This window comes from Aedes albopictus, chromosome 2 (assembly GCF_035046485.1).
Source record: "Aedes albopictus strain Foshan chromosome 2, AalbF5, whole genome shotgun sequence".
Classification (NCBI taxonomy): Eukaryota; Metazoa; Arthropoda; class Insecta; order Diptera; family Culicidae; genus Aedes; species Aedes albopictus.
Window position 1 is genome coordinate 392,135,931 of NC_085137.1, and position 59,784 is coordinate 392,195,714.

General features: G+C 38.6%; 2 protein-coding genes across 2 annotated transcripts; one reads left to right on the forward strand and one right to left on the reverse strand.

Annotated features, from left to right (window-relative positions):
- Positions 1-16,071: 16,071 nt before the first annotated feature.
- LOC115270100 (uncharacterized) lies at positions 16,072-17,473 on the forward strand. Its single transcript, XM_029879099.2, has 4 exons — positions 16,072-16,457; positions 16,532-16,948; positions 17,014-17,261; positions 17,328-17,473. Exons 1-4 carry the CDS (start codon positions 16,412-16,414, stop codon positions 17,373-17,375), a joined length of 759 nt encoding a protein of 252 aa, XP_029734959.2. The 5' UTR covers positions 16,072-16,411; the 3' UTR covers positions 17,376-17,473.
- A 6,257-nt stretch (positions 17,474-23,730) lies between these two features.
- Positions 23,731-48,976, reverse strand: LOC109400599 (protein cycle-like). The gene is made up of 7 exons (XM_062848503.1): positions 48,909-48,976; positions 48,358-48,688; positions 48,171-48,288; positions 47,935-48,108; positions 27,727-28,473; positions 27,405-27,571; positions 23,731-23,739 (listed from the first exon to the last, which is right to left on the reverse strand). Exons 2-7 carry the CDS (start codon positions 48,646-48,648, stop codon positions 23,731-23,733), a joined length of 1,506 nt encoding a protein of 501 aa, XP_062704487.1. The 5' UTR covers positions 48,649-48,688; positions 48,909-48,976.
- Between the last annotated feature and the right edge of the window lie 10,808 nt (positions 48,977-59,784).

The following is a 59,784-nucleotide window of genomic DNA, read 5'->3' on the forward strand; positions in this document are numbered from 1 at the left end:
GCTGCTTTCTGTGAATGGAAAATTGTAATGGATCATTCCAATGAGTGCCTTTCTCGTCGAATATGTATGTACTCATGATCATCAGTCTTGCATTAGAGTCAGTGATCAGCCCTTAATCTCTGTGCTCAACGGACGGAAAAGAGGAAATTCTCATAACAGTGGTCTGGGACTGTACCAACTACGAATTTCTGAATCCTGAGAATACTGTATTTAGAAAAGCAAGAATTTTATCAAAGTCATCATCGAACTGGGAAACTTATTGATGGCACTTATTCCGACGTTATGTTCAACGTATAGTCCTTTCCGATGACTGCTTGGCCACCTTCACTGGGGGGTCGATCCATACCAAGATGACTATTACAAGCTAGGATAAAACTTTTTCCCACAGATCATTTTGAGCTCTTCGAAAAAGTTTTTTCTGCACACTTTAGGCAATATTTAATTACCATTGGTTAAAAGATTCATGTCTCGGCTGTTCGGGCTCGAAAGAAGTTGATCATCAATATTAATTTCTTTTCCCGATCAGCCTAGATAGCCGTGTAGTGGCGGTAGCAGTTCCTTCAACTGACTAAGAATATCACTACGGATTGTCTGATCCGGTGGTAAGAGTCCACCAAACAGGCGATCCCTAATTCATGGTGTCATGCGGCTTAATGCGTACCGTGCCTAAGAATGGATGGTTAGGGGGGTCTAATAAAAACCTAACCGCTAACGGTGCCTGTGGAGTACCAGGGCACCCTCCACAGTATTTTGACCTTACTGTGTTAAACGGAGCAATGACGCAGTGGACCTTATTTTTCTCCTTAAATAGTAAAAAAAAATGAGTACCTTGAAAATTATCCAAACAAATCTTCACCACGCGAAGGGTGCTTCAGCTGTGCTCAGCAGAAGATTTATTAGAGAACAGTTAGACGTGGGCTTAATTCAAGAGCCCTGGGTAAATAATGGAAGGGTAATGGGTTGCTCTTCGCAGAATTGTAGGATTTTGTACGACGAAAGTCAATCTAATCCAAGAACAGCCATTTTAGTAAGTAGGAGAACAAAATTTGTCCCAATTACTGAGTTTATTACTAGAGACATTCTTGCGATTAAAATGGAGGTCCCAACAATCCAGGGAAAAACTGAAGTATGCATTGCTTCTGCATATTTTCCGGGAGACGTTGATGATGTGCCTCCATCTTTGGTCGTAAGTTTTGTTAATTATTGCAAAAAAATAAACGCCCAATTTGTAATAGGGTGCGATGCAAATACCCACCATACCATATGGAGCAGTACAGATATTAATCCTGCAATATCATTGGGAACTGCTACGGTTGGATCAAATTTCCCCTTCAAATACCCGCATTTTCTGAACAAACCATCCATTTTGAATGAAGCAATCTGGGCCATAATGTTTGCAACGAATAAGTTGATATTAGTACCGCTATTTTCATTATACTTTCTGCATACGTTTCTTTGTAATACCGAAAATAATTTCAATCGGATTTTAGTATGGTGTGTAAGCGGGTAAGAAAATAGGAAATATTCCCAACGACCTGAGATAATAAGTTATATTGTGATCGCAATGTATCCTGGCCCCATCCATATTCCAGATGTAATGGGTACCAGGATAGATTTTTACCTTTTTGCTGTAAAGCGCCAACTGGCGACAATGTTCGAAAAACTTCAAACGAGTGAATGTACCCTCTGTGTTCCAGTATTCTTCCATTCCCTGTTGGCCAATCATGCATATGCATAGACCTAAATATTCCCACACACTCCGATATTCAAAGTTCAAATATTCAACTGAAACAAAAATGCATTTTTCACCCCACATTCCCAACAGCTACCCGGGGGGATTTTAGATTCAATTTTCATCGTAGGCGCGGCATATTGGAAGCAACGAAAATCGCACCATTCGTTATTGACCTAGTTTTTTATAACCCATCATCGTCCGGTGGTGGCCGGGTGCGATCGTGTTGCAACGCGTTAGGTCCGGTCGGTGTGATGCAATTTCAATTACACTTGGGACAACGATGGGTAATGAACCCGAAAGAATGATATGGAACCGCGACATCCTATTGATCGCGCTGGAACAAAAATTGTTTATTTTTTTGTTTCGATTGGCGGCATAGGGCGCCGGACTTGTTTTGCACTCGATTTGTTTTGACTTCGAGTAAACTGAAAGAAAAGAATGTGGGGGTATAATTTCAACCAACATCCGCGGCCGGGGGCCGGCTACGGTTCACTGTGCCCAAGTAAGGTACACTTCAATAACAAAGCGGGTGCTTTGTTTTTGGAGAATTTGGTGCCAAATTCCAAAGACGATGAGGATGATGATGGTGACGAGGATGATGATGGTGACGATGATGATGATGGGGAGAATGATAATGACGTCGATGGTTGGTTCAATTCTTTCACACACCCAAGCCTTGTATACGCTCAAGTGAGGCGGGGCTAGAAGATGTAGGCCTTGGTGTAAAGATTCTCAGTAGGTTTTGTGCGAACACGCCCAAGTCAGGCGTGGTTAGGAGATTTAAGTTTTTCGTTGGTATTAATATTCTTGGTAGGGCTTGGGATACGCCCAAGATAGAAGAGTCGTGATGTTTTCAAGAAGAGGATTTTAATCACGATGAGGACAAGTAGGATAGGTAGAGGTCTAGGTTTTGGACTTATTAGTATTTTCATTTGGTAGGGTTTTGGATACGCCCAAGTTGGTTCGGGCATTGTTAGGAATTATCATGACATCTTCGGCAAGACGAGAATGATCGTAAGAATTTTAGACACGCCCAAGCTGGTTCGGGTATTGCTAGGAAATTTAGGCTATAAATACGGAGGCTTTGGCTTCAGTCGGGGAAGCAGTTGTTGAAGAACAGAGTAATCGACGAGGGTTCGACGTTAGAGTTGTTGAAGAACGGAGTTGTTGAGTTCAAAGACAGTCAGTGAGACAGTGGGTCAGTTTCAACGCTAGAGTGTTCAATCTTGGTTCAGAAAAGACAGTAGTTGTAAAAGTTCAGTTTTTCAACGTAAGAGTAAAAGTCCAGTTCGGTTCAGTTTTTTTAACTTCGGTGAAGAAATACAGAAAGGTGATATAAGAAAAAAAAATTGAATCATTGTAATATAAGTTAAGTGATGGTTTGTGATATTTCAATATAGATTATTAAAAAGATATCGTCGGACTGTTATGAATTAAAAGATATCACATTCCGTGTAGTGTTTAGTTGAGCCCCTGGACGGTACAGGGCACTTCATATGGTGACAGCGAAAAACTGTTCGACAATTGGAACAGCGGGACGTCAATTTTCTGACTGGAAGAAGAAATCAGTGTCAGAATCAGTGCAAACCATAAACATTGAACAGTTTTGAACAATTGAGAAGAAAACAATGTTACAGACTGGATGGAAAAGATGAAATTCGTGGCAGCGCAAGTGATAGTCGAATACAACGTAGCACGGAATTGGAAATGGCAACGCAACAACCTGTGTATGGAACCGAGAGTCTGGACCAATGGACATCATTCAGCCTGCATTATTTGATGGTATCGTGAGTATTAACCTTTGATTAAGTGTTTTGAGATGGTTTAAATTTTTGTGAGTTGGTTTGAAATGATGAAAAAATTTTTACGATATAAACAAAAACATTTTAATTGAAATACTGTTGTGGAAAAAATAAAGAAGTTATTCAAAAAATTATAAAAAAAAGGAAACCATAGTGATTTTCAATAAATAATGGAAAAATATAACAAGAATAATGATTTCAAGAAGAACAAGTGGATGAAAAATACGAACAAATAACACTAGTTAACAAAATTAAAGGAAAGTCGCGGACTTCTGTTAACGATTAAAATTATTGATGCATAATTACATGCTTATTTTGAGACCGTGTTTAGAACAAGGAAACTAAGAAGTACAGTTTTTTTTTTTCAATTATACAAGACAATCGCAACCAAGTTTTTTTTTTTTGAATTTACTAAAATTTAAATATCTCAAGTTACAATTCACAAATTTTCAATATCTTTTTGCAATAATAGGAAGCTGAATGTAATATGTTTTGAACATCTGATTTTTTTTTCGTCAGATTGGATATTGATAAGTGTAAGGAACAATCGTCTTAAATTTTAGCAAAATATTCAATAAATCAAGATTTGTATTTTTATTTAAAAAAAAAAAAATCTTTATCAGTTGTAGCAATGTTGATTCAAAATCGCCAGCTTTGTACGGGATATCGAAAATATTTTCAGCTCTACTGTATTTTTCTTTCCTTATGCTTTCAAACTTAGGGCATAATTTTACACTAAACATGATGTTCAGCTGTAAACTAGCATTACAATGGAATGGAATCAATTAAAAGTTGAAAAAAAAATTGTAACTATGCAGCAGACCTGCGACAATTAGGTCGTGTTAATTTGAATTAAAAAAAAAAATCAGTAAAAATATCAACATAAAAATGACCACGAATACAATGGATGAAATAGGCAACAATAGTGGAGCGACCAACGCTAGATTTGAATTTCCAATAAATTTTGCTATACAGTGTATTCCAGAATTTCATGGTAGTGCGTGTGAATTAGATGCTTTCATATATCAAATAAATTGTTTTTTGAAACCCATAAAACGGATAACTGATGCTAGTGAAAGGAAAAATGCAGAAACCATACTCATTCAAATTGCACTGTCTAAACTTAAAGGCCCAGCAGCGTTAAAATTTAAAAACATTCTTGCAAATACTTGGGATAAAGTGAAAGATAATCTCCAAAATGAATTCGGAATTAGTTTACAATTGGAAGAACTGTTTAACAAAATAGAGATCCTTGAGCAAGGCAAGTGTGAAAGTTTTAAAAGTGCAAAGATCGCGTTCTTCAACTTAAGAGAATTATTGATGAATTTGAAATAGATTATATTAAAAATCCTACAATTGAGTCATACGCTCAAAGACATTTAAGAACACATTTTCTAGCGGGCTTGAAAGATAGAAATTTGAAATTTTTTGCAAAAACGAAAAAAGAAGAGTCATTGGAGGCTTTGGTAGATTATCTACAAGAAGAATGCATCGATGTGGAACAACAAGAGTGCATCGAGCAGAGATTGAGGGATTCCCACACTGCAGAATTTTACAGGCAACAAAATGAAAAACAGAAATTCAGTAATCCACAATGTATTTTTCACAACTTCCATTATGATAAAAGTAGATTCAACCAGAGCGAAATAGGTTATGAAAAAGATTGTAACAATTATAGAAATCTGGGACAGCAAGAAATTTATCGTGGTGATTACCAGACAAGTTTTAATGAAATAACACCTTATTGGACCAACAGAACTTTTGATGAACGCGACATGGGAATTCAAAACAACAACATTTACTATAATGAGCGAAAAAACTAAATAGCCGGAGGTTCGTTAATTGCGTCCGATCACTCCGTCAATCAGAAAATAATTTAGAAAGGCGCTTATATGCTGCAAGTAATAAGAAAATGATGCCCATGAACATAAATAAGAGTTATAACATACCACAAAAACAATTGGTTCAATTTGATAAATGCATTCCAGCACAAGAAAAAGTATTTATACATTGGACGGGCAACAATCAATTTATGTTAAATATCCCCACTGTAGAAAGACCATACACAAAAATCAATTACATGATAGACACAGGCTCACAACTAAACATATTAAGATGGGATGCAGCCCCTAGAATCGGAGCAACAGACATAGATTATTCTGAATCTGAAAAGTTTTTGATTTCGGCATTCAATGAAAGTCAAACAAGAACGCTCGGATCTACTGAAGTTAGTTTAATAATTGGGAAGTCTAAGTATAAGATAAAATTTTATTTAGTTCACCACTTAAATGTACATGGTATCATAGGAGCAGAATTTTTGAAACAACATACATTATATATTAGCCAGAACTTTGATTACATAGCCCTACGCAAGCCAGATAGTGTAGAATATAATATTAACAATATTACAACAACAAAGTACGTAATGGTATCAGATAAATCTTGTCAGACTGATTTACAAGATAATAGTAATTGTATACAATATGATAACAATGACAAAAGCTGTCAAGTAAATTTTGATATTGATGAAGTCATACATGATGAAATAGTTACACAGCCAATCGTACCGAAAAAAGATTATTCATGCAATATGTGCCTTTATGAGAAGTATTATGAAGACGAGGAAAGCATAAATCAACATTTTGATGAAGAATATTATAATAATGGATGTTACAATAAGAATGTAGAGGCCGGGAATCAATATACGCCGGAGGATTTAGATTCAAACCAAGATCTAAGTTTGATAGATAATTTGAATTATGAACAAATACAAGGTAAAAATCGTATCGAAAAATTGCTAGATACAATTGATTTGAAGCATTTGAAAAGCGCTAATTACGACGCAATGGAAAATATAATGGCAAGATATTGTGATGTATTTTATTTGAAAGGGGATCACCTGACAGTAACAGATGCAGCAGTACATGAAATTGAAACAACGACTAATGTGCCAATAAATAAAAGGCAGTATAGGTTCCCTGAATCAACAAAGAAACAAATTAATGAGGAAATTGAAGAAATGCGTCGGCAAGGGATTATTAGGCCCAGTAAAAGTCCTTGGAATGCACCTGTTTTATGCATACCAAAGAAAGATTTAGACGAAGAAGGAAACAAAAAGCATAGAATTGTGGTAGATTTTAGGGCATTGAATTTGATAACTAAACCATTTGTATATCCGATTCCACAAATAAATGAAATATTGGATAGCCTAGGCGATAGCAAATACTTTTCAACAATTGATCTGAAATCCGGATTTTATCAAGTTCCTATAGACCCAAGAGATGCTGCAAAAACTGCATTTTCTACACCCAAAGGTCATTTTGAATTCACGAGAATGCCAATGGGGCTTAGAAACAGTCCCTCAACTTTTCGAAGACTGATGAACACAGTTTTATTTGAAATTGAAGATGTTAAGGCAATCGTTTATTTGGATGATATCATTGTTTTTGGAAGAACAATTCAAGAGCATAACGAGAATCTGATTAAAGTTTTGAAAGCTCTTCGTAAACATAATTTAAAAATTGAACCAACAAAATGCCAAATTTTGAAAACCGAATTGAAATTTTTAGGACATACAGTTGATAAAAATGGTATTCGTCCGCTTGATGGTAATATTAAGGCTATACGAGAAATGGCAATACCAAAAACTGTAAAAGGAGTGCGATCATTCCTAGGAACAGTAAACTTTTATGGTAAGTTTATACCAGGAATTGCAGAAAAACGAAAACCTCTGAATGATCTATTGAAGAAAAATGTAAAATTTAACTGGACCTCAGAGTGCCAGAAAGCATTTGAAGAATTGAAAAACTTTTTAACGTCTGACTCTTTGCTAGTGAGACCAAATTACAAGGACACATTTGTTTTAACGACAGATGCCAGTGGATACGCTATTGGAGCAGTTTTATCGAATGAAAAATCAATTGACAGACCCATAGCTTACGCTAGTAGGGGACTTATTGGAGCAGAACGAAAATATCATACAATTGAGAAAGAATTACTGGCCATAGTATGGGCAGTGAATTATTTCCGTCATTATATCTACAATCAGAGGTTTATTGTTTACACAGATCATAGACCATTGATCTCAATATGGCATCTAAAAGAAACTTCATCAGTCCTCACACGTTTGCGTTTGAAATTGCAAGGATTGGAATGCGATATTCGATACAAACAAGGAAAGGATAACGTTGTAGCGGATTTTCTCTCTAGGCTAAATCCATACAATGAATCAGAAGAGCAGAGTCATCCAGCCGATGAAATTGAAACCGCAAGGTCGAAATTAATTGCTGTGGTCACCCGACAGCAAACGAAAAGAGCAGAACAAGAAAACGTATCCAACCAAAAACACCGCGACCGCGATCAAGCGAACAAACAGCTGATGAAAAACTACACCGTTTCTGGCGACAATAACGGGGGCGTGATCGCTGACCGGGACCATGAAAGCGAGGGAACCAAAACAAAAACGCAAAAGATGACCTATATGAATGATAGCGTAAATAATAATTGCACGGGTTCCGACCTACGAGGCATAAACAAGGTGTCAAATATACCTCCAGCAAGTACGAGTGCGATATCGGACGAGGCTGAAGTTGAGGAATCCATTATGGCCGACGTTTTCGATTTATGCAATAACACACATACTAATGACACATTTGCGGCAAGCGCATATGATGAATTTTTAGAGATGTCCAAGAATAATCCAACTGATGTAAATCGATTGAAAATTTCTAGGAATTTGAAAAGTGCAGATGCTGATTGTAACATTGTAATTTTGAATAGCAGATCAGCATTTAATGAAATTTCAAAAATTATTGATTTACCCCATGGACTGAAAGATTTTTGCGAAGATGGAGTTGTTTCTATTCCAGATAGTAATTTATTCGGAATTATTGTGGAAGGCAAAAGTAATTCAATGATTAATACCAAAACATTCTTTTACAAACTTAGCAACTGCTTCAATCAAAATAAAGCGCCGATAACAGCGTCCAAAAATATTCATTTGATTTCGTTCAGAAAGATTAAACAATTTGAAGTACTTGAGATGATTCAATTTTTAGCTTTGAAAAATCAAATTACGTTAAGCCTTTATAACGCAGATTCGGAACGCACTGAAGTACGTAATGAAGATATCGAAACAATTCTTCGAGAGTTCCATGATGCTCCTTTAGGCGGACATGTTGGAGCAAGGCGAATGCGGAAACGCATTGGTCTTATTTTTAATTGGAAAAACATGAGAAAAGACATCGAGAAGTACGTAAAACAATGTGATTCATGCCAGAAAAATAAAATTTGTAAATCCAACAGAATTCCGTTAAAAGTAACTACAACGTCATCCGAGCCATTTGAAAAATTATATATGGACATTGTTGTTCTCCCAGAATCCGAATGGGGCAACAAATACGCGCTGGTCATGCAGGACGACCTTACAAGATTTTTGGTAGTAGCTCCAATGGACAATCAAGAAGCGGAGACTGTATCCAAAACTTTTGTCGAAAAATTCATTTGTAAATTCGGTACTCCGTTGGAACTGGTGACAGACCAAGGAGCAAATTTCATGAGCAAATTTTTTAAACACGCATGCAAAATTTTGAAAATCAAAAAAATCAATACAAGTGCTTATCACCCACAAGCAAATCTAGTAGAACGATCAAACAGAGAATTGAAAACATATTTGCGACAATTTGTCGGAGAAAACCCGCAACAATGGGACCAACATCTTGATTATTTTACCTTTGAATACAATACTACAAATAATAGCTCAACAAGCTACAGTCCGTTCGAACTTTTATATGGAAGAAAGGCAAGGATTCCTACCTCTATATACACTCCAACAGATTCAGATCTAACATATAATGACTATTTTTGCGAAATGAAACAAATTCTTAAAAATTTGCATGAAAACGCCAAAAGAAATTTGATTATTTCGAAAGAGAAACGTAAAATTATTTATGATAAGAAAACCGAAGAATGGCAACCTATGTGGGGCGAGTTGGTTTCAGTACAAGCAATCCCAACAGGAACAGGTCAAAAACTTCAAAGTAAATGGAGAGGCCCATACGCAGTAGTTGACCTACCCAGCGAACAAACCACAATCATTAAAAATGGGAACAAATTTGAAAAAGTCCACAATAATAGGTTAAAAAAGTATAATGATTAAATAGCAATGCGTAGTCGTCAATGTATAAATTGATGTAAATATTGAAAAACCAATTATTTCCTTATTACGAATGATTTTTTGTAAATATTAGTTACTAAATATGTTGTTAAAAAAAAATACCATAGGAATAATATGTTAGGATAGAGGCTTGCGTAGGATAGCTAGGAATATTAATTGAATTATTATATTAAATAAACAATTATCACATATAACTGTAGTAAGGTTCACAACAAAACGGTTAACGGTTGGAGAGCATACGAATTACCTTAATTGAAATTATATCGTAACAACTCAAAAGGAATTGATAAAAAAATGAAATAAAAAAAAATAATGATAATAGCAATAAATAAATAAATAAATTTTATGAGAATATGAAGAGACATAAAGAAATGATAATGATGAATGAATCAGGATAATGAAAATAAGTTTTCGGGAAATTTTGTACAGCTGAATTATAACAAAAATGCGTCCATCAATTCGGCATGAGTTTGAATGCAAGAACGATTTGAATGTACCGAAGAGCTGAAAAGGGGTAATTTGGGAGGAGTAAACATAACTAAGCAAAATGATTAATTGAAAAGGGTATATAGAAATTGGGAATGAAGAATTGATATATTGGGAATAATATGATGGGAAATAAAAAGTAATCTTGAAAGGGGAAATATCATTGGGGTATATCGGGTAACAATAGCGGGGAATGTATAAGAAGAAAAATAATAACTTGAGAGATTCTTGAATAAAGAAGCAGCTCTATTTAACGTTAATACATATGGAATACATAATAAATGAGGTTTGAGCAAACAAACAAAAGACATAAATTGTTGATTGAGAGTATTAATAATAAAAAGAATCAATGACAACAAACGAACGATTATTCTCTGAAACGATAAAGCAAAACGGATTAAACAAAAAAAAACAATTTAGAAACAATTTAGACCCTAATGAAACTACGGAGGACGCTCCTATATAATATGGTCATGTCACATAACAATTTTGAAAGTATATACGAGATCGGATGAAAATTGAATGATGAGGACAAGGGAGGGCCCCCCAGGATGCTTGTGAATGTTGAGTGTGAATGGTGAATGAATAACTAATTTGAAAAAAAAGAAAAATAATAATATGTGAATGAAAAATGAAGTAATATTTATAGATTCGGAATCATTAGGTTGCGTCAAGAAGCAAAAACTAGAAATAAACATAAATATATTTATATTTTATCAAATCATGAATTAAACACAAGATCTAAGTCTCGTTACAGGTATCCATCCAAAAACCTTATTCGGTAAGGGGGAGAAGTCGTAGCAATGAGGCGATCAAGCCGAGCCTGCGAAAGGAAACGGAGCAAACAGGAATTGAAAAAAAAACACACTGGAGAGAATTCTGTAGTGAGATTTTTTGGAATTGGTAATACAGATGTTTATAGTGACCCTACAGAAGCTTTCCATTGCTACAACTCACATTTTAATATTTTACGGGTTTTTGAGTAAAAAAAAATAACAGTTTATGACTATTAAGAAAAGTAACGGTAACAGAGCATGATTGATGTAATGGTGCAGTTTTTTATAAATACTATTGTAAAGGTTATATTTTGCACATACAAGAAACACAAATAATAATAACATGAAGACTAAAAGTTCAGTTTGCCATGGTAGATCAATATTTTATAAATCGATGGTTTCGATAGAATTTAAATACAACTTCCTCGAGAGATGACGGGGGAGGACAAGACGAGAAGGCAACACCTGGCGAGAGCAATCAGAGGAGCAGTTCAACAGTACCTCTATGAAAACGTACCACAGCCATTGGTACGATGACGAGAAATAACAGATCGGATGGAAAGTTGAAGGTCAAAGGTGCTGGTATGGCGGAGGAGAGAATTCAGCGAAAATAATTTTATCACCAGAGACGATTCAAGGTCAACTCGGGTGGCACATCGAGACAAATATTATTGTACATCTGCGAATCTGCTAATATGAACCAACACAATGCAGAGCATCGGGAAAAACTACAACAACAACGACAACAACAACAAAACAACAACAACAAAAACAACAACAACAACAACAATTCATACAGACATATGATGAGAGAAGGACGTCTTCAAAGTTTCCCAAATTAACCGACATAATGTTATGTTCACCAACCGCATTACATTCACCATTGAAAAAGCACTTACTCCGTGCTTCTTACAACAACAATTAACAGTAACCATAACCAGGAATGCAACATTTCGACATCATCAAAAGGTCAAAGACAACAATATTCGCATCACTATTGAGATTGATCCAATACCAACAAAATTCAGAAGGCGGGCGATAAGTAATCAACCACAACACCGTAAACGACAATGATAAACAATCCAGTTCGGAAGGCCACTTATGACACTTTTTCGAGAAACAACAGAGAAGCAACGATACCATTTATCTGAGACCTGAAACTAACCAATTGATCTGGACATTTAACAAGAAGAGGTAGAAATCAATGGCAGACGAACAACCCCTACGACGAATCAAGAGGAGCAGCAGCGAGTACCAAGGAAGTCAATCTCTTGAGGAAGAAGGTAAGGAAGTTAATGCGGTAAATTTACGATTCTTTTGGAAGTTGAAAAACTGTAACTTGAAACATTTTGAGACACTTACAGGGAAGATGAAGATTAGTATAGCAATTTCAGATTATATATTAACAATCATCGTTAGCATCATCATTTAAATGCTGAGTTTTTTTTACGGGGGATACGTTTTACCCACATACTTACATTTGAACGTTAAATTTTATACACGTTCAAACTCCGCTAAGTGGGAGGGCATGCATAGACCTAAATATTCCCACACACTCCGATATTCAAAGTTCAAATATTCAACTGAAACAAAAATGCATTTTTCACCCCACATTCCCAACAGCTACCCGGGGGGATTTTAGATTCAATTTTCATCGTAGGCGCGGCATATTGGAAGCAACGAAAATCGCACCATTCGTTATTGACCTAGTTTTTTATAACCCATCATCGTCCGGTGGTGGCCGGGTGCGATCGTGTTGCAACGCGTTAGGTCCGGTCGGTGTGATGCAATTTCAATTACACTTGGGACAACGATGGGTAATGAACCCGAAAGAATGATATGGAACCGCGACATCCTATTGATCGCGCTGGAACAAAAATTGTTTATTTTTTTGTTTCGATTGGCGGCATAGGGCGCCGGACTTGTTTTGCACTCGATTTGTTTTGACTTCGAGTAAACTGAAAGAAAAGAATGTGGGGGTATAATTTCAACCAACATCCGCGGCCGGGGGCCGGCTACGGTTCACTGTGCCCAAGTAAGGTACACTTCAATAACAAAGCGGGTGCTTTGTTTTTGGAGAATTTGGTGCCAAATTCCAAAGACGATGAGGATGATGATGGTGACGAGGATGATGATGGTGACGATGATGATGATGGGGAGAATGATAATGACGTCGATGGTTGGTTCAATTCTTTCACACACCCAAGCCTTGTATACGCTCAAGTGAGGCGGGGCTAGAAGATGTAGGCCTTGGTGTAAAGATTCTCAGTAGGTTTTGTGCGAACACGCCCAAGTCAGGCGTGGTTAGGAGATTTAAGTTTTTCGTTGGTATTAATATTCTTGGTAGGGCTTGGGATACGCCCAAGATAGAAGAGTCGTGATGTTTTCAAGAAGAGGATTTTAATCACGATGAGGACAAGTAGGATAGGTAGAGGTCTAGGTTTTGGACTTATTAGTATTTTCATTTGGTAGGGTTTTGGATACGCCCAAGTTGGTTCGGGCATTGTTAGGAATTATCATGACATCTTCGGCAAGACGAGAATGATCGTAAGAATTTTAGACACGCCCAAGCTGGTTCGGGTATTGCTAGGAAATTTAGGCTATAAATACGGAGGCTTTGGCTTCAGTCGGGGAAGCAGTTGTTGAAGAACAGAGTAATCGACGAGGGTTCGACGTTAGAGTTGTTGAAGAACGGAGTTGTTGAGTTCAAAGACAGTCAGTGAGACAGTGGGTCAGTTTCAACGCTAGAGTGTTCAATCTTGGTTCAGAAAAGACAGTAGTTGTAAAAGTTCAGTTTTTCAACGTAAGAGTAAAAGTCCAGTTCGGTTCAGTTTTTTTAACTTCGGTGAAGAAATACAGAAAGGTGATATAAGAAAAAAAAATTGAATCATTGTAATATAAGTTAAGTGATGGTTTGTGATATTTCAATATAGATTATTAAAAAGATATCGTCGGACTGTTATGAATTAAAAGATATCACATTCCGTGTAGTGTTTAGTTAACCCTAAACCCCCCCCCCCCCCCTGGCTACGCCAGTGTACAGTACATCCAGTCCAGTGAATTTATCTCCACAAATAATTGGTAAACATCACTTTCTTTGACCTGAATTGCTCTTCTTTCCAAGCACTTCCATGTGAGACCCTCACTACGGAATATCTGACAGACCGACGAAGTCGAAATCTCTATTTGGAAATGGTCTCGGAAGAGTTGCTTAGCTTCTTTCAAGTAAAGAAGAGGCCTACGTTTGTAGAGGTGAATGAGCCATGAACGCTTTTCTTTTCCAAACTTCTTGAAAATGAGAGTGTACTGCTTCCGTTCAAAGATTCCTTTTTGCTCATATGAGTTGATCCAGTTATGTATGCTGGATTTGTGCTTCCCGAACTGCCTGAGCAAATCAGCTACCGTATGTCCTAGGAAGTAATAGCCGTAATAGAGCATGGTAAACGGTATTTTTCGACGCTCTGCGTTGCTTCACTTCCGCAATTATCTCTGCTATTTCGTCTGATTTATTGTGTTCTGTATTAAGGAAGCAAAAACACTAATTAAAGGAATGTTTAATCACAAAACTACAAATAATATAATAATTGTTCAGATTGAGCACTGAACGAGGCACTTAATGTAAATGTAGCGAATCGTAAACAAACAAAAAATGAAAACGAATGTTGACAACGGAAATGACAACAAATGCCATCAAACTGCTGTGCCCAACGTATCTAAATACCAAGGTAATATACTCCAACTATTATTCATGTATTAGTGAGAAAAGGAAAAAAGCAAAAAATAGTTATGAAATTTGGGCAGATTTGTATGGGCGCATCACTATTTAGCAAACTTTTATGAGAAATTAGGCTCTCACATCATAGAGGCCATTATTAAAAGGCATCTCAGTAGATAAAAAGTGACTTCCATGCAATAAATCAGAAAATATCGCCATTTGAAAATCAATGACAACATTTTTTTAATTGGTTCTAAACATAGTTTTACAGCATTTAGAAACGTTCAAACTAATAAAACTTTACAAATTTTGCAGAAATAAGGACATTCTAGAGTAAAATCACAAACTTTTCATAACTAACGCAGATGTGTTAGTGGGTCTCGTTATTGACATTTGCGGGAATATCTTACCTTGGTATTTAGATATGTTGTGCTGTGCCAATGTTTTTGACGTTTTATCAAATATGGCTGAAAGTCTAAAAATCTTTGCAAAGCGCAATATACAGATGTCAGTTTTGCGACCATATGGTGGTTACGTCCAAACGTTCTTTTCAGTGTAACTCACATGTTTTAGAACAAACACATGTTTTTAATTATTGGAGCATATGCTATACTTGGTGTAGGATATGTTAAGTTGAAAAAGTGGATTTTGACCTATGTGGCGTTTACGTCACCTATGCGAATAAGGGTAGTACGGTGTACGGGTCACGTCATCAGGATGTCTACGGCCGGATCTAAGGGGGGGGGGGGGCAGGTCCCTGGGCCTCCACATTTTAGGGACCCCCACAACAACCTTTTTGCTTGCTAAACATTAACAAAAACAAAAAAATAACTTATTTGCTCATGGTATTTGTACCTCCGAGGGGCCTCCACATACGCTCTGGCCCCAGGCCCCCAAAATCCTTAATCCGGGCCTGAGAATGTTATATAGTAACCTGATTAAAATGATTCTCGAGAACCATCCGACCGGTTCAATAAGACTTGTAGTGCAGCGAGGTAGATAGTTCATTCAAGTGTAGGACGATTCGCGGAACTGGAGTTGCACGGCACAGCCAATGGAGCGACTCCTATGTACGTGCAGCAGAGGACACTCAGGCCTTAGCCTGACCGGTTAGGTAAGTAAGGTTTTTTTTTCGCGTGGGCCCACCGATAATCTTGCAGAGAAAATTGCCGAGATTCGACGAAAAACTAATAAGGGAGCGTCTATAAATTACGTCAGACAAAAATTGCACATTTTAAATCCCCCTATCTCCCCCTTATATCACACTTTTTGCATGAGACCTCTGAAATTTTTGCATGGGTTGTCACACTTTACTGAAGTTTTTTTTTTTTTCAGAAGTTTCCCAGTTGTGATTCACCTTTACTAACTTTACTACTTAAGCAGATAAGTTTGCTTCTATTTGATAACACAGTTCTTGAAAACATTGGAAATTCCGAAAAAAAAATTCACCATATTTAACGATGAAAAGTATACACATCACAACTAAAGAAAATAATACGGATCTGAACTATGATGTGCGTAATCGTTTAGAAAATTTGAACTAATTGGACTGCTTCTGCACGGTTTATAATCTTCAATCCACTTTATCAAGAGCAGAAAGAAAACGACACACATCACAAAAATCACCGATCTACTGCTTACAACTGGTGCGCTCCCCGACTATCAGTAAATGGGTTTAAAAGCAGAAATTGTGTTTAAATCGTTCAATTCAGTTCTGAAGACATGTCCGCGAAGTTGATACTCGTTACGCTGGCAGTGGCCATTTACGGTAAGTTACATTATGAAATTCGAAAATTTCCATGTCTCTGACCTGACATCTGATTTTATTCTCCCAACCAACAGCATCTGCAGTGGATGGATCACCCACCTTCATCAATGCCTCCTCCTCATCTTCCGAAGAGATGACTATGGAGTTGGTCGAATCTCTAGAAAGTGATTGTCTGCAGCAAACGGGATCGTCGGAAACGTTCGAAGAGTTGATGGCCGAGTATATGTACGCACCGATGTGCTTCGGTAGTCTTTTGGATTTGGAAGGGCTTTTCGATGGTTTTGATCAGCTAGACGACTCAAATCGGGTTCAATATTTTGATACCTATTGTCCCCAGCTGAACCAATCCTTGATGCAGTGTGCTAATCCGATGTTCGATCTGCTCCGGAAGTGCTGTGATGAAGAAGAGTTGGCGATTTGGGATGTCATGTTCAACATGGTCCCGGAAGCGTTGAACCTGATCTGCAAGGGCCATGGAGAGATCTTTTTCAGTAATTTCAGATGGTTGGGGGTGAATACAAACCGAAATAATAATCAATTGTCTTTGAAATTCCAGAGCTCGATCGCCCAGAATACAAAAAGTGCATGATAAGTTTGGCAGACTACGCTGTGGAATGTGCCAGCATGTTCCCCAGCTCCGCCAAAACGGTGATCCTGTCCAAACTCAACGAAGAGCAATGTTACGAGTTGAGAGATTACCGCAACTGCGTTTCAGAGAAACTCGGCGTCTGTAAAGCAACCGGTATCATCGAATTGGCATATGTGTTCTACAAGCCGTTGATGAAGATCAACCCATGTGCCAAGGTAAGCGGGAACATAATTAGATGAAACTTGTCAATTGAGGTATTAATTCTCATATTTCAATTACAGTACATTGATTTGGAGCCGAAGAATCCAGTTGAGGCGAGTGTAATTTAATGAAATGAATAAAAAAATGTGAATAGATGAGTAAGCGAAATAAAATAGTATTACAAGGAAAAAAATGTATGCGATAGGGGCGCCGCTTTTGGATAGTCTAAGGAAAATCACAAGGGAACCCTTGTGATGCATGAAGGAGCTTCCGCAGGAATCCCTGGTAGTTCGAAAGTCTATCGTAGAGATATCCCTGAAGAAACTTCCGAAGAAATCCCTGATTGAAATTTTAAAGGAATTATGCTAGGAATTCCTGGATAAACCTTCAAAGGTTCCCCGGATTCCCCGAAGGAAAGCCAGGGGGAATCCCAGAGGAAGTCCTGGGGAATTCCGAAGGAATTCTAGAAGGAATTTCCGTAACAAATTTAACTTGGAATCTCGAACGATTTTCTGGAATAATTCTATTCTCAAAGGGATTCCAGAAGGAATCTCCGAAAGAATTCTAGCAGGAATCCCCAAACACATTTCAGCAGGAATTTCCAAATAAATTCGAGTTTGTATCCGACAGATTTTCAGGAGTAATCATTGAAGGATGTTATGGAGTAATCTTTGAATTAATTCCAGAAGGAATCCTCGAAGAAACTCAAGGAGGAATCCCGGAAGGATTTCAAGATGGAATCCCCAAAGGGATCCCGGAAGGAATTACAGGAGGATTTCCTAAAGGAATACCAGGAGGAATCCTGGATCTCTAAAGGACGAACTGTAGAAATTCCTGAAGGAGCGCCCCATCGCCGCCATAATTTTCTTTTGGTTCAAGCCAACTCAAGATTATCAATAATTCAGAATTCCAAATAAAATATCTCAAGAAATAAACTATTCTAACAATTTAGGGTTTTATCAATAATTATCAAACTATTTTTTCTCGAAACCCACAAGAAATTTCGCCAAATAATTCTCTACTTGATTCTCAAAGTGCACGACTTCATTCTTATAATAAAATTTTACCAGATAACAAGCTTGGTTGAGTAACTTAATTTTGTGATTGTCATTTATGGAATTCAAAAACTACATTCCAAATTTTCCAGACATGCTAAAACTGTTTCCGATAAGGAAATAAAAGAACTTTCCATAAACATATGCTGCTATAGAGTATAATAGCTAAATATTCACAAATGTTTAGTATTTGATTCAAACCAAGTCATGCTAAGAGAAAAAAAATGCATTAGGGTTACTTTATGAATTCCTCCAGCGACACTTTCAGAAATTCCTCCAGGTATTTCTTCAGGAACATCTCCAGGAATTCCTTTAGAAATTCCTCAAGGTACTTCTCCAGAATTGTTTCCTTCGTGAAATCCTCCATGGACTTCTTGCGGGGTTCCAGATATTAATTGTTGCAGGGCTTGTTCCAAGAAATGCTGCAGGAATTTCTTCCACGATTCCTTTAGAATTTTGACAGATACTACTGCAAGGATGCATCGATGAATTCCCCCAGGAATTTTCTCAAAGCTTCCTATAGTGATTCCATCATGGATGCATCCAGAGATTCTTCTAGGGAATTCATCAGACATTCCTCCGAATTTGTCATGATATATCTTTAGAGGTTCTTCCAGTGTTTTTTTATGAGGATTCCTTCAGGATCTCCAGAGATCCTTTAAGGTATTTCCGACGGTATTCCTTCAGAGATTTCTTCAGGGTTCTCTCCATATATTCCTTCAATAATTCGGCTAGAAATTAAACCAATAGTTTCATCTGAAATTATTCGGAGCATTTATGTAGGGATTTCTTCCAGGAATTCTTTCCGAAAAATTTAGCTGATATTATTTAAAAAAATACCTAATCCAGAAATTTCTTGAAAAATTGAACAAGCTTTACACGCAGAAGAATAAATTGTAAACACAGTTCAAATCAACCGATTTTTCAGTTTACTATAGCGACAAACTGATTTCTAGTTTAAACTGAACTGTTCTAACTGTTCTATTGTTTGATAATACAAATATTTTAATTTGTCGAAATTTTTGACAGTTTGTTAAATCAAACAGAGATATGGTATTTTCAACATGAAATAATGGATTGATTCAAACGACTGCACTTTTGTCACTAACAAACCCGGAATGTGATTGTGTTGATAACGGCAGCAACTGCGGCAGCTCGGAAATCTATTTTTAGACCGTCGGTAAGCGGATGGGGAGGAGAACGACTAAAAAAAAGACAAAAAGGGCGAAACAGATCAACTTTTTGTGGATGCTTTCGTGGGTACCTGCGCGTTATCCATCACGACCGAAGCTGCACTTGGAAGTTGGCGTGATGGATTTGCTACACCTTCTTCGTTGTGGCGATGTTGGGGTAAGCATTTTATAGATGTGTGAGTGCTTTCGGACCATGTTTATGATTTTATTTTGTTGAAACAAATGAAATTTTTGACATTATATGAAATTATGGTAATCGGTTGTTTTTATCGATAAACTGGAATAAGTATATTCTCAGTTTGAAAATCAACCATGCGTTTTATTGTTTTAAACAAGCGCCATTTTTCAAATTCTTTTAGAATTTTTTTTTTTTCAGAAATTCGCTAAGGAAGCTTTCCAGGGACTTCTCATGGATTGCTTCCAGGATTCCTTATGGGGTTTCTTCAGGAAATCCTTCAGGGATTCACTCGAGAATTTCTTCAGTAATTCTTTTAGCAACAACTTTAGGGATTCTTTTAGAAATTGCTTAAGGAACTCTTCTTGGGATTCCTTTAGGAATTTCTCCTGGAATTCTTTCAGGACTTTCAGGATTTTTTTCAGGACATCAGAAATTGTTTTTGGATTCCCTTACACGCTAAGAAAATGTTAATCTAAAATGAGCAAAATTCAAACAAATTATTCATTTCTTGTATTGTTCCACTTTACCACGAAAATTGGTTAATTCTGTTATCATGTACAGGGGATAGACAAAATGATCGGGACAGGCAAAATTTTCACTTTTCAAAAAATGTTCAACTAGCTGTAACTTTTCGAAAAATGCATCAAATATTCTTAAATTTTTACTGTAAGTGCATCAACTAGTTGTGCATCAGTGGCTTAAATTTGAAAAAGATCGGGCTATTCTCCACGAAGTTATAAAGATTCTTAAAAAAGGTAAAATTATCCGATAGCCAAGTTTGAGCTGTTATATCTCCGGATTCAATGAACCGATTGAAATGAAATTTTGACTATTTATGACCTTTATAATGAACTCTGGAAAACATTTGACTTAACTTGAAATTTTTAACAAGAGACAAAATTATAGCGATTTTAATTTTTTCTCGATTTTTTTGTAAATTGGTCCATTTTTAATATGCATTTTAAAACTTTTTCAATTTATAGTTGGCTATGTTGTTACTTTCCTTTAAAACACATTTATATATAAGTCAATTAAAGGAAAATTGAATGAACTATAATTTGCATCTTGAATTTGGAAACAATGGTGATATTTTGAAAAATTTGGTGTGTTATTAGAAAAATAATCTAATCGTTATAATTTTCTTCCGTGTTAAAAATATTAAGTTAAGTCAATGATTTTTCATAGCTCATTATATAAGTCATAAATGGTCAAAATTTCATTTCAATCGGTTCATTGAATCCGGAGATATAACAGCTCAAAGTTGACTATCGGATAATTTTACCTTTTTCAAGAATCTTTATAACTTCATGGAGAATAACCCGATATTTTCTAATTTTGGACCACTGATACACATCTAGTTGATGAACTTACAGTAAAAATTGAGAATATTTGGAGCACTTTTCGAAAAGTTACAGCTAGTTGAACACTTTTTGAAAAGTGAAAATTTTGCCTGTCCCGATCATTTTGTCTATCCCCTGTAGAAATTCCTCTCGGGATTCCTACTGAAATTCAGGAACTGTTACAGAGATTCCTCCAGGAGTTCCTCTACGAACTCTCATAGGATTCCTTCAGGATTCTCCATTTGGGATTTATTCAGTTTTTTTTCCTGGGAGTTCTTCAGAAACTCCACCTGAAATTCCCTCAGGAATTCCTCCTGGGATTTCTTCAGGAGTTCTTACCGCGATTCCTCTAGGAATTTCCCAAGGGATTCCTCCTAAAACTCCCCCAGGGATTACTCGAGGAATTTCTCCAAGGATTCCTCTGAGAATTTCTGCAGAGATTTCTATAAAAAAAAGTCTTCCAGGAATGCCTCCGGGAATTCCTGCCGGGATTCCTCCAGAAATTTCTCTAGAGATTCCTTCAGGAATTGCTCCAAAGTTTCCTCCAAGGATTCCTCCAATGATTATTCCGAGAAATTACGAAAAGATTTCTCCGGTAATTCCTCTAAAGATTCGTGCAGGGATTCCTACAGGCTAGAGGCATGCCTGTGAATTCTTCCAGGTTTTGCTCTAGGTATTCCTTTAGAAATTTCTCCAGACAAAACTCCAGGAATACCTTCAGGCATTCCTCCAACAGTTCATTCAGGGATTTCTATAGGGTTTCCTCCGGGCATTTCTCCAGGATTTCATCTAGGAATTCCTCTAGGAACTCCTCCAGGAATAATTTCAAGAATGGATCAAGGAATTTCTCCAGGAATTAATCAAGGATTTCCTTCAGAAATTGATCAAACTATTTCTCCAGTAATTCCTCCAGAATTTTCTGTGACAATTTCTCCAGAAAATTTCCCCAGGAATTCCACCTGGAAATCCTCCTGAGATTTTCGCAAGAATTCCTCCAGAAATTCCTCAAGGAATTCCTTTGGTTTTTTTTTTCAGGAATTCGTCCAGAATTCCTACAGAAATGCCTCCGGGAGTTTTTCCATGAACTCTTCTAGAAATTCCTCAAGGTATTTCTCTATGGATTTCTCTGGGGATTCTTCCGGGGATTTCACCAGGAATTTATATAGGAATTGCTCCAAAATTTCCTACAGCAATTTCTCCCGAAAATTGCTTCAGAAATTCGTCCAGGAATATCTCCAGGATTTTTTCTAGGGATTTCTCCGAGAATTCCACCATGGTTTCCTCCAGGAATTTCTCATCCAAGAATTCCTCCGGGAATTCCTCTAGGGATTTCCTCATGGATTTTGTCTGGGATTCTTCCTCTAACGATTTCTCTAGGGATTCCTTCAGAATCTGCTTTACGAATTTCTCACGGCATGTCTTCGGAAATTTTTCCTAGGGACTCCTCTAGGAAATACTCCAGGTATTTCTCCAGAAATTCTTTCAGCAACTCCTCCAGACATTTCTCCAAGGATTTCTCCAAGAACTGGATTTCTCCAGGAATTCGCGAGTCATCCGGGGATTCCGCCAGGAATTTGTCCAGAAGTTCCTTCAGACACTGCTTCAAGGATTCATCCAGGAATTCCTACAAAGATTTTTTGAATAATTGCTGCAAAAATCTTCTAAGGATTCCGCCAGGAACTCTTGAAGAGATTTCTTTGGAAATTTCTCCCAGGGTTCATCCAGGGATTCTTTCAGGTTTTCTTTCAAAGATTGCTCCAGGAATTCATCCAGAAATTTCTTCAGGTATACTTTCGAAAATACCTCCTGGCATTTTTGAAGGAACTCCTCTAGGAAATCGTTCAGAAATTTCTCCACAGATTCGTTAAAGCACTCCTCCAGGGATTTTCCAGGGGCTCGTCTAGGGATTGCTCTAGAAATTCTTCGAAGGATTCCTTCCAAAATTCCTCGATTCAGGGATTCTTCCGAAAATTTGTCAGAAATCCCCCCGAAAATACCTCAAGGGTTTCATCCAACGATTGATTTAGGACTTATCCTTGATTTCTCTAGAAATTGGACTTGGGATTCCTGTCTAAAAATTCCCCCAGCAGTTTCTTCAGGAGTTCACTCAGAGATTTCATTGGGAATTCTTACAGTTAGTCTTGCAGGGATTCTTCCAAGCAACCCACATGCCATAGAAGAGTCACGGCAGTGCAGTGGCAGTGGTGGTTTTGGTTGCGCAGAAGTCACTGTGAATTACTTTAAAAATACAAGTACTTTCATGCTAGAAGTGCTCTGTAGAAGGACTCTTTTGGAGTTCCCCAGATTTTCCTCATGAAAAGCATCACGAATTACCCTAGAAATTCCTTTTTAGATCCCTCCACACTTATATGGAAAATAAAAATTTCGTAAAAAAAATACTAAGTCATACCTCCCGAATCAGTTGTTTTGGACTCCCAGAAACTAGGTTCAAAATTTGAGCAAAATCGATCAAGCCTAAAGGGGCGCTCAAAGAGCTTGAAGTTTGTATGGGAAATCCTGGACAAATGTATGCAGAAATCTTAAATTTTTGATTTTTTGCGAAGCGTTCAATAATCAAACTCTTTGGTATTCTTGTAGATTACTATATGCCAAACAACTTTGTCAAGGATCACAAAGTGGTTCAACAGCTGCGAAAAAAGTTATGCCCTAGGCAAATTGAGGGGGAGTATTGAAATTTTATTATTGATATTATTCTTTTACACGTACTGGAAAAACAATAATAAAGTTTAGCCCCACTTTACCTAGGGCAGCGGTTTTCAGATCGTGCACCGCGGTGCACTTGGTGCACCGCGAAGCCATGACAAGTGCACCGCAACACTTCAGAAAAGTGCATGTTTAAGTTTTAATTTAAATTCATTACCTATTTCATGAAAAATAATTCGATTTAATTAGAACAACTGAACTATTGTAAGGTGCTCCAAGGGATTGAAAGTAATATTCCATTATTCCAGCCGGCGAGTTCAGCAAAAATCGTCTCAGATATTCGCGAAGAATCATGGAACAAGTCTTCCAAAACTTTTCAAATAAATATCATATTTTTCCAAGAACTCGTAATGGATGTTCACAAGTACTACAAGACATCTGTAATGTATCTTCAATAAATGCGATAAAAAACTCAGAAGAAATCTTACTAATATTTCTGAGGCTTTGCTCAATACCAGAGAAGAAATCTATCACTGATCTCGAAACACACCACACACAACTCCTTCCGAATTGATGGCACTCTTATCAAAGGAATTTATCAAAAATATTGTCAGTATATGCCAAAGTTCCAGAAATAAAGCTGCCAAGTGTCTTGCTAGAAAATTTTTCAGAAATCCAGTAAAAGGCTTGGCAAAACGTTTATCAAAAATTTTCTTGTGGCGATTTCCTAATCTCAAACCTACCTGTCCAACGAACGTAAATTCTTGAATTTTGTCATCAAATTAGCTCGTAGTTTGTAGAAAATAACGAGAATAGTCGTTTCCGTCCATTTTCAATTTTATTCAGATCCTGAATTCTCCGCAAATTCCAGTTTTAGAGTCGTTGAAGAGGGAAAAGAGAGGTTACGAGACTCTACTGCTAGAAATAATTCAGTGGTCTTGGAAGGACTTCACTGAGGTTCTTAAAAACAAAACATCACTAATTCGGCTCAAATTCATTCAGTATATATAAAGATCTTGACTGAAAGTTTCCAGAAACATTCTGAGCAAGAAATATTCTAAGTCGAATAACTGGGACACTCCACTATGCTCCGATAAGTGATGAAAAAACGTAAGACAGTATCATGTCATAATTGGTGGGGGAAAACTAATGACGAGTGTATGCACCTTGGAATTGCTATGAAAAATTCGACAACTTTTTCGACGAATTTGAAATTGTTTTTTTTTTTAACAATAAAGAACATGTGCACCGCGGAGCGATTTATTTCCAAAAAGTGCACCGCGAGCCGAAAAGTCTGAAAACCCCTGACCTAGGGTATCGTATATGCTTATTATCAGGCATCGGATCACGTTGCGGTCTTTGACAAAGTTGTTTGGCATATAGTCACCTACAATAATGCCAAAGGGATTCTTTGTTTAACGTTTACAGTGCCACCTAGCGACAAAAATCGAAAATATAAGATTTCTGCATACATTAGGTCACGATTTCCCATACAAACTTCAAGCTTGTTGAGCGCTCCTGGAACTTCAAAACAACTGATTCAGGAGATAAGACTTGGTATTTTTGGAAACATTTGTTCTTTATAGTATGGGCCACCCTACTCCAGACATTTCAATTGTATACATTCCAGCTATTCGTCCAGGAATTTCTGCAGGATTTTTCCAAGTGTGTTCCAATTATTTGTGAGTGCTTCGGAAATACTTCAATAATTCATACAAAGATTCCCTTCAGTAATACCTACAGGGATAACACGACCATTTCCTCCAGTGATAGTTTCAATGCTTTAACGAGAATACCTCCAAGAATTCATCCAAGAATCCTTCCGGTTATACGTCAAATGGCATTTCAATAGAATTATGCTCTAAGAAGAGTATGTGCGGTATATAAGTATATAAAACTGTCTCTTGAGAAATCTCGACAAAGATGTACTCAGAAAAATACAATTGGCTTCTTTAGCGGTGTTGAGACAATTCCATATTCAGAATCTGCATGTCAAACTGAGGCGTAATCCAAATTTTCATCAATTTTGGTGCCCGGGAACCTATTTAAAAATCAATTTGAAGTTTGTATGGGAGCGATTTGTCGAATCACCCCTTGTCGCATTTTGTACAGGGCGCAGCTGTCAAGCAGTTGCCCAGCTGTCAAAAGGTGATTTCAAAAAATCTCTTTGAAATTGATTTTAGGTATCAAAATAAAGTTCTAAAAATCTGAAAAAAATCATAGTGACTGAGAAAAAGGTGCTCTTTCGTATAAAATCAAAAAATCTTTACATTTTTCAAAATTTAAAAACCCAATTGAAGGTTTATTTTTAGAGGACACAGGACATCCTTAAATTGCTAATGAACAAAGACAAACTGAATGATTAATATCAGAAAGAACTCCGAATACTTATGGAAAACATTATGTAGACGATTTCAAAAAATCTTCGAACGGATTTCCATTATGTTCTACTGAAGAAAATTTTGAAGGACATCATGATTTCTTACGAAAGTTTTGTAGTGATTAACAAAAAAATATGATGAGCTCCAGAAGAAATGATGCACGATTTAGTAAAAATCCTTAATTGTCCAGAAATTGTCCACCACTACCAGCACCACGCTGATTTATATAGAACAGGCGAGTTTTTTTTTTTCAGCGTATTGTACAGAATACAACAGCATGTCTACAGAAAGGTTAAATAATGCTTGGCTCGTTCATTTAACGATCAATTCAAATTTCATTTGATTTGCGTGATCCTTCCACCAGAGCCAGAGCTCAGCGATCGCTTTGACTTTTGCCAGTGTACACGTTGCTGAATGATGCAAACGAAAATTACAGGCGCTTTGTTTAGTAGTGTGCGTGTTAGACAAACGTCAAATCAAAATCCATCATGGTCGACAGTGTCGCGCGCGGTTCTACCAACTGGTGGCAGTGTGCTCACGGCCTGTCCATAAACTACGTAGACTCTTAGGGGGGACGGGGGGTCTGGCCAAAGTGTACGCTCCATACAAATTTCTAAAATTTTGTATGGACAAAAGTCTACGAGGGGGAAGGGGGGGGGGGTTCTGAGATGGCCAAAACTGAGTCTACGTAGTTTATGGACAGTGCCTCATGAAAAAGACACCGGGCAAAAGTTTTTGAGGGATTTCCTATAAGAGTTACGTCTGTTTGCCTGTGCTACTACATTCAATTTCATCGTGTTGCGTTTAGTTATAACCGTTAGAAGGTATAAATTTACTAAGAGTACTTGAATCCTCCACCTCCCTCCTCCCCTGACCAAAAGCTGGCTACGCCCTTGGTACTGGGTCTTTGTGGTGTTAATCGTAAGTATAACCCTCGCAGTTTCCTTTTGAAAGGGTATGAACGCCTCTTCCACGTTCCGATCTTGATTAGGCTGGTGCACTTTTTGTTTCATAATATAATATATATAATTTTGTTTCATAATATAATAATCTATATATATAAAAATGCAGTGGCATACGTGGGACCACGCATAACTTGCGAACGGAAGGTCCGATTTTGATCGTCTTAGTTTTGTTCTGTTAATTTTTACCCAAGGAAGGTTTATGAGGCAAAAACATGGAAAATTTATTTAAAAGTTTTTGAAAATCGATTTTCAATACATTTTGACCGGGGACTTGGGTCTTGGCTAGAAACTTGAAACGTCAAAAAACACAGTAGGCAAGACAAAGTTTGCCGGGTACAGCTAGTATAATAATATAACATCATAACACAATATGATAAAAACTTGATGTAATTTTCTAGTAGGGTGTAGTTTTAAAGTTCCAAAGTACCAACCTGAAGACGAATCTCCTATTCTCCGTTGGTGGTCCAGAACCTGCTCCGCTATTTGACGTCCTATTTTGCTAGCTTCCACATGAGAGTTTATCATTCGTTGTATTTCACGGCCGTTTGCTGAAATTGTTAGATTACGCAGAACAATTAGTAAATATTCTAATATCCAACTACACTATGCTGAAGTGATCTATGGAGTACGTTCGAATTTGGAAAAAACAAATTTTGGTACAGTTCCAGGCCAATCAAATTCCTAACGCCAAACCGTTACTTACAATGGTTAAAAATTTCATATCCAACCGTACTTTGTCCGTTACTTTCGTTGTTGTTGCCGTCGCTGATCTCGTTGCCTCCACTCCCGTTGCATCTGCTTTGTACGGAAGCATTCGTTGCCCCGTAGCTTCCACCAGTTCCTTCAGCCAAATCCACCAGGATAACGTTATTTTTCGCTATCAGATACTCGATCTCCTTCGTCCAAGGATTGCGAAAGGATTTCCACTCGCTTTGCAGCCGCACAAATCCATTCTCTTTGGTTCGTAACCTGTAGACCGGAGTCGTCACGCATTGATTTCCCTGTAGAGCCGCCTTATGTGACTCGGCCAGAGCAGGAATGTCCTCGTGGTGATAGTACTCGTACATGCTGGTGCCCAGAAGCTCCTGCGGAAGGAATCCCAGTACCAGGGTGGCCCGTTGGTCCACGAATAGGAACTTGCCGTCCATCGCATGGCGCGATATGAATTGTACATTTCTCAGGTTTGGAATGTTGTTTCGGTTGAAGCCCTTGCAACCGTTGGTTCCGGTGGATGCGTTGTTACCGCTGCTACCGTCCACCGTAGGGCGACGGTTGGTGAGGTTTCCGTTGCTGGAGATTTGGCTCTGGAAAAGACTAGGCTGGACTCGGCCTACGGCTACCAGGCAGGACAGATTGCATGATTCACCTTCACCGTCGGTTTCGTGCTCTTCTAGGCCGATTTTTGCCGGAGCCAGGTAGCCAGTGCATTGGATAACCGAATATTTCTTGTCTGGAAAGTGATAGAAAAACTGCATTTAGTAATTTGCGTGGGAATAGATTAGCAAGGGACTGAAAATCTCAATAAATATAATAGTAATTCACTAGTTTACAAAATAAAATGAAAGTCGCGAACTTCTGTCAACCATCAAAAAGTTTTTGAAGCACAATTTGGCGCTGATTTCGAAACCACGCTTCAAAAAATTTTAAGTAGAGCAGTTTTTGAGTTTAGGCTCAATATCGAGTTTTATTTTTTTTTAAAGTGGAATTTACTGAAATTCAAATATCTTGCGTTTTTTTCAACCAATTTCAAATCTTTTTCCATAAATTAAAAGCTGAATACAATACTATTCGATCATCTGAATGCAGGTTTTGCGCCAGATTAGCGAAATTTAAGATATTAGCGAGTTTTAGGGACGATCTCCTTAAATTTTAGCAAAATTTACAAAAAAAAAATGAAGAAATGTTTTTTTTTCAACAAGAAAAATCAATTTAAAAATCTTTCTTAACGTTTATTGGACATATCATATGTGGGCAAGTTACAGTAAAAAAATTAGCTAAATCGGAGCATTGATTACGGAGAATGAGATGTGTGAAGTGAGCGACTTTGCTTAAAAATAGAACAAAAATCGATTTCAAATCATCAACCTTGTATGGAAAGTCGAAGAAATTTCCGCTCTACTGTAATTTTTTTCCTTCGCGTTTTCGAACTCAGGACATGATTCTACACCAAAAATGATCATCAGCTTACCGAGTTCAAAAATGCTGTAAACTAGTGTTATATGGCTCTCTGACAATGGGTCAGAAGGGTGAGATTGCGTCAAAACATTATCTGAAATATCTCATCAAATATTGCGAGTATTGGATCATAAATTTTATGGTATAATCCTCGAAGCTACCAGAAGCTCCTGTCAAAAAATAGGTTTCTAGAGCAATTAGTTAGTTTTTGATAAATCATCGAAAAAAGCTTGAAAATGTAGCCTTTTTAAAATGCTGTTTTTAAGGCTCGATGGAACAGCATTCTTTTAGGGGAATTGATACTTTTTAGAGTCTCAAACTCATATTCATCATATTATATATTATTAAGTAGTATCAACCTTGACCAGAACTTTATTAACTGGCTTTGTTGTCAATGCGGAACAAATTCTGTTCCCTTGACCCATTCTCACCCCCTCGAAGGGGTGTGAATGGGTAAATTTTCACACCCTTGCAGTTTTAAGGGCAATTGACGAACTGCAAATATTTTTTATCATTTGTGCACGCATTATCAAAAATCACACTCCAGTGATCAAAGGACTTTTTCATGCAAAGAAGCAAAAGTTATTGAACAATGAATGTGAAGGTATGCATTTTTTGACCCATTTTCACCCCCAACGACGGTTTATCCATTTTTACTCTCATATTTACAAGAACAAAATTTAGATTACGAAAATAACAATTATCAATTTTGAGGTGCATCAGCTATTGGTTAAAAGTCTCCTTACTAAAGCTAATGATAATATGTAATGATCGATTAGGCTCACATACAGCCGAAGTGGTTATCATGCGGGATTTCAGCTAAACCATGCTGAGGGTGACTGAAGTCCTAAAAAGTCTTTTGAGAAATTTATAAAGGAATGTTTTTACAGATTTCTGGAAAAATTTCTAAATGAGTTCCTGAAAGAATACGTGTAGAAATATCTGGAGGTATTGCTGGAGGAAATCCAGGACGGGTTAATGAGCAAATACATGAAGGAATACCCGGAAATATTCCTGAAGTAATCTGTATGAATTTCTGCAGAAATTCCCGGGTAGAGGTGAAATACTGACGATCAAAACGTGATATTGAATTGATTGATATAAGAGATAAAAGATCTGAAAATAATATCTGATAAATGCTCCTTGAACATCTGAACAATATCAAAATTTGATATTTCAAGATCAAGCGAATAGCTCGCTGCTACTGGTTAGATCTTAAAAAATCTAAATATGATTTGATGATGTTCCAGGAGTAAATTTTTGATTTTATTTTTAGATCTTTTATCTCTTATGTCAATCAAACCAATATCACTTTTTGATCTCCATATCAAAATGTGCTATTATTGAGCTCTTTTCCTCTACTCGGGTTGCTAAACATATCAGAAAACCCTGCAAAAATTTCAAGAGGAAACTCTGAAGAAATGCCTTGACATATTCCTGTGTAATTTTCAATGGAATCACTGGGGAAATTTCTGAAGGAAATTCAGAAGGGATTAATGAAGGAACGCCTTCGCAAATTTCTGAAGAAGGCAGGCCAGGAAGAATTGTTGAAAAAATATAGTATTTTTTATTTTTTAAAAGAGTCCATGGAGAAATAGATTAGGAAATCCCCAAAATATTATCCGGTGGGATTTCTGAAGGAATCCATGGAACTCCAAGGAAGATTTTCTAAAGGAATCTATGAAAAATTTCTGATCAAATCTCAAGAGAGTTTTCTGGAGGAGTCCATACAGGAATTAATAATGGAACCCTAATGACGTTATCTGAAGGAGCGGACCTGGTGTGGTGGTTAGAACACTTGACCATCACGCCGAGGACCTGGGATCGAATCCCACTCCCGACATACTCACAAAATGTGGGTTCTTCCTTCGGAAGGGAAGTAAAGCGTGGGTCCCGAGATGAACTAGCCTAGGGTTAAAAATCTCGTTAATACAGACAAAAAAAAAAGTTATCTGAAGGAAACTTTAAGAAATGATGAATCCCTGGATGATTTTGTCGAGGAATTACTAAGAAATCTTTGAAAACAAAATCAAAATAATCCTTGGAAAAATTTCTGAAGTAATTTTGAATTTCTTATGTTTTTTTTAAGAATCGCTAGATGAATTTCTAAAAAAAATCGTAAAAGATTTGAAAAAAAAAAATCACAAGGATTGTCTAAAGTCATTCATTGAAGAATTTCTGAAGAAATCTCTGGAATTAATGGAAGAATTTCTAAAGAAATGTATGGATATTTTTTTCGAAAGGAATCCCTGCAGAAACTTCTGGAGAAATTTTGATACAAAACTCTAAAGGAATGTTTGAAGCAAACAATGGAAGGTTTCTTCGAAAAAACCTGGAGAAAATTCAGAACCTCTGATGGAATTTCTGAAGGAATTCTTGGAGAAAATTTCCGAATGAATCCCTGAAAGATGTTTTGAAAGAATCCATGGAAGGTTTTCTGAAAAAATACCAGGAGAAAACCTCTAGAATATTTTCTGGAGAAATCGCTGGAGGAATTTCTGAAAAAAAAAACATGTAGGACTTGGATTTCTGAAAAAAACCAGATTAATCCACCTAGTGATGGTAGTGCCTTTCTCGTCGAATATGTACTCATGATCATTCAGTCGACGCTATAAATCTTGCCTTGGAGTCAGTGATTAGACCTTAATCTCTGTTCTTTGGTAACAGACGGGAAGGAAGAAATTCTAATAACAGCGGTCTGGGACTGTACCAGCTACGAATTTCTGAATCCTGATTACTACATCATTTCTAAAGGAATCATTGAGGCAATTTTGGAAAAATCCAAGGAATATTTCAAGGAGTCCATGGATAAATTTCTGATCAAATCTCAAGAGGATTTTCTGAAAGAATCCACGCAAGAGTTAATGACGAAATCCCTGTAACATTATCTGAAGGAAACTTTGAAGAAATAAGATAATGAATCTTCAGAGGATTTTGTCAAGGAAATTCTGATGGAATCTTCGAAAGATTTTTCTGAAGGAATCCTTGGAAAAATAAAAGATTGATTGATTTATCTTTATTATAGAGACTTTCAGCCCTTGGCTGGTTCATCTCTAAAATAAAAGATATGAATTTCTGACATTTTTTCCAAAAGAATCGCTGGAGGAGTTCCCGCAAGAAAGCCATTCATAGAGAAAAATCATATACAATCCATGGAAGATTTTTTTGTCATGGACAAAACTGTGAACAATATAAAAAAATTGTGAAGAAATTGTGTAAGATCTTCCAAAGGAAATCCTGAAAAGATTTCTGCATAAATCTCTGGAAATCATGGAAGAATTTCTGAGGAAATCTATGACTTTTTTAAAGAAACCTTTGTAGAAATTTCTGGAGGAATTTCGGATCAAAACTCTGGTGGAATGTCCTAAGCAATCCACGGAATATTTTCTAAAAAATCCCTTAAAAACTTCTGAATGAATCTTTAGAGAGATTTCCGAAGAAGAATCTCTGAAAGAACTTCTGAAGGCATTCTTGGAGATAATCTCTGAATGAATTCCTTTGAGTTTTTTTTTAATCCTTGGAAGATTTTCCGCAAATATCCTTGGAGAAATTTCTGAAGAAAATCATGAAATATTTTGTGGAGGATTACTTGGAATATTTACAGAACTGTTCGGAGGAATTTCTTAGATTTTTTTCTGAAAAAAATGTCTTGATAATTTCTGAATGAACTTGTGTGGAATTTCTTTTTAAAAAATCAAGCAGGAATTTGTTAGGCATTTCATTGCAGGTTTTCTAAAAGAGCCCTCAGAGAGTGTCTTACAGCAATCCAGAAACCCGAAGGATTAAAAAAAGCAATCATTAATCAATTTTAGAAGATCTCCTGGAAAGATTCTCTAGAGTAGTCCTGGAAAAATCCATAAAGGATTTTCTAAAGGAATCCCTAGTTTTTGCCTTTCTCGTACACCAAGGTGTACCGAAAGGCTATATGTTCACTCCAAAAACGAAAATCTGATAGAGCCTCCGGAGTGGTCAAGTCTTATATACCAATCGACTCAGCTCGACGAATTGAGGTGATGTCTGTGTGTGTGTGTGTGTATGTGTGTGTGTGTGTGTGTGTGTGTGTGTGTGTGTTTTTTTTTTTTTTTTTTTCCTCCCAACCTCCCCAGCAGAGAAAACCGATTGGAAAAACTCTGCTACACCTTGATGCCTCGATCCCCCTGGTACCACTGATATGCGACTGCTTCAGGGGGGGCAATGCGCTCATGCGCTCTTCTGCTACTGTGCTCATGCACTTTTTGTCGCTCCTAATCTATACTCATACACGTCTCGTATTTTGCTTACTCCGGTTGGTGTTGGCTCGCCATTAAGCGGACAACATGCTTAGTTTCAAATTTGTTATTCTACACGTTCTAATGTTAGTACCTAACATCGCCATTCAGCGACACATAGGTACAACATACACACAATTTGTTATTCTAATACCACGCAAGGCATTCGGATCCTACTAGCTTGCTCCGAACGGTGTCCTCCCCGTGCCGCCGTTGCGCCATTAAGCACTCCAGCTTTCCGCGCACGACTCGTGTAGTCCCCGACGGTGGATCTACCCTACGCCGACAAAGAGTTCCCCGGCAGTGGAACATCTTCCGAAACCGTTTCTTCCCAGACAGGTGCCGAGGTCTCTCCTGCGATTCCGGTTGGAGACTGGCTTCCGGTTCACAGGCGCCCCGACGACCAAATTCCGGTGCTTCTTCGCGATAGACTCGGTCTAGTCCCCGGCGGTGGTCCTAGCCTACTCCGACGGAGAAAAACCCCGGCGGTGGAAGTTCTCCCGATACCGATGTTTCTATCCCGACCAGTAAGGTGCCGAAGTCGGTCCGGCGATTCCGGTTGGTGGTGGACTTCCGATTCACCGGCGCTCCGACGACCAAAAACCGGTGCCACGTTACGGACGACTCAGTCATGTCCCCGGCGGTGGATCATGCCTACCCGGATCGCGTTCCGCCGCTCTCTGGTCTTCGCGCCACTTCCTCTGCAGCGCGGACAGCATCCTCGTTACTGCTCTGTCGACAGCGTTCCACGTGTTTTCATCGCGACACATCTCTTCGACAATGTTGTCGACTGTCACTCCGCCCAGCAAGACGCGAATTTCTTCGAACCTGGGGCATTCGAAAACGACATGTTCCGGTGACTCCTCCACGTTAACACACTCCGGGCAAAAGGGCGAAAGAGCATGCCCAAACCGGTGCAGGTACTTCCTGAAGAAGCCATGGCCGGACAGGAACTGCGTCAGATGGAAGTTCACCTCCCCATGCTTCCTATTCACCCACGCTGACACGCTAGGGATAAGCCGGTGAGTCCACCTGCCATTCGCCGAATTGTCCCACTCTTGCTGCCATTTAGCCAACGAGTTCGCTCTGACGATTTCTCTTACGCTCCTGGTACTTCTGCGTTGGTAGCATTCCACGTCTTCGGCGATGGTGATGCAAATGGGCATCATTCCCGCGATAACACATACTGCCTCCGTCGAAATCGTTCTGTACGCGCTGGCGACCCGAGTGGCCATGAGTCGGAATGCGCTGTCTAGCGCTCTTCGATTCCGCTTCGTACTCAGTGCTTCAGCCCATGCTGGGGCACCATACCTGAGTATTGAGCCTGCTACGCTCGCCAGAAGACGCCTCTTACTACTTCGTGGTCCCCCGACGTTCGGCATGATCGTCGCTATAGCATTGACAGCCTTCGCTGCCTTTCCGCAGGCGTAGTCAACGTGCTCCTTGAAGTTAAGTCGATCATCGACCATCACTCCTAGATGCTTCAAAGCTCGTTTCGATGTGATAACATGCTCTCCGACTACGATCTCCATCGTTTGGACTGCTTTACAGTTGCTGACCAGAAGCACCTCCGTTTTGTGATGGGCAATCTGTAGCTTGACCCCAGTCATCCATCTTTCAACAGTGGACATTGATTCCGTCGCCAGCATTTCAACTTCTTCAAGAGTCTCTCCCATTACCGTCAACACGACGTCGTCTGCGAAGCCCACAATGACGACTCCTTTGGGAAGTTTTAACGACAGTACGCCGTTGTACATGGCATTCCAGAGTGTTGGGCCTAGTATGGACCCTTGTGGAACACCTGCCGTTACTTCTATAGACCTCTGCCCTTCGTTGGTCTCGTACACCAGTACCCTGTTCTGGAAGTAGCTCCGTAAGATCTGGCACAGATAATCGGGAACCCGCATACTGTGTAGCGCTACGGCGATAGCCTCCCAGCTGGCACTATTAAACGCATTTTTGACGTCTATCGTTACCACAGCGCAGAATCGATCACCTCTCCGTTTTTTCTTGGACGCCTTCTGGGCATTCTCGATGACTACCCGAATCGCATCCACCGTCGATTTTCCCTTACGGAATCCGAATTGCATCGCTGACAGTCCCCTCTCACTTTCGACGTATTCTGTCAACCTGTTAAGGATGACCTTCTCTAACAGTTTTCCTAGGGTATCCAGCAGGCAGATCGGTCTATACGATCCTGGGTCCCCCGGCGGCTTTCCTGGTTTCGGTAGAAGCACCAACTTTTGAACCTTCCAACCGTTTGGGAAGTAGCCTTCATCCAGGCATTTTTGGAGCACCATCCTGATCATGTCCGGAAACGCCAATATCGCCGTTCTAACTGCTACGTTCGGGATCCCATCCGGACCGGGAGCTTTCCCGATCTTGAGCCCCTTCGCAATTACCAGCAACTCTGCATTGGATATCCGAGCACCTTCGTTGGGTTCTTCTGCATTCTCTGCGTATGGTGTGGGAGGCCAAAACGTTGGGCCATGGTGCGGAAAAAGACCTTCCACGATCCTCCTTAGTTTGTCCGGGCACATTTCCACGGGTACTGCTGGACCTTTGAGCTTCGATACCACGATTCGGTACGCGTTGCCCCAGGGGTTGGCGTCGGCTTCTCGACACAACTCTTTGTAGCAGTTCGACTTACTCAGCCTTATCTCGCGTTTAAGAGCGGCTCGAGCTCCCCGAAAAACGGTTCGCCTTGCTTCTCTCTCAGCTTCATTTCTGGCCCTCTGGAAGCGTCTCCTAGCACGGAGGCAAGCAGCACGGAGGGTACTGATCGTCGCGTTCCACCAATACGCTGGCCGTCTTCTGTTTCTGGGCTCTATCTTCCTCGGCATTGCTATGTCGCATGCCGTAACAATCGCTTCCGTTAGTTCACCTGCATCAAGGGTTGCACCGCCGTATGGCCGCAGCGCCTCGACAAAGACTTCCTTGTCGAACTCTTTTGTCTTCCACCTTCGTTCGCATGTTCGCGTTCTCCTCGTCGAAGTAGAGGCTCGCCGGCCAATACTGTAGAGGATCGCCTGGTGATCACTGTTGGAATATTCCTCGCTGACTCTCCAGTTCAAGTCTTCCGTAAGCGACGGACTACAGAACGTAACATCGATGATGGATTCACGGCCGTCTCTGCGGAATGTGCTGGCCATACCATCGTTGCAAAGCCTCACATCCAGCTTCGCCAGGGCTTCCAGTAGGCTGTACCCCCTAGCATTGGTGAGCCTACTACCCCATTCCACGGCCCAGGCGTTGAAATCTCCTCCGATGACTACCGGCTTCCGCCCGACCAGCGTGTCCGTGAGTGCATCCAACATCCTGTTGTACTCTTCATCTGACCACCTTGGAGGTGCATAGCAACTGCAAACGAAGACTCCATTAATTTTGGCAACCACAAAGTCTTCGTACGAACACTCGATCACTTCTTCAATGGGGAATCTACCCATCACCTGTATGGCCGCTATCTGGGATCTGTCCGTCACCCAATTGCCGTTCTCAGGGGGCACCCGATACGGCTCTGCGATGATTGCAACACCGCACTTAGTCTCTGTTGTCGACTGCCACAACAGTTGCTGTGCGACGTCGCAGTGATTGAGGTTGATTTGGGTTATCTCAATCATTGTTGACCTGCCATCGCCTTTTTATAGGCCGGGCACTTAAAGCCTCCCGTCTTATGGTCGTTTCCGTCCTCCGGCTTACACAGCATGCACTTGGGTTGGCTCGTGCAGTCCCGAGCAACGTGGCCGTTTCCACCGCAACTCCAGCATCGTCCGGACCTGTCGGGGCCCTTGCAATTTCTCGCCTGATGACCAAATTCCATGCATTTAAAGCATCGCTCCATTTGTTTGGTGGCTCGGGGAGCCAGTCGCAACGAGCACTCCGCCCATCGAATTTTTACCTTGCCAGTTGCTACCAGCTTATTGGCAATATCCACAGGCAATCGGATTGCCGCCGTCTGAGTGCCTCCATACGACTTCCTTATCCGAATCACCATCGGTCCTTCGACGTTGCACTGCTCCTTCAATGCGCGTTTCAGATCATCTTCTGTCGTGATCTCGTCCAGATCCTTGACTTCAACCACCGCTTCCTGTGATAAGGCTCTCACATTGGCCTCGTTCTCCAGCGATTTGGCAACGAGCTCCCTGAACGCCGAGCTCTTAACCGTCGGATCCTTCTTGAGCTCGAACAGCATCTCTCCTTTTTGGGTGCGTCTGGTCTTCACTACGTTTTCGCCCAACACCTTCAACTCCGGGTCCTCCTGCAGTTTCCTAAGCAGAGCAGCGTACGTCGTCTTGTCCTTCGCCTCAACGATCAATGCATCGCCCTTCTTCCTCTCCCTAGGAGGCCGCTGGGTTTCTTTCTTCTTCTGTTCCTTCTTCTTTTCTTCCTTCTTTTTATCTTCTTTCTCCTTTCGCTTTTTCTTCTTCTTCGCCTGCTGGTTCTCCACAGTGCGCCATCCATCGTCACTCCGATTGCTGGCACGCTCCCGTTCGCTTCTCTGTTTCTTCGGGACTTCCTCTTCTCCTGGCGTGTCCCTGCCTCGTTTCTCTGAGCGAGTACTCCGGTGGCTCCTCGGCGTCTCCATGTTTTCAGCCGTAGGTCTATCCGTGGCTTCCGCCAGAGACTTCTCGGCTGTTTCCACTCTCAGCTTGAGCGCCTTCTGATCGCGTTCCGCAACTGTAACGGCAGACTTGATGCTCGTCACTAGTTGCTTGATCTTCAGGTGAACGTTGTGCTTGTCTTTGACAAACTCGTACAACTCGTTCACCCTTCTCCTCACTTCGAACAAGCTCGACTCTTGAGCTGTGCCGCTGTTCGAGTTCGGTGTAAGCACTCGCTGATTCAGGAATGCTAGCTCCCGTTGGCTTCCTTGAGGCTCGCTCCGTATCGCGCTACTACTCGTTCTCGCAGCAGTTTCCAGCGGCGTCACTGGTGATCGCTGCATCATTCCACTTCTTCTGAACGCGTCCGCGTTCTCTCCAACTACTTCGGTATAATTTGATGTCTCCATTCTATTGGGTCCCCCCTCCGAGCCGCTATCTCCACCTGCTGTACGTAGTCGCTTTCGTGATCTCTTGGTTGTCTATGAATCAGGGAGGCCAAGCGAGGGTTGAACACGTACCTTCATGGGGTCCGTGTCCAGAGCCAGATCAGCGCAAGTCGGGAGTGTTACATCCGAGCCTAGTACCCATCAAAAATGATGGACAGATGAAGAACGTATCCGGAGGCCTGCCAAGGTTTTACCGGGACGGAGGCAGACGCACCATTAGCCCGCTCGCCGTTTCAAGTAGGTGTCACCCTTCCTTACTCAGGGAGCAGAATGGCACGAATGTCAGCCCATCGTCGTCATCCTATCCGTAATCCGTAGTCCGTTGTCGTTTGCGTTGACCAGTATGCCATAATCAGGATGTTACTGGCATCGATCCTGATGTGCCGGTTGGCACTCCGAGTATTTGGGCTAAGGCACTTTGGAAGCGGTACCAGGTCGCTTGTACAGTGTGTGTGTGTGTGTGTGTGTGTGTGTGTGTGTGTGTGTGTGTGTGTGTGTGTGTGTGTGTGTGTGTGTGTGTGTGTGTGTGTGTGTGTGTGTGTGTGTGTGTGTGTGTGTGTGTGTGTGTGTGTGTGTGTGTGTATGTGTGTGTACAAAAAAACTCACATCACTTTTTGGCAGTAAACCTCAACCGATTTTATTGACCGACGGTTCAATCGACGCGGAATCTGGTCCCATTGTTTCCTATTGAAAATGGTTTATATCGGTCCAGCCGTTCCGGAGTTATGGCCATATAGGTGTTCCGGACCGGTACCCCAGGAAGGGGCCAGATATGAAAACGCTACAAACCCATCCATGCGGCACATCAAACTACGGCATTTTCGATAACTTGATGAATGGTATGCAGAAAAATAGTCTCAGACCATATCTGAACCGGTAGTGTCCCGGAACCGGTTCCGGGTGTCCCGCCGGAAGTGACCAAACATAAAAGTGAACTAAACCCATGCATGCGACATATCAAACCGCGGCTTTTTCGATAACGTGGTGAACAGTAAGCAGGAAAACATTCTCAGACCATATCGGAACCGGTAGTGTTCCGGAACCGGTTGCAAATGTCCCGCCGGAAGTGGCCAAGTATTAAAGTTAACCAAACCCATGCATGCGACATATCAAATAGTGTCTTTTTTGATATCCTGATGAACAGTAAACAGGATAATATTCTCAGACCATATCTGAACCGGTTGTGTCCCGGAACCGGTTCCGGGTGTCCCGCCGGAAGTGACCAAACATAAAAGTGAACTAAACCCATGCATGCGACATATCAAACCACAGCTTTTTCGATAACCTGATGAACAGTTAGCAGGAAAGCATTCTCAGACCATATCGGAACCGGTTCCAGATGTTCCGCCGGAGGTGGCATAGTATAAAAGTTAATTAAACCCATGCAAGGGACATATCAAATCGTGACTTTTTTGATATCCTGATGAACAATAAGCAGGAAAATATTTTCAGAACATATCTGAATCGGTTGTGATCCAGAACTGGTTCCGGGTGTCCCGCCGGAAATGGCCAAATATAAAAGGGAATCAAACCCATGCAAGCGACACATCAAATCGCGGATTTTAAGGCATCTTGATTCAAGAAAAAAAAATTCCGGCCATATTGGGGACAACCGGTAGTGTTCCGCAACCGATTACGGTTGCCCCATCGGAAGTGGTCAAATGTAAAGGAGAACCAAACCCATAAATTCGACACATTTATTGACTTTTTAGGTAAGCTGATGAACGGTTAACAAAAAAAATCATAGACCATACTTTGGAAAACCAATAGTGTGCCGAAACCAGTTCCAGGTGCCCCGACGGAAGTGGTCAAATGTAGAAAAAAAAACCAAACGCATACACGCAGCACACTAAATAACGGCTTCTTCGATAACGCGAAGAACGGTCAGCAAGAAAATAGTCCCAGGTCAGTAGTGTTCCGGAACCAGATTCGAGAGCCTCGCCGGAACTGGCGAAATGCACGAATGAACCAAACCCATACATGCATTACATCAATTTGCGACTTTTTAGGAGAACTGATTAATAATTTGCATGAAACTAGTCTAAGACCACATCAGGGACAATCGGTAAGTGGTAAAATGGTAGGGTTGCACAACCAGGGCTTGATGCTTCGCCGGAACTACGAAAGTAAATAAAATGAATGCAAGCGATAAATATGTGTAAGAGAACAAAATCTTGACATATTAAACCCACATACAAACAGACGTCTCACTATACTCACTACGTTCTTGTTTTAACGGTCAATAAAATAAAACCTAGAATGTGCAAAAAAACTTTATCGAAGACCGCAAAGTAATCTGTGAATGTGTAAAAAGTTATATCTTAGCTTGTTAGTATCGTCCTGATATTGATCAGCTCCCAATGTTAGTGAAGGTACTCAAGCAGTCAACTGAGAAATCTGATATTATTCAGCTCTGCTTTTACGCTGAACACAACGTCGGAGTATGTGCCATCAATAAGTTTTAAGTCAATTCAATGATGGCTTTGATAAAATGCTTGCTTTTCTTAAAAAATATCAGGATTCAGGAACACTTTGACTTACGTCGACGGAAAGATCGTGAGAACATATGCGACGAGAAAGGCACTATCACCTCTAGGTGAATTAATTTGGGTTTTTTTTTTTAAATCGCTGCAGAATATTCTCAACGAAACCTTGGAGAATTTTAGTAAGGAGCAATCTGAAGATGAATTTTCAAAGAGAGCTTTGAAAGAATTCCTAAAGGTATTCATCGAGGAATTCTGAAGCAAACAATGCTGTGGAGGAGTTTCTTAAGAAATCCATAAAAGGTTTTCCAAAAGAATCCTTTGAAAAACTAACAGAGGGATCTTCAGAAGAATTTCTGAAGTGATCGCTAGAGGCATTCCTAAAACACAAAATCATGCACAAGTTTCGAAAGCATTTCATACATATATTTCTAAAACAATCATTAGAGAAATTTCTTAGTAAATATTTGTAGTTTTTTTTTTTTATCAAGTAATCATGGATTCTGAAAATAGCTTTAGAAGAACTAGAGGAATTTCTGATAAAATATCTGAAAGCAATTCTCACACCATTTCTTGTTTTAGAAATTTCTGAAGGAATTTTTGGAAGAAATCCCGATGTTACAGGGATTTTTGTGCACGTATGAGGGCGCAATAAAATTGTACATCTTAATGATTTCCTTTCTTTTTTTAGAGACGATATTTTATATTTGAGAAGGCAAATACAAAATCTTCACTATCTCAATAAAGATCTTCCTAATATGTAGGAGGGCGCAAACAATTCCAAAAAATGACAAGAGCACAAAAACAACCAAAGAGTAAAAAAACCCAAATTAATTCACCTAGAGGTGATAGTGCCTTTCTCGTCGTATATGTTCTCACGATCTTTCCGTCGACGTAAGTCAAAGTGTTCCTGAATCCTGATATTTTTTAAGAAAAGCAAGCATTTTATCAAAGCCATCATTGAATTGACTTAAAACTTATTGATGGCACATACTCCGACGTTGTGTTCAGCGTAAAAGCAGAGCTGAATAATATCAGATTTCTCAGTTGACTGCTTGAGTACCTTCACTAACATTGGGAGCTGATCAATATCAGGACGATACTAACAAGCTAAGATATAACTTTTTACACATTCACAGATTACTTTGCGGTCTTCGATAAAGTTTTTTTGCACATTCTAGGTTTTATTTTATTGACCGTTAAAACAAGAACGTAGTGAGTATAGTGAGACGTCTGTTTGTATGTGGGTTTAATATGTCAAGATTTTGTTCTCTTACACATATTTATCGCTTGCATTCATTTTATTTACTTTCGTAGTTCCGGCGAACCATCAAGCCCTGGTTGTGCAACCCTACCATTTTACCACTTACCGATTGTCCCTGATGTGGTCTTAGACTAGTTTCATGCAAATTATTAATCAGTTCTCCTAAAAAGTCGCAAATTGATGTAATGCATGTATGGGTTTGGTTCATTCGTGCATTTCGCCAGTTCCGGCGAGGCTCTCGAATCTGGTTCCGGAACACTACTGACCTGAGACTATTTTCTTGCTGACCGTTCTTCGCGTTATCGAAGAAGCCGTTATTTAGTGTGCTGCGTGTATGCGTTTGGTTTTTTTTTCTACATTTGACCACTTCCGTCGGGGCACCTGGAACTGGTTTCGGCACACTATTGGTTTTCCAAAGTATGGTCTATGATTTTTTTTGTTAACCGTTCATCAGCTTACCTAAAAAGTCAATAAATGTGTCGAATTTATGGGTTTGGTTCTCCTTTACATTTGACCACTTCCGATGGGGCAACCGTAATCGGTTGCGGAACACTACCGGTTGTCCCCAATACGGCCGGAAATTTTTTTTTCTTGAATCAAGATGCCTTAAAATCCGCGATTTGATGTGTCGCTTGCATGGGTTTGATTCCCTTTTATATTTGGCCATTTCCGGCGGGACACCCGGAACCAGTTCTGGATCACAACCGATTCAGATATGTTCTGAAAATATTTTCCTGCTTATTGTTCATCAGGATATCAAAAAAGTCACGATTTGATATGTCCCTTGCATGGGTTTAATTAACTTTTATACTATGCCACCTCCGGCGGAACATCTGGAACCGGTTCCGATATGGTCTGAGAATGCTTTCCTGCTAACTGTTCATCAGGTTATCGAAAAAGCTGTGGTTTGATATGTCACATGCATGGTTTTATTTCAATTTTATATTTGGCCACTTCCGACGGGACACCCGGAACCGGTTCCGGGACACAACCGGTTCAGATATGGTCTGAGAATATTATCCTGTTTACTGTTCATCAGGATATCAAAAAAGACACTATTTGATATGTCGCATGCATGGGTTTGGTTAACTTTAATACTTGGCCACTTCCGGCGGGACATTTGCAACCGGTTCCGGAACACTACCGGTTCCGATATGGTCTGAGAATGTTTTCCTGCTTACTGTTCACCACGTTATCGAAAAAGCCGCGGTTTGATATGTCGCATGCATGGGTTTAGTTCACTTTTATGTTTGGTCACTTCCGGCGGGACACCCGGAACCGGTTCCGGGACACCCGGAACCGGTTCCGGGACACTACCGGTTCAGATATGGTCTGAGACTATTTTTCTGCATACCATTCATCAAGTTATCGAAAATGCCGTAGTTTGATGTGCCGCATGGATGGGTTTGTAGCGTTTTCATATCTGGCCCCTTCCTGGGGTACCGGTCCGGAACACCTATATGGCCATAACTCCGGAACGGCTGGACCGATATAAACCATTTCCAATAGGAAACAATGGGACCAGATTCCGCGTCGATTGAACCGTCGGTCAATAAAATCGGTTGAGGTTTACTGCCAAAAAGTGATGTGAGTTTTTTTTGTACACACACATACACACACACACACACACACATACACACACACAGACATCACCTCAATTCGTCGAGCTGAGTCGATTGGTATATAAGACTTGACCACTCCGGAGGCTCTATCAGATTTTCGTTTTTGGAGTGAACATATAGCCTTTCAGTACACCTTGGTGTACGAGAAAGGCAAAAAGTGGGTAAAGTTTGCTTAGAATAAAGTTTTTACAGTAGCCAAAATTTGTAAATTATACAAACTACTTGTCTATTTACTAACATATGTATGCTTGTAATGCATTACGCGTAACGCGTAACACACTATGTGTTACGTGTAGAATGCCATAAATAACTAGCACAACACACGAAAACGTATAAAAATATGTCATGCAATATGGATTGTTTATTTAAACTTAGATCTAAACATTAATGTAACGAATTTACCTCGGATTTTATTTTCAGTGCCGTTGTTTCAACATGGTCAATATGGAGTGAAAACTGTAGGCACCCACATTGGTACTTCAACTTTGACAATTGCCATGGCCCAAACCACTTGCTGGAAACAATTCAAATTTTGACCACAACATCTATATATAAAAAAATGCAGTGGCATACGTGGGACCGCGCATAACTTGCGAACGAAATGTCCGATTGTGGTCGTTTTAGTTTTGTTCTGTTAGTTTTCACCCAAGGAAGGTTTATGAGGCAAAAAAACTGGTAAAATTGAGAGTTTTAGAAAAATTGATCTTCCATACATTTTGACCGGGGCCTTGGTCTTGGCTAGGAACTTGAAACGTCAAAAAACGCAGTAGACAAGACAAAGTTTGTCGGGTACAGCTAGTTTCCAATATTTTCTGACGCTACAGTGAAATTTCCATGAAACTAAAATTAAAATTTAAAATTTTCACTGAAATACGGATTTTTGAAAAAAGTATGTCTAAATATGGCTTTTTTTAAGTTATCGCAGCTCAAAATGCATAATTTCTATTTGAAATTTTGACCATACATTGTCAATATATTGATGATGAAATGGTAAAATTTTCAGCCAAAAATATTGATACAGTAAGGACCCGATTTTGTCAGCCCTTTTTTGCGACAAACTTTTTGCTTTCGTTATTTTACGGTCAAACTTTAACCAATTCATCCATGTTAATCATCAAATTACAGCTAGAGGGCAGAACATAGAGGGATAAAAAGTTTGAAAAATTGTTTAGGTTTTGGAGGAGAGCAAAAAATGTGTTCCGAAAGGGGGCTGACAAAATCGGGTCCTTTAAGTAATTGGCAAAGTTACAGCATATTGAACATGACGGATTTTGGGAGAAAAAATCAGATCGGCTTTGTTTTGCTACCAAGTGTACATCCAGATATATTCTTCTTCTTCTCTTCTTCTTCTTGGCGTAACGTCCTCACTGGGACAAAGCCTGCTTCTCAGCTTAGTGTTCTATGAGCACTTCCACAGTTTTAACTGAGAGCTTCCTCTGCCAATGACCATTTTTGCATGTGTATATCGTGTGGCAGACACGAAGATACTCTATGCCCAAGGAAGTCAAGGAAATTTCCTTTACGAAAAGATCCTGGACCGACCGGGAATCGAACCCGTCACCCTCAGCATGGTCATGCTGAATACCCGTGCGTTTACCGCCTCGGCTATATGGACCCCATCCAGATATATTATCATATTTTAATCCAAAAGATTTGTTTTGTTTTACTTCAAGAACTCTTTTAGAAATATATCAAGAAATTCGTTTAGAAATTTCTACAGGGGTTACTTCAGAAATTCCACCAAATATGTCAGGAACTCTTTCAAAAATTATTGCTGGAATTCCTCCAAAGATTCCTTTAGCTCTTACTCCATACATATATTCGGTAATGCACTCACGCTCTACAAAATTATCTTGAGAATTTTCTAGAAGTTAGAGGATTCCCCAATTTCTTCAAGGATTTCATAGGACTTATTCAGACCCTTCTTTCAAAAAAAATTAGATTTCTGAAAGAATTTCTCCAAAAAATCTCTCAGTGATTCCTACAGAAATTACTCCAAAACGTATGCCTTAGCATTTAAAAAAAATCTCCTATGAATAGAGGGTTCTTAAGAACTTCTATGTAGTATTTCAAAGATATCTAATGCATTTTCCTAGGAAATCTTCAGTAGAAACTATGTAAAAAGCTCATGAAGTACCCGTGAGTGAATATCTAGAAGAAAATCTGAAGCAAACCCAGGTAAAGTTCTGAAGGAATCCTAGAAGGAAATTCTTAAGAACTTCTTGGAGAAATACCGGGGAAACTCCTCTGATGAAATTCTCAGAAAAGTTAATTGAGATTTTTAAGATTCCTGGAGAAATCCTTTCATAAAATTAGTGGAGGAATTTCTGAAAGTATTATTGAAGTAATTACTTTTTAAAGAATCAGAGAAGAAATTCCTAGAGTTACATGACGAATTTCGCGCCAATTCGACCAACGGTTGGCAGCACCCTCTCAGAATTGAATGAAACTGGGTGGACATAAACAATACGTGTTTCTAAGCACCTTTGCATACTTTGTTTTTCGAAATTTTTCAAGAGTAACTTTTGAAGATGATTTTTTTTAAATCGATGTAACTCAAAAATGACAAGAGCTACAAAAAAAGTGTTGTATGGAGGAGTATCGTGAAATTCCATGAAGTTTTTTAGAAAAATATCAAAAACATATAAAACTACTTTCTACACTGAAAAAAAGGTTTTAAAAATTAAAATCAATATTGCAAAAAACCCTATGTTTTTAAATCGATGATTTTTTTTTCTGGAGAAAGATATTTCAATTGCCTACATTTTCTCCGAACAATGTTGCTATGACATATTTAACCCTAAAAGGGATACTTTCATGGCCTCAGTTTCGTCACCTCGCTGAGTGTGTTCCATCAAAGACGAGCTCTGAAAGGCGCCTGGGGTCCAATGGACCCCAGGTATCCCTTTTAGAAAAGTTTTTCTAACAATAACTTTTTCAACACTTTTTTGTAGCCCTTGTCATTTTTGAGTTTCATCAATTTAAAAAAAATCAATGAAAAAAAATTAGGCCCTCTTCAAAACTTACTCTTGAAAAATTTCGAAAAACAAAGTATGCAAAGTTGCTTAGAAACACCCATTGTTTTTGTCCACCAAGTTTCATTTGATTCTGAGAGGGTGCTGCTAGCCCCACAGAAGGATTGGCGCGAAATTCGTCATATGGAGGTACATATATCTAAAAAAAAACATGAAGAAATCTCTGTATGAACTAGCGCATTTTTTGGAGGAATTTCTGCCTGAGGTTATCTCTGGGGGACTTTTTGAAGGGATACCTGTTCGAATTCCTGAAGGTTTCTCTGGTAGATTGTTCGTAGAAACCACTGAAATAAATATGAAAGGAGCTTTAAATATTTTTTTGAAAGAATCTCTGTAAAAAATCCGAGGATTTTTCAAAACTTATCTCTAGAAATAATTTCAAAGTACTCCCTTGTGGAATTTCAGAATAAACCCGTGGAAATCTACCTTAAAATAATAGTGGAGAAGAAAAAATAAAAAAAATTGTGAAGTTCTTAAATAATTTCTCTAGTTTGACCGCTACGCAATCTTGATAAATGCCCCACCTTAAATTAATTCCTGAAATTTTGCACATATGAGAGTTCTACAAACATTGGTATACTTACAAAGGCGCAAAAAGGTAGAATATTCACAGAGGTAATTTTTCTAAAATAAGTAAGGACGTAACAAAATTTAAAATTACACAGGCGATTTTCCTAAATTTTACTTTTACGCTCAGTAAAATTTCCAACATTTCCAATATCACAAAAAAAAATGTGTCATACAAGTATGGGAGACCAAAAATAAATAGGAAGTCACTTTTTCTTATATTTGCAAGAGCATTTATACTGGGAATTATGTTTTTAGTCTCAAAAGCTAGTTACTCAGTGGATAACTCAGAGGGGACACCACAGGTTGTTACTAAACATGGCATGAGTGGAAATTCTAAATGAAATTTAAATTCACGAAGTTCTATCTGAACTCTTATAAAAGACAAAAGATAAAATTGAAGCATATAAATAAGTAGCTTCTGAAAATGGTATCTAAGTGTGTTACCTGAATTGACTTTGTTTTTCCTTCGATGGCAGCTGGACGCCGAACCGTTGGATTCGGCTTCCTCCTTCACCTGGATACTCGTCTTGCACTTCATTCGACAGAAGAACGAACGCCTGGCGCCCGGACACAACCTCGTCACACCTTGTGGGACATCCGTTTTAACCGGAAGCATCGCTGAAATAGTTCGAGTTCGAGTTCAATTTAAAGTTTAGTGCATGACTAGCAGTGAACCTTACTTTTGGCATCTATTAATCGTTCCCTCGGACTTAGATCCGAAGAGGACAGTTGCTCCTTGACCTTTGCCACATCCTTAGGATGGAGAATATCGAACCAACTTTGACCCAGCAAATCACCCTGAATGAAAGAAAAAAACTTCTATTATCGATATTCAAAGATACCACCAAGAGGCTTTTCCCGCCATACCTGAGAATAGTTCAGTACTTGCGAGACAGACTCCGACACATACAGAATCCTGCCTCGATCACAGCCCACCACAAACAGGAAACCCTCGGCCGCCTGCAGGATCAACATTTTTAGCTCCTGATCGGAGAGGAAGGCCGGCTTGTAGTGGCCTTCGGTGTACGAATGTACGGCCCCCCGTATCGTTTTCAGGTGCTGCACGGCCATCCGAAGAACCGTCAGCTTGTCCAGCTTCCGGGACATGGCATGGCACATGGGAATCATCGCCGACAGCTCGGTGATGTAGGTGTTCATTTTATCACGCCGACGCTTTTCAATTTCGCTGTGGTTTTGCCTACGGTGATGTTGGGGTGGGGAACGGTTGAGAGAGCAAGAGTCGATTTAATTAGGTGAGCAAATATGTAAGAGAAATCAATCAAGCTGGGTTATGCAATAAACTGTGAATGGAGTACATTCATCACAAACTCTTTGCATAATTAGAAGTATTCAGATGTTTGCTTCATTGGAAATCAATAAGTTCAAGGTAAGATACGAAAGTCGATAGATTTACTTACTTTTTGTTTTCATCTGTTGTTCGAACAGACTTAGCATCGTCACCAGTATCATCTTCGATATCACTATTGTCGCTAGAAACAGAAAAAGATTTTTAATATTTATATTCACGTTGACCTGATTAAGACAATGTTATACGTTTTAACCAAATTATTGGAATTCAGATTGGGGTTACCATCCTGAATTTTAACACAATAATGAAATTTTGGCTAAATTTTCATTAAAATAGAAAAATAAACTAATCGCAATATTTCATTTGCTGGTTTACAATTTTGAGTTAAGTCAAGTGTTTTCCATACATCATTATATGAGTCATCATTTTTCAAAATTTCATTCAAGGAATCGAAATTGAACCGAAACTGTTCCAAATTGGCTTTGAGATAATTATGCATTTTACCAGAATCATCGCCCTAACTTTATGTAGAACAGCCTCATGCACATTGGGTTACACATAATTGAACATTTTTTTAAAAATGATATTTTTTCCTTTCCTAATCATTATGTCTATCACCTGTACACATGCAAAACAATCAATGGCTCAGTTAAAAGCTGTGGAAGTGCTCATAGAACACTAGCTGAGAAGCAGGCTATGTCCCAGTCCCCAGAGGACGTTGCGCCAAGAAAAAGAACCTTATTGTAACTATGTAGTTGTTCTTCTTTTCTGCATGACAGCCACAAGACTTAAAAACGTACCGCTAACCAAAGTTCTACGGTATTTTGCGAATCCCTACAAAGACAAAACAAATTCCCCGCCTTCAGCACGATTGCGTCATGCCAGTTGACGACCACCAGCAGACAGCCACAGCAGTTTATTTCACGTAGCGATTGCATAACATTGCAATTTTCACCTTTTTCTTCTTATTACAGTTTGTCGGGACGGATTGATGAAGGAATCCCGTATTGAGTCGTAGTATCAATAGTATCGAGAAGAAATTAGCAAAGATTCGGAAGTTCTACCTTGGAGCAGAATTAGTTTTGTTTGTCAGCTCTGGTATCGAATCTTTACAATATGGTCGAATTTAGAATAGCTTTAAAATATTAGGAAAATGTGAAGTATTTATGAAAATATGGTTGAATGAATACACTTCACGAAATAATAATCATCACAAAAGGCAATTTGATAAAATATAATGTTTGATTGCTTTAACGTTCATGCGCACATCAGAAACACGTGGGGATTTTTTTGTTATCGTACAAATTGGTACGAAGGTTCGCAGAATTAAATGGATTTATTTTCACAGGTAGGGCTCAGATATATATGATCAAAAACTAAATTGAAAAAAAATCAGGGTCACCTAGTTTCCCGGAAAACTCAAGTGAAAAATAAACATTTTCCAATCATGAAATCAGTTATGAAAAATCATAACTCAAGAGATTTTCATGATTCGATCAAAAACGATCAAATCTGACTATATTTACAGTACTGGCCAAAATTATAGGCAGTGGTGATGATACGATGTTTAGGTGGATGAATCTCCCTTTGAGATAGCTTTATTCAAATGCAATAATTTTTGTATTATTGTTTATTGACTACGTAATAACAATACAACGTTTCTTACTTCGAACGATTATCAATGAAGAAAATAAAATCAAAATATTGAAATTGGTCAAAAACTACCTGGCCAAAATTATAGGCACTATGTGAACCTGCTAAAGACAGTGTGATATCTTATTTCTGTAACTACTTTAAATTGAGGTTATAATACTTCCTCGAGCTTTCAATGTTCTTTTGACACGGTTTGGAATTGGGATCACTAGTTTAGGCCATTGGCGTTTGGTGTATTTTGATCAAATACCTATGAAAGCTCCAACGAGTACCTGGCAATTTTTAGTTTGATAATTTTACAACTGATGACCAATATTCTTCAAGTGTTCTCAATACGGTTGTTGTCTAGGCTAGTTGGCGATTAAGCTGGGACAGGAAATTCATGGCTTTGAAACCAAAGAATTGATATTTCAACATGTGATATGAATCATTTGTCTTGCTGGAAGTACCATTTATCACCATTATAACTAAAGTTTTCATCAAAGTGTTTATCCTAGACAATATATAGGGTGATGATGTATCGGTTGGCATTCAGCATACCCTTATATAAAATCAGGGGATCAATATCTTAAGCAGAAAATATATCCCCACACACTATTACTACTCCACCTCTTTGCAATCGTGCTTGGATGCTAAGTGGTATATGGCGTTTTTCTACTCTCCACCTAACAGACACCCCATATTCCAGTGAATTTCCTCAAAAGCGACAAAATCAATCAAAACAACATGATACCATTGTATTTTGTTCCAATAGCCATATTTTCGGCTCCATTCAAGGCGTTGGTAATTTGTTTGTTGTATCGAACTGGACACCGCTTTTTATAGTAGCTCTATAACTTACAACGACAAGTGGGACTGGATACAAACAGTGTGTAAGACTGAAATTCTTCAATAAAAGCTGGACTGCCGGTTTCATAGAAAGGTAGACTGAATGCCATTTGGTATGTCAGAACCATTTTCAATGTTCGCGAGAAATATCTCAATTAGAACTTTGGTAGTAATGATGGCTACAGGTATTTCGAACAAGCCAACGCTTCACCTCACTATTCAAAATAATAAATTTTAATGCCACACAATCAAAACTAATCCATTACAATGCCTAGAAGTTCCAATTCTGGATGGGTTGCCCACTTATCCAAACTTAAAATCATTTAGACACGGTTGGAGGGCATTTACTGTTAACTTCAAATTTATAAACTAGAAATCACAAGAATCTCGATATACCTGTCATGGACATTTTATAAAACACACCAAAAAATAAACTCATGAATTAGTGATCTCGATTCTAAACCGTACTAACAGTTCTGCTAAACAGACTGTTTGAGAATCCTGATGATTTTTATTATTAACGTCTGAGATAGACATCATACTTTCTTAAGAAGGTCTTAAGTGCCTATAATTTTGGCCAGACAATTTTCGACCAAATTCAAGAATTAAATTCGTTCTCTTTCGTTAAGTTTCACCTCATGTTGGAAACAATGCAATTATATTTTGTGATCAATAAACAATAATACCAAAATTATTGCATTTGAATAAAGCTATTTCAAAGGGAGATTTATCAACCTAAACATCGTATCACCATTACTGCCTATAATTTTGGCCAGTACTGTACATGTCAATGGTTGCTCCTCCGAGATTGATCTGAGCTGGTATCAATTGCACTGAGATCCAAATGAATAAAGCATGGGACACTCCACTTATTCTCAAAGTGCAATTTTAGCAGCTCATACATTTTTGATCAATAACGGCGCCGGCCACGTCAGTTGGGAAGGGAAAGGAATGTTAGAGTGTGCTGGTTGTTGCTACTAAAGACCGAGATCACTTCTGCATCCCCACAACCAGCACGGACTGGGATATTTGTTAGACGGAAAGGATGGGAGATCTGGGAGTCACCGTTGGGTCGGTGATGCGATCCATAGATAGGGGATATTTATAGTGTTCTTAAAGGTGATAGATTGTGTGGTGATTAGGGTGGGACGGGGCAAGATGGGTCGCGGGGCAAGATGGGTCAGTGCCATTTTTGGGCGCATTACTCATGTTTTGTTTATATTAATAATTTTGTTAGATGACCAGCATGAATATACAAAAGTTTGGGACATTGATTGAAAAAATATTCACTCTCATTGAAAATAAAAAATAAAATGGTTTTTAGCCATTTTTCTTATGCGATACATTCCATATAATCTCCATATAAACGGCCGCGGGGCAAGATGGGTCACCTTCAATTTTGAGCGTATTTTTGGAGCATTCAAAAGTTATTTATTTTTTATTACAAGACTATCTAATAAATGACTTCAATCAAGCGGAATGAACACTCAAAATTATAACATAAAATTATGATAATTTTTTAGTGAAAACATCGATTTTCAAGTCGCCTTAGGACCACTCAAATCGTTAAGTTTTTTATATTCCAAATAAATCTATAAAATGTTTACTAGTAGCTCTTGTTTACTCAGTATGGATATGGAGCGTATATGAATGCGGAACAAATCATATATTTTGACGTTTTTCGTTGAGAAAATGTGAATTACTTAAAAGATGACCCATCTTGCCCCGCACTTTTTTCACGGTGCAAAATCGATCACTTTTCAAAACTGCTCGTTTAACATCATATTTTGTATTTAATGAACTTTTTATCGACTTTTAGCATAGCTAACTAGTGTATTAAAGAGTAGCGGACGAATACAAACCAATACGATTTGTATTTACAAAGTTATGGTGATCCATCCTTATGCGACCCATCTTGCCCCGCCCCACCCTACTATGAAGGACAAGCGGCACAGTTCGCTTAGGTTGCATAACTTGTAGGCGTTATATATACTGTGCTGTGGAAGTTGTAAGGAAGGGAAACGAATTTTTGCAATTCGTTTCTGGTTCTAGCGATGGCTATGAACATATGAATATAATACAAGAGTTGTATATGTAGAGAAGAGAAAGAAAGAGAAAGTGGATAGAAAGATACAAAGTAGGATGAAAGGGACGGGCCAGGGATTGAACCCATGACCTTCTGCATACGAATCAGAAGCTGTAGCCACTAGACCACCAAGCCCGTCCACAACTTAAGAGATTCTCATGATTCAAAGAAAATAATGAAAATTGTTTTCAACGAAATTTTCTACTGTTGAGGAAAATCGGTTGGAAAAGTCGGAAAAACTATTTTTGGAGTCCGGAAAAAATCCTCATTTTTTTTTGAAAGGATATTTTATAAGCTTAATTCTGTAAAATTTTCACGATGTGGTTTTTCTCCGTTCCTGAGCTATGACCAACACACTTAAAACAGAATACCGAGATCGGCTGTGCAAATCTCGGTTAAAGTTCATCTGCTGAAATCTCAGCTAAACGCTTGACGTTTAATGTTTATTGCCAGCGGTACCCATGGGTGCTGCTATGAATAAAATTGATATTTTGCCGATGTTTCAGTTGAATTCATGTTGCCGAGCACTCGGCTGTGCGGATCTCGGCATAAGAATGAAAATTAGCCGAGCTCAACTAAGTGTGAACTTTGTGGAAATTGTCCAGATGTGCTATATAAGCCGTTTGTTCATAAAAATCAAGTGCCTAAATTCACAAAAAGTCAACTCTATTCATTACACTTCAGTTACAGCTGATTACACTCCGAGGCGTCGCTTTCATTGTCTTGCTTTTTCTTTGTCATGTTCGTTCTCGGCGTCGCGCTGGTGGTTGACAGTGTTCGTGCATTTGTGTTCGTTTTCACACTGGGCTTTCATTGGGCTGAATTTTTAAGGCACTGGGACTAACTAACCCTTATGTGAGATCTCTTTAGATGCACTTTTTGATAAAGGTATCCTCATCTGCACCTTTTTTCTCCTAAGAAAGATATTCATTCCGAAAAGTATATGAAAAAAAGAATAAATTTACCGAAAAGTCATCTAATTGAATACTTACAGCTTAGATGTCTTCGGTAAAGCTGCGTTGTGCATATAACTTTGCAGAACATTGGATCTATCTCCAATAAAAAAATGTATATTTTGCTTGAAAACGTGTTCTTAGAATGATCTTTCAAACACAGGCCTCTATTTCCATTGGTGTGAAAATTACAACATTTACGCCTTGTTTGGAATAAAAAAAATCTACAACTTTTCTGAAGACGTCAACCCTCCATCTCGGCAATAAAAAAAATGGTGTACAATCATTTACAGTTTGTGAAATAGGAGTGTTCAAGGTGTGTGGCTTCGGAATCAGTTTGGCTTTCTATTCCGCAGAATCATTACTTATTCTGTAGCTTAGTTGGTTAAAGCGCTAGTCTAGCGAATACGGAGTCGTGGATTCGAATCCCACCAGAACGCGTTTTTTTCACTTATTTCATCTCTTAATTCGTCAATTATCAACATTTCGTGCCTTCTTATTACAAATTTTCTCTAGTACAGTCATACCTCGATATAACGTAACCTCGATATAAGGGAACTCGATATATCGTAACTTTTACCTTGATATAACGTAGTGTTTTTTTTTTTTTTGAATCAATATTTTGATATTCAGACAACAAGAGTGGTTCTATATGACATTGCAGGCCAAGGGCTGAAAGTCTCTTAAATAAAGACAAATCAATCAATCAACATTACATCCCTATTGGAACCAAGCCTGTTACCCAGCTTAGTGTTTAATCCCTCATCTGTTGGGCCTTTTACCCACGCGTCCATTATGCTTAGCGTTATAAGACCACTTTTATTTTTTTTTTATTTTCGATTTCAAAGTAGTTTTTTTCGCATTTGTATATTATGTAACAAATAAATCTGTACCCTATCAGGAGCCAGAGACAGATGCCTCTAATATGGCGTTGCCTTGAAGCCAACTAATCCTTCTAGGAAGGTAAGGCAATCATGTACATTGTACAGACGGCTTGTCTATTTCATTCATTATGATTTGTCAGCCCCTGATTGCATGTTGGGTGACTCCTTGAGGAATCACTGGATGAATTTCCAAACAAATCCCAAGATAAATTCCAGGAGGATTGCGTACAGGGATTCTTGAATGATTCCTTTAAGGAAGAAAACCCTGCAGGAATTCTTGGAGGAATAACGCAAGTTATCCCTAGAAAAATCACCGCATGAATCACTGGAGAAATTTCGGGATAAATCTGTTTAAAAAATTCCCAGAGGATCGTGCAGAGGAATTTCTGGAACAACTTCCGATGAAATATCCGGAGATATTCCCCATATAACATTATAAATATGTGTCTGTGAGTATGTCAGGAGTAGTCTCAGTAAGAATATCCGGAGTAATTTAAGCAGAAAGAACATGAGCAATCCATGTCGGAATTTCTAAGAACATCGCAGGAGGAATCCACGGAAGAAAAAGATTTTTTTGATATAATCCCTAGAACGGTGTGGAATAATTCCAGCAAGAATTCCTGAAGAAATTCTAGGTGATTTATGCAAGAAATTTATGTGAGGAATTCTAGGAAAAACCTCCGCAGAAACCATAAGATTTTCTAGAGAAATTAAAGGACGAATTTGTTGAGAAATTTCATCAGAATGATTTGGGTAATACAGAAATACCTTGAAAAAAACGAAAGAAATTGATGGATCATTTATAGTAGGCATTCGTGGAGAATTCTAACAAGTATAACGGGAAAAATATCAACAGGAATTTCTTAAGCAATCACAGAAGGAGTTCTTGGAGAAAATCCTTGAAAGAGTTTCTCAAAAAAAAAACTTGAAGTCCCTCAAAAATTCCCAGTAGGCATTTCTGGAGCATTTCTTGAAAGAATTTCTGAGGGAAATCTATTAGGAACTACTGGACAAAGCATTCCTAGAGGAATCCTAGCAGGAAAAAGTGGAAGAAATCCAGTACAAATTTATGGATGTATCCAAGAAGGAATCATTGAAAAAAAAACCGGAATAATTTCTTACGAATCATTGGAAAATCACTGGAAAAATCACAGGGTGTATTTATTAAAGAATGCCATCAACAACTCCTGAATCCCAGCAGAAATTTCTTTATGAACCCTAGATGGAATTGTTGGAGCATTTCTACTTTTGTGTTATTAATAAATAAAATTTACTTGAATAAAAAGTGCCTGATATAAATACAATGAGGCAAACAGACGCTACACTTGGAATATGTTCAGCGTACACCAATTTAACGATCAATTCAAACATTTGGTTGTTGGCCGAGATACATCCACGCTCGCATTTTTTTTGATTGAGTTTGACGTTTGTACACTACTGCTACTAACTTCATGGATGGCCGGATACCATATTTCTACCATTGGCATTGAGTTTGTATCTTCCCGTGACTATAATATATATCGAAAAATATTCAAAATGGTACGTCTGTTTGTCTGTGATGTGTTTTTATTTACCAAAGATGTGTAATAATTGGAAACCAACATATTTTTTCAAAATTTCTAAAATTCGTACTAAATTGAAAAAAATATATTCATATAGGTTTATAAGAAAGGCTGAAATCCCTGCTGGGTGAATGACATGGACTTTAAGCTGATTTTTTTAAATACATAATACATTTAAAACAAATTTCGTGAAAAAAATTTGACTTCGATATACAAAACGTAACGAAAATAAACAGCAAAAAAACTATTATTGGTTGGATGTAGAAAAAAAACAGATTTATATAAACTTGTACGTAGAGTCTATTTTTGATATCGAACATTTCAAAAGCATTGTAACTGCGCGTTTTAAAAATCGATTAAATATAAAAAAAATCGAGAAAATAATACTTGGAAGCATTTGTGGAGTGGACCTGGTGTCACGCCGAGTCCCTAAAATTTACTCCCGACATACTCACAAGATGTGAGTTCTTGAGAGAAAAAAATAGAACTAGAAACATCCTGGACTACTTGGCAAAATTTGAAGCTGGAAGTCAGTTTTCTAGAGAAAAACAATAAAAAAAATCAAAGAGCGAGTAATGGCGCTTAAGCCTAGGTTTTGAAGCCTGGACACATTGAGAAATGCCTGTGTCCCATCCCAGGAGAAGAGACGTCAAGCAAAATGGAGTGTGCATTAACCTTCTTAGTGTTATGGCAAGACAGCATCGGTATAATGATGAAACCCACTGAGAGGGTTCTCAGAACATAGCATTAAGAGCACTGAGTGAATTACATACATCAATAAAGATGGGTTAGTTTTATTATGACTACCAACTTACACGGTTCACTTGTGCGTCCCGAACGAACGTCTTTCAACTTCTTTATACGGTTATAACACTTAGCAGCACCACTCCCTACGATTTTATGTTCAAACACCATTCCCCTAAAACGAAACGGTTAGTACGGTTGTCCCCATTTCTTCCTTCATTCAATTCAAAAACGTTGGTTAACCATGTTATTCATAAGTGGATAACCTGATTGCCTTCACTTTTTTAATTTTCTCCCAACCCGTTAGTCTGCACAGTGGGCCTGGCCATTTTAACATTTGTATCACGTCTCTGACATGCTGCAAATGCTGACAAGAAAATATCAGAAGAAATTTTGATATTTCCAGGATGCTTTTAAATACTGACTGTGCAAGCACTAGAATAGAATAGAATAAATAGAATAGGAAAACAATTTTAAAAAATCAAAGGGTATGATTTTTGAAAAATTGAATTTATAATATGTCATCTAACATAGATCCGCACTAAATATTACTCTCAGTGTGTTTTCCCTGAAGCCCTTCAAATATCCTCATATTTGAAGATATCCTTTCCATCTAATGAATTGTTTTTAAATTATAATTTTCTGAAGAATATTATGAATGAGAATATTATGAAGCACCCTTCACACATGTTCACTGATAAAAAAAAGGTTATGTGTTGATGGAAAAAGAAATGAATCAAGAAACCCAATGCATGAACAAAGTCTTATTCAAGTCTAAAATGGCATATTTTTTCGTGTTTTGGACTGAATATGCTTTTAGTCAGTACACGACATTTACAAACTGGTTCAAAATTAGTTGAACCACTTTTTGTTGCTATGTTGGTAATATTGTTTAATCCAAGCATTAACTAGTTTGACATTTATGATCAAGTCTTTAATAAATAACAAAAAAGTCTTTTCGAGATGCTTCCGAGGAATTATTTCAAAAATTAACCTGCAGGTGCAGAATTAGTCATATATGATATCCTATAGGATTCGAGCCCTGAACAAGTTTTGATTAACATTTTTATATAAGAACCCACATGCAAAGGGGTGTAAATGACCATTTTGTGGAATTGAGCTGAGAATATCAAAAAATTATTCAGACCTCCTTAGGAACTTTTTAAAGATTATTTTTACGATGGTTAAAACAATTACAATAAATCGGAGAAAATTGGTTCGATCTTTCAGGACATTCAGGACAAAGGGATATGGAAGACATACAAGCAGAAACTACTTAATATCGTCCGAAATCTATCAAAATTACAAATAAAATATCCTCAATGTCAAAAATTCTACATACCAACACAAGAAAACATCAATCGAATTGTTGTTATGTAATTGGATTCAATTTGCATATTTACCCCCACCCGAAAGTATAACCAGAAGTGCAATGTGGAAAACAAAAATGTTACTCGAGTGGAAGAGCAAAAGAAATACGCTGCACGCCCAAACTAAAATTGCACTTAATTTCATCATGAAACCTATTTTGCCACAGTGGTATTTAAGAATCGTTTATGCAACAGAGAATTTTCCTTCCAACTGTATTTACCTACGCGTTTGAGTCTACGTGCAGAGCTAGAGTAAAGTTGTATGAAGACGAGAAATCATAGTAATGAACCGGCACAGCCAGAGCAGAAACAACTTCGTTGGCAATCTTAAGAAATCAAAGTTTTCCAACACACAATTGAAAGTGTTAAGAAAACCAACAAGTTGCTACAACACCTGCTCTCCGGCCTTTTCGCCTACGGTGGCTGACTTTCCTCGCTCACGCCTTGGAAAAGGGTTGAAACCACAGTTTCCGATTCGTCGTCACTGGAGAATTCATTAGGGGAAAAGAATCGGTTTGGAATAGGTGCTTTTGATTTGGTGGGGCTTCGTATTATCACCTACCGGAGTCAACTGCAATGGTTGAGCAATTTGGTGAACTCGACTTCAAAGAACAGCGCTAAGAGGTTTGGCATTTAAAAGTTAGAGAAAATATTGAACCCTTTGATTGATTAGCAAGAATCTGTCGACAGAGGGCTATGATATGTAGTGTTACGTTCCCTAGACTAATATCCCTAGAAAGACATTCAGATATCTAACTACTACATCCTAGCCGTTCAGGACGTTAGCCAAGAAGGTCGTCATTGTGATTGTGTTGTTCAACAATGGCTTTCTGTTAATTTCAATTTCTGGTCAATTTCTCTTATCGCTCGCTTGCGTATCTATCAATCGTATTCTCTCTTTAGGG

Excerpts from the sequence above, each read along its gene's own strand:
- LOC115270100 (XM_029879099.2), top strand. The coding sequence starts at position 16,412 with ATGTCCGCGAAGTTGATACTCGTTACGCTGGCAGTGGCCATTTACG. Across the intron at positions 16,949-17,013 it reads CCATGGAGAGATCTTTTTCA|AGCTCGATCGCCCAGAATAC; the intron begins GTAATTTCAGAT and ends TTGAAATTCCAG. Across the intron at positions 17,262-17,327 it reads AGATCAACCCATGTGCCAAG|TACATTGATTTGGAGCCGAA; the intron begins GTAAGCGGGAAC and ends TTTCAATTACAG.
- LOC109400599 (XM_062848503.1), bottom strand. The coding sequence starts at position 48,648 with ATGAACACCTACATCACCGAGCTGTCGGCGATGATTCCCATGTGCCAT. Across the intron at positions 48,109-48,170 it reads ACGATTAATAGATGCCAAAA|CGATGCTTCCGGTTAAAACG; the intron begins GTAAGGTTCACT and ends GAACTATTTCAG. Across the intron at positions 27,572-27,726 it reads ATATGAAATTTTTAACCATT|CAAACGGCCGTGAAATACAA; the intron begins GTAAGTAACGGT and ends TAACAATTTCAG.